General features: G+C 36.7%; 1 protein-coding gene and 1 pseudogene across 1 annotated transcript; both read left to right on the top strand.

Annotated features, from left to right (window-relative positions):
- Positions 1 to 8,817: 8,817 nt before the first annotated feature.
- On the top strand, positions 8,818 to 9,954 carry LOC149542393 (uncharacterized; annotated as a pseudogene).
- Positions 9,955 to 23,632: 13,678 nt separating this feature from the next.
- Positions 23,633 to 51,871, top strand: LOC149542392 (protein argonaute 7-like). The gene is made up of 11 exons (XM_089795725.1): positions 23,633 to 23,711; positions 23,937 to 24,039; positions 25,621 to 25,792; positions 27,586 to 27,738; positions 27,781 to 27,859; positions 28,919 to 29,046; positions 29,150 to 29,236; positions 29,513 to 29,596; positions 44,671 to 45,049; positions 47,615 to 48,791; positions 50,113 to 51,871. The coding sequence occupies exons 1-11, from the start codon at positions 23,633 to 23,635 to the stop codon at positions 51,521 to 51,523; spliced, it is 3,852 nt and encodes a 1,283-aa protein (XP_089651851.1). The 3' UTR covers positions 51,524 to 51,871.
- The last annotated feature ends 20,218 nt before the right edge of the window (positions 51,872 to 72,089 follow it).

The raw sequence follows: 72,089 nt of genomic DNA, 5'->3' as shown, positions 1-72,089 counted from the left end.
TAGAAATGCAGGCTTAAGAAGGGGTCCCTATAGTGATATTTGTGCATCTACCAATGACCATATATAAATTGATACATGCAACCTTCTTCAAATATTTTTGCATCACTAAAAGTTCTTAATATTTAACTGAAAGTAGATTGCATGCATACAAACAATAAGCAATCATGAGAAACAAATATGCATCACCACATAACACTTAAGATTTGGTAACCCAGAAACCCTCCAAAAATAAGAAGGTAAAACTGGGGTGGGGATGATACCCACAAAATCACTGCAATGTTTAACCACTTTTGATGGTCTTCCCTGTTAAAGGCTTTACACTGTATCAATAATGACCTGGTTAAAGGATTTACAAACACTTTACATGAAGTGTTACCCTATCAAAGGATTTAATCACCTATTTATAGGATCTACAAAATAGCTACTAAGCTAACCTATCACCATAGTATTTTCTTTCTAATACAATTGCTGGAGAGTATTAGGTATAATAAACCTGATAGCTTACAATCCTTCGATTGCTGAATATAGGCACTTGATCTGCTCTCTTTGATCTTGATCCTTTGTGATTTGATACTCTTTTCTCTAAAAATTAGTTTTCCTTTCACACCATCATCCATCCACCATAGGGTTCAATGTGTTTTTTTCTTCCTTATAAAGACACTCGAAGACTTATGGTTAGGTATGGATCTACAACCCATATTGAATCTCTAATTTTCACTTATTCCTTGCACTTTTGTCATTGGTTGCATGCCATCTTCATTTTTCTTATTGGTTGCATGAAGATTGCATAGGAAATATAAATGATTTGATCTTATCACTTAAATATTTCGAGATTCGTCATATGTTAGCTATGAAAATGGTTTACATCTGAGTCTGTGAAGTTTTAGACTCATATACTGATTTTGAGTTACTCGGCACTTATTGCTTCCTGATGCTTGGCACCTTCTATAACTCGGCTCCTATATATGCTCCTATCTTGCTCGGCATTATTTATGACTCGGCACTTGAATATTGCTCGGCACTTGGATCATGCTCGGTACTTGTAGTCACTCGGCATTTGATCTTCACTAGGCACCTGAAGGCTACTCGGTACCTGAAGATCACTTGGCACCTGATGGATTTCCTAACTCGGCACATGTTGTGGCTTGGCATACACAGTGTACTCGGCTTCAATGTGGAAAGCGGTTAAGTGTGTTGGCACTCAAGTGTTAAAACTATTTTTAGACTAACAATCTCCCCCTTTGACATGAGTGTCAAAAACACCTAACTAAGAAATATTTATTTGATCTTATGAGTAAGTTTTCTGATCTGCTTGGTATATATGGTATATATACAGAGGTTTATCAAAAATTTGTAACTTACAATATATATACCTCAAAATTATTATAACTCCCCCTGAGTTGATCATGCCAATGTCTTGTGCCGTTATGCCTAATGTTCTCTTTAATATATCTTCACAATATTATCTCCCCCTTAGAATATTATCTCCCCCTTTTTTATACTAATGTCAAAGGTTCCTAAATAGTAATGCCATGCTTGGCCAAAAATGTTTTGTTTACCTCAAGGAGTATTTGGAGAGCTGCATCCCAATTATTTAAGGCAATATCTAATGACTTTTGTTGGATTGCAAGCTTTGCTGCGAGATCAACAAGTCCTTCATGTGTAGAAATATTGGGATCCTTCTTCAGGACTGTTTCTACATACATTTACTCCTTGTGCAATACTTCTAAGTGAGGAGTGACGGAGGCTTGAATTAGCATCAGCTTTTCTTTGATAGTGCCCTCTTTTGCTGATAATGCAGCTAATTCCCTTGAGTGTGTAATGTTTGAGCAAATTGATTTTCACTTTGTGCAGGATCTGAGGGTAGTTGCGTTTTGGAGAGTTTTAATTTACTCTCAAGGTTCAAAATTTTCTGATTTATTTTGTGTGTGAACCTGGAAAAATCACACAATTTGCTATAAAGGGAAAATATGTTCCCTAATACACTCTTTACATTTTCTAATTTCTTGGCTAGGTCAACCTATCCTAAAATTATGTTATTAGCTATTTTCTGGTTGACTTTGCCTACAAACTTCTTTTCTGACGATTCCATTATTTTTACATTAGTATCATGGTCTTCATTATTTACTTTGTCAACTATATCAGATAGTTGCTCAAGTATTGGCATGTTTGTATCTGGAGGTTGAAGCCTAAAAGCATCCATGAATATATCTTTTATTTAATTCATTGCCTGCTTGTATTTGTAGTCTTTCCTCATTGCCTCTTGTCACCTTCTCTTATCCAATGCACTCTGTATTTCATTCATCTTTTCCTCATTTAGAGTGCTTGAATCATAATAGGGTACTTTGATTTCTTCATCAAGCTCAAGAATACCATAATGGATGGTCCTGGCTACCCTAGTAGAACTTGAACTTGGTGTACTAACATGAATGGTCATTGTTTCAGTACTCAACTTATGAATGGGTTTGGTGGGAGTTCCTATTTTTGGTAATTCAACCAAAGTTTGTATTGTAGACTCCTCTTTATCTTGTGTTCCTTCGTTGTCCTCTTCTTCTTGCTTGTCTTCTTCTTCTTGTGTCACTACTACTGGAGGTGTACTCACTATTTGAACTGTTGTCCCTATGACTACCTCTATTGTTGCACTCGGCTCCTGATGAGTTTGAGTGGCTAATCTTGGTGGTGACAGAGGTGGTAGAAATGTAAGCCCAGTAGTTTGAATGGTTTGAGGTGGTTCTTGTGGTGGCACTTTGACTTCTTTGAGTTTGTCTACTGACTTTTGAAGATTATCCAAACTGACCAATATGGGACTTGTACACAATTGTGCTTGTAGTGTTTTTTGGTCAAGGAACTTAGTAAGATCCACTCCAATTAATGGATTGATGTTTTGACATGTGGTGTCAAAAACATCCTTAATCTTTATGATTTTTGCAGGTGTGGTAGGTGAGTGAGGCAAGCTAGGAGGTGAAAGATGTGTGTCTTGCACACTTTGATGTTCATCAGTTATTTTGTCTTCATCTTTTCCTTCCTCCTCCCTTTCTTTCTTATTTTCCTCTTCTTCAACCTTTTTCTCTTCTTCTATTTTCTCTTCTCTCCTCTTCCTTCTTTCTTCAAGTTTAGCAATAGCTTCCTCTTTGTATACCTCTTCAAGAACACCTTCAAATGTCTTGTACAAGTTTTTCCAAACTCTTGTTGTTCTCTGCACAACTTCTTCAATTTTGTTTTGCAGAATGGAGAATGCCCTATATTTAGGTGTAAACCTTTTGCTATGCCTTTTGACTGCTTGAGTTACCTGTTGTTTTGTAAAATCAGGTAGTAGGTTTGCTAGGGTTGATTCCCTCATCTCTTTCTCCATCTTTAGATAGAAATGTCATCTATCTTCTATAGTTTTAGACAATTCCTTTAGCAATTGTCCATCTAGTTCAAGAGGTGTATACTTGAACTGTGCCATTAATGCATAGATTGATTCTTCTATGCTATTTTGTTCCTCTTTACTGAACTTATTGAAATCAATCTTTTTCATTTCATTTAAGTCTCCATTCCTAATCTTCTTACATAATATATCAATTGAAGATTTAGGAGGACTTACCTTTTCAATCTGATGTTCTTCATCAATATCAAGTTGGGCCACATATCTTTTCCTTTTCTTTGGCTCTTCCTATGCCTTTGTTTTTGTCTTCTTTGTGGCTTCCTCTTTAGCCTTTTGGGTAGAGGCCTTGTTGTAGCTCTGGTAGTTGGCTTCTTTGGCATTTGCACAACAACTTTCTTTGGTGAGGGCTGAGAAGCAGGAGGTGTCTTTGTTTTCCTTTTGATAACTCTGCCTCTGATGGGTGCTTCCTTGGTTTTTATTTCCTCAGCACTCTCATCTTTCTCTTCACCTTGACTTTGAGGCAATCCAAGTGGCTCTTGTTCTAGCTCACCTTCTTCTTCTCCTTCACTAATCTCTTCTGCTTCACCTGCTGTACTTGATTCTCCAACACCAAATTTCTTCTTTATCTGCTTTACTAGCTTGTCCTTTTTCTTTACTGCTGAGGTTGTCTTGAGTTCTGTAACAACTCTTGATTTTACAGTGTCATATGTTCCAAATGCCTTGGTAGATTTGTCCATTTCCTCTGCAAGCAATGTTTTGATGGCTGTAAAAGCTTGGTCAACATCAAGCTCATATCCCAATGGTCTAAGCCATCTTATTCTTGAAGGACTGCTTGAATGTAAGTGTAATCAATATCAACAAGAAAACATATGTCATTTATATGCTTTTCCACCAGTGAAACTGGTATTCTCATTCTATTCTTCATTACATTTTTGAAATCCTCAAAATAGATAGACATTTGATCATCAAAGCTATCTCCCATTTGTGTAATGAAATCATTAATTTGATCAACAATGGTTTTATTTTGACTCCAGTTGACTTTTCCAAATGAAGGGAATTCCTTCAGTACATAGAAGAACATACAAACCAACACTAAACAAATTTGCACTGTGCTCCCTTGGACTTTCTAATAGCTCCAAGATTTTCATTGATCTGTTGCAACAAGAGCTCTGCAAGATCATAAGTGTGGTCTTTCTTTACAAGTTTATGTGCCACATCTACTGCTATGCAGGGTACACTATTTAACCTACTAGATTGGTAAAACTTATGTGATATGATCTTTATAGAAAAATCTAAAAGGGGATCAGTTATGGTGTCTATAGTCATGCCTCTATTGTTCCACTTTGCACTTGTGTTCTTCTCAATTGTTTCCTTCTTTTCGCTCCTTAGTGTCTTTGGTCGATCTAGGGTTGGAAAACCTAAAACCCTATGAACCATTTTCTTAGTAATCTTGACTTGTCCTTGTTCTAACTAGAATGATCCATCATGAATTCTACTGAGTATAATGGGTATCCACTCATTTTTAAAAATGATTGGAAAAACTAGGGCTTTGGTTAAACCCTTCTTTTCTATGACAAAAAACTCATCCTTCAAAATACCATTTTCACAGAGTTTTTCATAGGCATTGAAGATTTCCAAATCTCCTATGGATCCTATTTTACAATTATAGCATTTTCGCACATCCTGAACCATAACAACTTTTTTAGGGATGGCTGATAGGGCACCAACGGGATCATTTTTGTATGCAACCTCTGGTATAGGTCTAAACTCAGGTTGCTTAACTTCGTTGCTGAAAAGTTGAATCTCATGGCTCATTTTCCCTTGGGTCATTTTTGAACTTGATGCCATTTATATCTGAATTAGGGTTTTAACGATTTAAAGCAAACTTCTCAAACTGTAAAACTCGGCACTTGAAGGAAATACCTAGATAGATACTTAGATCGCTTGGGTAGATGCTGAATTGCTACAAATCACTGGTTGAAAGCTTAAAAACCACTCAGACATGCTCAAAGAAATTACTCTTCATTTTAATGACTTAAGAATGAATCAATTTTTACTTCTAAGTGGCAAAAGAAACTTTTGCATTTAATGCATTTTAGTACCTACACTTGTCACTTGACTTCCAAATGTTTTTCAACTTGGCATCCACTCAGTAGCTATACTTACTCAGCATCTACTTACTTTGTTGATAACTTGGAATCCAAAGAAATTTCTCTCGGCATCATTGTTCAAGTTTAGTCTTAGCATCTTATCTTATGCTTATTTCTTCTTTTCAGTGCTTCTTTGTCTTGGGACTGATGTATGATGTAACTTTGTATATCAGTCCCATATATCTCCCTTATGCTTAGTTTGATGAAGTGTGATCACTTGACCCGTTAGGTGAAGTGATCCCTTTTCTTGATGTACTGCACTCATCTTTTTTCTTCCAAGTCTTATTCATTTGTCCTCTTATGACATCAATCTTTTCCTTTCCTTTGTTGGCTTTAGTATTTGGTGCTTTGGACCTTGTAGGACAGTTTTTGCTAGTATAACTAGTTTTCAAGCAACTGAAACATGTGGTTTGGCTCAACCATCTTTTATAGTTCTCCTTGAAATGTGTTCTTATGCAATTCTAGGGTATATGTCCATATTCCTGACAATAGTGACAATTGTACCTGGTGTTATAATCCCAATGACAGTGACTTTCATTCCCTTTTGCTGGTTGATTTGATGTCCACATAGGCTTTGATCTACATTCAAATGCCCTATGTCCATATTTCTTGCAATTATGAAAATGTCCATCAAATCTTTGTGTTCTTGGGATTTTGAATTTGCAGTCTTTTGTCATATGTCCTTGCATGTTGCACTTGTGACAATAACTCTTGCTTTTATGCGTGTTTGGCTGATTGATTCTTCTACTCCTACAAATATTAGCAGTATGTCCCTTTTTATTATAGTAATGAAAAGTGGGTTTAGAATCCTTACCTTTGTCACTTCTTTGCTCAACACTCTTTGATGATTCACCAACTTCAGTGCTATTGTATCCAAGTCCTGATGTATCATGGGTTGATCTTGGGAATTTCAGCAACTGTTCAAAGTATTTTATGGCTTCACTTGACTTATTGAGATTCTCTGCTATCTCTTTCCTTTGTTCAATTCATTCTGCAATTGTTCATTCTGCATCCTTAGAGTAGAGATCTCAATATCTTTAATATTAAGTTCATGATGAAGGTTTATCATTTGAGCGAGTGTATCCATCTGCATGTTTGAGATCCTTGTTAATTCAGTACATTTTTCTTCTAGTCTGTTTGCAAGATTTCTTTTGTCATCTTCCATCATGACTCTGTCCTCAACTGCTCTTTTCTTTTGTTCAGTGATTTCACATAACATTATGGCCTGTGATTCATGTTCCATCTTGAGAGATCTTATCTCATTTTCTTGAGCTTTGTTTTTCTCCATTAGTTCTGCTATTGCTGCATCAAATTCTTTAGTGTCTCCATTGGCAAACACTTGTGTGGTATGAATCTCCTTGTAGTGTATATCATTTTTGGCTATGGCTATCTCCTTTCTTCTTTTCAAAGATTTTCTTAATTCCACTCTAGCTTCCTCTACCTTTTGTAGAGTGAGATGCACATCTATCACCTGGTTTACAATGATCTTTCCAAGTTTGAAAAATTCCATCTTTAGATCTTTTCCTCCAAGCTGTTAGGCTTCTCCTTTGAGAGAAACTAGGCTTTGATACAATTTGTTGGAATATCTTATTGGAAAGAATGCTTCTGAGAGGGGGGCAGGGGGGGGGGGGGGGGGGGGGGGTTTGAATCAGAAGTACTATACTTTGACCATTAAAACTTTTAACTGAAAGTAGATTGCATGCATACAAACATTAAGTAATCATGAGAAACAAATATGCATCACCACATAACACTTAAGATTTGGTAACCTAGAAACCCTCCAAAAATAAGAAGGTAAAACTGGGGTGGGGATGATACCCACAAAATCACTGCAGTAATAATGTTTAACCACTTCTAATGGTCTACCCTGTTAGAGGCTTTACATTGTATCAATAGTGACCTGGTTAAAGGATTTACAAACACTTTACATGAAGTGTTAACCTGTCAAAGGATTTAATCACCTATTTATAGGATCTACACAATAGATGCTAAGCTAACCTATCACCATAGGATTTTCTTTCTAATACAATTGCTGGAGAGTATTAGGTATAATAAACTTGATAGCTTACAATCCTTTGATTGCTGAATATAGGCACTTGATCTGCTCTCTTTGATCTTGATCCTTTGTGATCTGATACTATTTTCTCTAAAAATTAGTTTTCCTTTCACACCATTGTCCATCCACCATAGGGTTCAATGTAATTTTTTCTTCCTTATAAAGACACTCGAAGACTTACGGTTAGGTATGGATCTATGATCCATATTGAATCTTTGATTTTTGCTTATTCCTTGCTCTTTTGTCATTGGTTGCATGCCTTCTCCATTTTTCATTTTGGTTGCATGAAGGTTGCATAGGAAATATAAATGATTTGACCTTATCACTTAAATATTCTGAGATTCATCATATGTCAGCTATGAAAATTGTTTACATATGAGTTTGTGATGTTTCAGACTCATATGTTGATTCTGAGTTACTTGGCACTTACTCCTTCCTGATGCTTAGCACCTTCTGTAACTCAGCTCCTGTATATGCTCCTATCTTGCTCGGCATCATTTATGACTCGACACTTGAATATTGCTTGGCACTTGGATCATGCTCGGTACCTGTAGTCACTCGACACTTGATCTTCACTCGGCACCTGAAGGCTGCTCGACACCTAAAGATCACTCGGTACCTGATGGATTTCCTGACTCGGCACATGCTGTGACTTGGCATACATAGTGTAATCGGCTTTAATGTGGAAAGTGGTTAAGTGTGTTGGCACTCAAGTGTCAAAACCATTTTTAGACTAACATGTGCAATCTGATTTTGTTTGATAGAGTTCAGTCAAATTTTATAAAAAATCTGACTTGGCAATTTGAGAGCCCTGTGTCAATAATATAATGCCTTTCAATGAGCATGCTTGAATTGGGCAACCCAAAATTTAATGGTAGATATTAGGTATTTTATGGTGAGCTGAATCAATTCTTGAAGTTTCAAAAATGGGTCCTCTCCAAATTTTCCACTTTTCATACAGATCGGTTTCTATAACAATGCTTGGATTGGGAAAATGAAGGCATTACTTATCCATCCAGTCTTTCTCAATGGCCCCCACTTCTTAACAATATCTTTATCTTTTTACACACATACACATCTCTATGCATAAGAATTTAGGAGGAATCCCTTAGAAGGAACTAAACTTATGATACAACTTTCAAGAACTTTGATTGTGTACTTGAAGGTGCACAGATTGCATGAAGTGGGTATTATAGCTCAAGAAACTATTTTTTACTTCTCAAGGTGTGTTTGGACTTGTTTGAATGCATCTTATTTCCACTTAGTTTATTCAATCAAATATGATGGCAAAATCATCTTTGATGGCTATTTTATGTTGGAGAAGTTGTGTCATTGGAACATTTCAATTCAAGTATGTTAATGGCAAGAGATCATCAGGAAAATCTTATCTTCCTTAGAGGTAGAGGACTCATTTCGTATCATATGCACCATTGCATGCTCCCAATTCACACCCTCTTTACCATTCTTCTACAATATGTAAATGAACTTACATATTCATTCTCTATTAGGAGCTTTCATTTATTGAAATTGAATTATGGGTGCTCCAAGAGTCAGAGCATTCTAATTTTATCTATATTTTTAACATTTCAAGTTGTGTAGATATTACAGAAACTTGAATCTAGTAACACATTTTGTGCCATGCGATAGATATTATGTTTTTTATTATTCCAAAACAATGTTTTAGCAACAGAAATGGAACAAAAAAATTCAGCAAGCCATGAAAGCCACCATCTCAGAGTTCTAATCCTTGCAGCTATCATCTTTGCACCATTCCTTATTGGAGCCATCTTGCTATTTGCATATTGTAGTTGGGTGCACAAGTGAAATTCATATCTAGCTCATCCACCATCTCAAGTTCAAGCATATGAAAGACGAGTACACATTGATGGTTCAAGTTTTCTTCTCTTTTCTTAATGGTTGAAAAACTTCCTGTGGGATCCTCTTCTATAGACGTTAAGCTTACAATTTGTGAAGTTCAAATAAGCATCATCATAATATCTTTATGGGATTCAAGGCCGCAAATACATCCATTAAAGGAAGTTTTGGGCATTCTTATTGTAGTCCCTTTTTGGTCCCAAATGGAATTAAAAGTAGTTTATTAATAAAACTTTGAACCAACTTGTCTTTTTAGATGCTAGTAAGGGAATATCACTTGGGCTATTGATTAATCGTTGAGCTCTTTCCAAATTACAAAGAGGAGAGAATGTGCATCTGCAATCGATTACCTTGCTTTGCATGAGGCAACAAATAATTTCAGTAGTTATAATCTTCTAGGAAAGGGTGGCTTTGGTTGTGTATATCAAGCCCAGTTCCATGATGGATTTTGTGCTGCTATGAAGAAGCTGAATGGTGATAGACAATAGGTAGAGGAAGAATTTTAGGTATGTAAATTAAAATTCTAATTGTGTACATTAGCCCTATTCTATCAATGTTTTTCTTTGGGATTCATGACATGGCTTAACTTTTCTGTAATACTGAAGTCACTTTTCTTGTTTCGCTTTTGAATTGATGATTCAATAATGTTGATATCTCTTTTCTTGTTTCACTTTTTGGTTTAATGACTAATAATTCTAGGATAACTTTTCTTATATCATTGGTCCAAATATCTTAATATAGAGAATTGGTTGTTCATGTCGACTCTAAATGCTTCAATAGTATTGAAGTGTCTATGTTACTAATTTTTTTCATGTTGTCCATGGCTAACATTTTGCTTTTCTAATGGAATGTTACTTCAAATGTACTACATTGAGTCACTGACTACAAATTTCAATTGAAATAACTTTTGAATATATGTAAGAAATTATTGTTCCAATGTATACTCTAGAAAAATCGGTTAGGCAAATTCGTCAATGTTCCTTTCAAAATCCAATTTAACTACTTCCTGTAGATTTTATAAGTCTAGTTGTATCGAGCACTAATAGGTCGATATTTTGGTGTAATGGCAACAACATTTGTAACAAGTGGTATCAGAGCTCGGTCTCATTTGAGTCCTTTCGATTAATGTCAAAGGCTAGATTGGTAACAAATTGGTAAGCACTTCCCTCAGAATTTGTAACATGATTTAACCACTTCTAATAAGAATGACACCTTCATGAAAAATCACAAAGATGTTATATTATATAGAAGCACCACCCCTACTAGTGCTCCACCATTGTTCACCCACTGTCCCTATGCCATCTCCAAATTTAAACCCTCGTTCCCATCTGTGAAACCCTACATCTTTTGTCAATAAATTATTGTTGAGATTCTCGATATAGTAGTCAATGCCTCTTTTGAGATTCATGCCATGGATCAGAATAAATCTACCATTTCTATCTAACATTAATAGTTCAAATTTTTGATGCAACAACAAATACTTATAACAAATATATGCAGCTATGGAAAACACATAACAGCTTTGGTTTTTTTTTGTCTCAAGATAGATTCTTGTCAAAGAGTTTTCTTCTTTTCCACATAGTCAATTTTCTTGTTCATTGTGGTGTTAACAAAAATAGTGAGAAGCGGTTACAAGGGTTTGTTCAGAATTTATTCTGATGGGAAGAGTAATGGGTTGATTGTATTTTTGTCCACACGATCATTACATCCTGATCTGCTCTATTCATTGGCATTTTCTTTTCCAATCTTCTTCATCACTTTAAATCTTTAGTTATATTTTTTTTCAAGTGAGATTCTATACTCATTTATTATTCTCTTTCAATTCCTAACCTTATCCCATTTTTATTCACTTTCAATTCTAAATAGGTTCAATAAGACTCCTAAAGCGGTTATGGGGTGTTGAAACTTCTAAATAGACCATCCTTTGTTTTGGCATTGTTTTATCTCTTTTCTGATGCTTATTCATTTAGTTTCAGTGAAAATGGTTTGAGCCAATAGTGATAATGATTTGAGCCAAGAGAAAATTCTTCGTGTTTTTATTTTGTAAAAATAAAGACAGTGCAATAGAATCTAAAGTCAGTATGCCCTAAATATTACAGAGCGTTGAAGCATTTCCATGAGCACTGTGATCCATCTATCATTCACTATGATTTGAAATCATTAAATGTTCTCCTTGATGCAAACTACAATGCCAAAGTAAGTAAATTTGATTGTAAGGGAATATTTTCACATAGAAAGTGTGTTTCATAACAGTCTTGCTTGTTTATTATGGCAAACAACTTTTAGATTTTGGTCTTCCTGTAACAGTTCGAGGAGTTGTGGACAAAAACTTTTTTCAAGTTTTGGGAACCTTGGGATATGTAGGTCTAGAATACCTTGTAGATGGTATGCCTCAAATACTAGGTTAAGCTTTCAAATTATGTTTATGGCTGATTTGCTTCCCAAAAAAATCACACCCTAGGAAAATAGATATAATTAATATTAATTTTCTATGCTACGAATGCCCCCATGCCATTGATTCGCCTCTACTTAGATAATTTTCTTTGTACAACCAATGATAGAATTATCTTTGTGTAACCAATGACAAGGAAATTGATGGAAAAAAGTGATGTCTATGCATTTGGAGTAGTTCTATTGGAACTGATTACTGGAAGAAAGCCTGTAGACAAATCAATGCTAGAAGGAGGCCTATCTCTCGTTACCTAGGTATGCTTTATCATTTTATGTTTTAGCTTAGGAAATTCAATGTATTAGTTGCCAAGAAAGAGTACTAACATATTTTTGAAGGATATTGGTGTCATTGGTCTTAAGACTATTGTTATAAATGTGAGTGATTTCAATGGCAAAGCATGAAGTCACAAGGACTAGTCTCTCTCAGTCCATGTGATACCAAGGCACATGTCGCAGTGGTGTTACCAGTAATATTAAAAAGTTATAAAATATACTATAGTTTATAGGGAGTGAGTTTATTGTTGAATATGTAAATATATAGTAGTTTATAGGGAGTGAGTTGATTGTTGAATATGTTTTTGATTAATTGAAAATAGGTTTTTGAAGGGATCTTGAAACCTTTTACAAAATAGTGCTAAAGATAGGCAGAATTATAGTACTAACTGAGAAACATAACAAAAAAAAAAAGGCTAGCCAACCAGAGATGATGACAACAAAGCAAGGGCCAAGCTCCCCAACACAAAGACCCAAGACAATAAAACACAGAGAAGAATCACATACAAAGAGCTACCCAAGATTTTTGAGTAGCTCAGCCACTTCCAATACAAGCTTGTTCATATTCTCTGCCACTTTCTTTAGCTCTTTAACCTCAGAGGCCATAGAAGACTATTTCCTTTTATAGCCGGCTCTAGTCCTTCTACTTAGTCCAATAGGATTCTTTGTCACATGACGAGCAATGTCATTAGTGAGCTGGATAATGGCTCTATCCTCATTAGAATTCTCCAATTTACCAAGAAGGATCTTGACATGCTCATTATAAGCCTTAAGAAGTTTATAACTTTGATTAGCAATGCTCATCAGGGTAGAGTCCAAACTAAAAAACCTTGTACTTGATTGTTGAATATGTTAAAGAAGAAACAAATGCCAGTTAATTTATAGACTGGAACTAACCTGAATTTCTTGATGTATTTTTTAAATGTTGAGATGCATATACTAATGAATTTTTGGTTGTTGTAGACCAAGCCACAACTGATAGACAAGTCAAAGCTTCCAACTATTGTGGATCCTAAGATTAAAGAGTTGCTGAACATGAAACATCTTCAGCAAGTAAGTTGCATGTAAAATATTTCTTTTGAAGGGAATTAACATTATTTTAAAAAATACATTCAGTTTATACAATTTTACTCATGTTTTGGTGGATAAAAACTTAACGTTCTTCCACATTTCTTGCCCATTTTATTGCATATCTGAAATAAGACATAATCTTGCCATTTTCCAATAGCTAAATGTCTTTAACTCTGATTGGAATTTAGCATAAAATGTATTTTTAAGGTTAGATTGTCAGCTAGTTCTGGTTGATCAGCATTTGAAAATTAGAGGTGCTAATCCTTTCATTGAAGAGAAAATTTATAGTGCACTAAATATCATCACACTTACCCAAAAAAGTTGAGCCAAACTCTGAAAGTCCCATTGAATCTATAGAAGGAAGAGAAGAAATTGATTATCTAGATTGAAAGTCATTGTCCACTTTATAATCTTAGCAAGAAGAACATCATAAGCACTTGTGAACCAAGTATTTATGATGAAGCAAGAAGGAAAGAAAAATGAAAAAATGTGTTGAGTTGAGAGATAGACATTGGAAAGAAAGCCATTGATTATAAAAAGTATTAAGATCAAGTTTAAAATAATGTTTTAATTGACAAGCACAAAGCAAGATTAGTAGCTAAAGAGAAACAAATTGAAGATTGAGGAATCTTTGCTCTAGTTGCAAAGATAATTATGATTAGAATGTTGACAACACTTGTTTCCAATCATAGTTGGAATATCCACCAAATAGATATGAAGTGTTGGAATTATGATATATTTTTCAACAGTCACAACACTTATTCAATTGTGAATGTTTACTGAGCTACTCACCTAATCTATAGTTGATACCGAGCATTCCTTTGGAAATCGAGCATATGGAAAGTTCAACAGTATTTACCGAGTTCACAGTAGTTACCGAGCAGAACAGTGTTCTCCAAGCAGTTAGTGATTACTGAGCTTCGCAGTGTTTACCAAGTAGACAGTGCTCACCGAGTCATCAAAGATCTCAGTGTTTACCAAGTAAACAAGGTAAATGAAGGAATTAGTGTTTCTCGAGTAAACAAGGTAAATGAAGGAATCAGTGTTTAGTGAGTAAACAAGGTAAATGAAGGAATCAGTGTTTACCGAGTAAAACAAGGTAAATGAAGGAATCAGTGTTTACTAAGTAAACAAGGTAAATGAAGGAATCAATGTTTACCGAGTAAACAAGGGAATCAATATTTACCAAGTAAAGAAGGTTATCAATGGATTCAGTTTCTACCGAGTGACACAACATTCACCGAGTCACCAATGGTTACTGAGTTTCAAGCTACTCAGAATGATTAGTATGGACCGTGCCTCTACTCTTACTGAGTGCATGACGATGCATAGTATTTAAGTGGATGCTGAGTATCAGAAGGTCACCAAGTCAGTTTGTGGAACCCAAGTTTTCTACCACCTGGCCGACTCAGTAATGTTTGTTCACTTGTGTTTTGGCCGACCTTGCCAGTGTAAATATTGGAATGGTATATATCATTTGAAACAATGAGATGCTAAGAAGAATCATCGTTGGTTGTGGTGTGTTGCAATATTTTGAGAAGAGGGAAAGCAAGTTACCAAGAGAACAGAGGAATACAGCAAGGTCAACATTGGTACAGAAAATCTATATCCATCACATCAGGTGATCAGAGCACAAAGAATCTTATTTGTAAATAGTTGTAACCAGATCTACTACTTCATCCTAATAGGTGAATCAGTTTGTAAATCCTTTAACAGGGTAGACTTAACAGTATTTTGTAAATCTCCTAACAAAGTGCATACTTCATTGTATGTTTGCAAATCATTTAACAAGGTGTATCTAGCAATCCTACTTGCTCCTAACAAGGCAGATTATCAGAAGTGATCATTGTAAGCCTGAACCAGCCAACTTTATACTGTAGTATTGAAGTTTTGTGGGTATCATCCCCACCCCAGTTTTACTTTCTAATTGGAAAGTTTTTGGGTCACCAAATCTATGTGTTCATGTGTTAAAAATGTTTATCTTTTCATGCATACAATAGTTTAGATGGATGAATGGTAAAAATATTATTATGCAAAATAAAGTTAAAGTTTTAGAGTTACTGATTCACCCCTCCCCTCTCAGTAACCTTGTTAGTCTTGATTATTTCCAACAATTCGTATCAGAGCATTGTGGTTCTCAGGATAAAGTTTGACAACTTGAGCAAAGATCAAGGACAATGGAGATATTCAGACTTGACAAATCTATTGAGAATGAAAATCTAGATCTAGAAATGTCCATGACTCAACTCAAAGAAGCAAAAGAGCATCTTTCCCAATCTTTGAAAAGAAGAAAGTAACTTGCAAGACAAATGAATGATCATTAGTATATTGAAGAAAGGATTGAAGACCTTTTACCGTCAAGCAGTTCAAATGAAGCTAATGAAGCAATCAAGGAACTCCTAGCAAAGAATGGTTCTCTACAGGAAGAAGTAAGAAAACTCAGAAGAGAACAAGAAATCCAATCCATCAGGCTATGTGAAATTTTGGAACAGAGAAACAAAGCAAATGAAGACTTAGAGGTAAGAAATAATCTATCCCTTCAGCATGAAGATCTTATAGGACAACTATCTAATGCAAATGAAGAAATTATGAATCTAAGATCTGAGAATGAAAGTTTGAGAAATGATTTAATCACTGAAAGACAAATCAATGCAAGTTTGCAAAGTGATCTGAGATCTGAAAGACAAATCAATGAAAGTTTGAAAAATGACTTAAATGTTGAAAAACAAGTCAATGAAAGGATGATAAAATCTCAAGTAGATATGGATCAATTGAATTTGCAAAATGAGTAGAATCTTCATAGACAAAAAGGTAAAGCAGGCCTTGGATACAATGAAGAAGGTGAATCTTCCAAACAAGGTACCCAAAAGAATCAAAGACCTACTTGCAATCACTGTGGAAAGTTAGGTCATACATCCAACAGATGTTGGAGCAATGGTAAAAGAAAACTCAATGGTAAATGCTACAATTGCAATCAACATGGTCACAAAGCAAATGAATGCGAAGAAAAACCAAAGTTTGAGGGCAAATGTCACAAATGCAAGAAAAAAGGTCACAAGGCATCTGAATGTAGATCAAAATCATTCAATCCAGTAGAACAGGTTATCAAAGCATTATTTGGTTGGGACTACAATACTTGGTGCAGATGTCACTATTGTGGAGAATATGGACACATTGGAATAAACTGTGCAAGGCATCACCTAAGGAAGAAAGATACTACTATAAGATGTTATACATGTACCGGACTTGGTCATATATCCAAGAATTGCATGAATATAGGAAGAATTGAAGATGAAAAGAAAGCCAGAGCTGACAACATTCGAAAGCAGATGAGACAACAGTGGATTCCAAAATCTACCGAGCCAGAATATTCAAAAAATGGCTATATCACTCAAGAAGTGGGTGACTCCACCATTTCTAATTAGACTTATCAAAAAAAAATTAGGGACTGCATCTTCAAGCAATATCCTAAGCATTTCCAAAATATAGAAGTGCAAAAGGCAAATCAGTATTTCAGATACTAGACATATTTCATTGTGATGCAGCTACCTAGCAAGGTTGATTTCAAACTTAACCGAGCTAGGTCGGTAATGTGAAAGGTTTTTGTATGTTTACCGAGTTGCAAGGTTTACTAAGTAAGTCGGTGACTATCTGACAAACCCTAGGTCATCTCAGCTACATTCGTACCCGAGCATTAATGGAAATTTTTTTCATCAAAAAGGCAGAATTTGATCTCATTTTTCATCATGAATTTAGAATATATAGAGCAAAAAAAATTTCAGGAGTGCAAAAGAGAGTTCAAGCAATTTGAAGATTTTCCAGCGAAGAATTTTCTTAACAAAATCATTCACTCACCAAGCAGCAATGGCATCTGTAAGCACTAGCAGCAGCAAGGCAAAAAGAGGTTCTGAAATGCTTGTGAAGGGAGTAGAATGGAAAGCACCCAGCTTCAAACTCATTCCCGCCATAGCCGAATCGCTCGACCCACATGGAGCCCAATCGAAGATTCCACCAAAGGTACTACTCATAAATGACATTCGTACTCATTTCAAATGCATTGTTCAAGAAATAGGGACACTAGACATGGATAATGCCCTAGCCGAGTTGTGTGTGAACGGAACCCTAAAACTCGAGCACAAACATCTAGAAACCAAAGGTTTAACCCATATCCCACATCTGCCAAGGAACTTTCAAATGAAATGGATAAGATACATTTTAAGCCGTGTGCATAATGGACAGTTGTGGTTAGAGCAACCCATCCTGATAACAAAGAAGATGATTCATAAGATCACGGGTTTGCCAATGTTAAGCAAATTAAAAACAACTAAAACCCTAAGTCGGGATGAACTAGGTTAACCCTAGTTGAATGGGATGGTAGAGGATTGAAACCTAACAATGTATCTGATGCAAAGTTAAGGTTCAAAATCTATTTGATAGCATATAAGATGTATAGTTCCAGCAGATTGAATAGCATGCCCTATGAGGCTGTAGATTTAGCTTATAAGGTTGTTAAGAAAAACATGGAGTTTGACCTAGCAGATGTGTTGCTCAAACAACTTAATAAAAACATGGATAGTATAAGGACCTCTAAAACCAACTCCTGTAAATTTGGTTCTTTGTTAATTTTTTTATTTTTCTTTGTACAAAATTTTTTCCCTTCAAAAGGTACAGTAGTATGGAGGAAAGACATTCTAGTTTTGTATCAAATAAACGAATTTGTAGCAGAAATGGGTGAAAATTTTGATAGTATAATGGATAATTATTTTAAAGACTTCAAGAAAAGAATGAATAACAGATTTAGAATCCCTCCTAATCTTGTTGAGGACTACAAAGATGATGTGTGCTTCATGGTTGACTGTGACAAGGTATACATTCAGGTAGTCAGACACCGAGTTGCATGGGTAAAACCTCTTCCTTATGAGGTAAATATTGATGAAACCAGAGACATCATAGAGGCACTAGTAAATGAGCTAGTAGACCCAAGACAACCAATTTTTGGAACCTATGAAGAAGCTAAGGCCAGAATTGGGCTTGAAATCAAGCTACCATAGGCCATAAGCAAGGGCAAGAGGAAAATAGCAAAATTGAAAACTTCTACCAGTTCTCTTATGCTCACCAAGGGAAAAGGTGAAGATGAAGAAGGAGAAGAAGAAGAAAGAGAAGAAGAAGAAGGTGAAGAAGAAGGAGAAGAAGAATCTGTAGAGGAACAGCAAAAGAAGAAAGGTAAGGTAATCATTACCAAACCCAAAAAGAAGCCTACCGCAGTATTCACCAGAAGAACTAGGAAAGGTAAGCAGGAACCTATACTAGTTAGGCCTGCACCCACATTCGAGCAAAGGCTCAAACAATTGAAGGAAGGAGTTGGCATCACAAATTTCAAAGCATTAAAATTTGAAACTAGAACTGATGCAGAGAAAATGCAGATTGAGGAACTGGTACTCAGTAAGATGGGTAAATGGAAATACTCCCCAAACCAGATTGCCCCTCAAATCTCAAAAGAACTGCTGGAGAGATTGCAACCGATGGGAGTTAGCCACCCAAACGGTAAAACATATTTATGAGCAATCTCTAAGGAATCTCCGACCAAGTCTCACTGGAGCAGAAGTAAAAACTGAAATGAAAAACCATGAAGGTAAAATGATGATCAGATTTCACACTTGTTTGATTTTGATCAAAGACATTGAATATGTTGTAAATGATGCTACAAACATGTGGACAAATATGTATCATCTACATAAGCCCAGTGAAGATCTAGTAGAAATCAAAGATGATGACAATAGCAATGATGATGAGCTTGATAACACTCCATCTGTCACAGTCTCACCAAGATAGCTGCATGCACTGATGGAAGATAAAGAGGAAGAAGACAAGGAAGAAGAAGCTGAAGAGGTAGATAAGGAGGAAGACGATATGGTGAAAATTGCAGTAGCAGTTATTGCATCACTTCCTCACTCTCCACCTAAAACTGTAGCATCATCAAGGTTGGAGTCAACTTCAGCAGGTTTGGTCACATCTACATCAGATATATCATTAGCACCTGCCAAATCTCAGCTCCAGGTATCATCAATGGAAGTGTCTACCACTTCTCAACTCCATCATCACCAACTAGAATAATAGTAAGTTTCGCAATTTTGTCAATTCCAATTTGTTCTAAAATTTTGTTAGCAATATCTGTATCTACTTCAAACCCAATTAGTTCAGATACTGCATCACCGAGTGTATCACCATTTATGGCAAGTACTTCAGTTTTTGACCTGGCATATACTCCTATTGGCACTCCACCCTCAAGTATCCTAGTTTTCGCTGCTAGTCCTTCCATCTCTACCATTGTGTCTATTCCCAAGGTCAAACCAGTCATCACAAAAGTCCAACAAAAGCAACCATTAAGACTTATGATCACTAGAAAGGAAATTCCTAAAAACATTAACCTAGACACTGAGATAGTAATTCCAAAGATTGACTATGAAAATGCTACCATTGAAGAAATGAGGTATGCTAGTCAACTAATTGAGATGAAGGCTACGCAGAAGCAGCTAAGGTCTCAAAGGGATAAGGAATATAAAATAATTGAGAATGCCCGGAATATAATTACAGAGGCTATAGGTGTTGATGTAGATTCTACTCAACACATTTTGATCCAATTAGAAGAGGCAGTCAATAAATTCAATGAGGATACCTCCGGTCAAGAAAAGTTGATGGAGAAGGTAGAAAAGAAATTTGATAATAAGGTGCTTGAGCACATTGCTCAGCACATAGCAATGAAATAGGTTGAATTAACCTTAGTTTTGGCTAATATTGAAAATTCTTTTAATAATCTAACATCTCTTTTTGCTAAGCTTTGAGATGTTACCGAGTATACTAAGGAGATAAGAGAACAATTAAATAAGATAGATGAGGATTTGAAGGCAAGCGCACAAAATCTGAAGCTTGACCCCAGTTCAACCTCATCTCATCACCTCAGGATAAAATTTTTGTCAGAACAACAAGCAGAATTGCTGAGAGAAGAGTCAAGGATCATATCTAAAATTGTTAGATATTCAAAATATGATCCTTCCCATCATGGACACAATGCAAAAGCACATTTCCCACTCAAAAACATTGATCCATGACAACAATTTCTCCATTGCAGACCATGTGATTGAATTCTCTGCAGAAGTTCAAATTGCTCTATCCACATGCAGAATCCTGCAAGAGAATTGGGATAAGACTCTACAACTCATTCTTCAGGTACATTCAAAGTTTATCTCACATTTTGGTGTTTCTATGTAAATACATTCTTTTATTTTTTTTTGGCATTATTGTCAAAAGGGGGAGAAAGAGATACTCAGATAGAGTTATTGGTGAGATAAATGTACAAAAAGGGACAAAGAGATATTGTAAATAAAAGTCATATAACTCATGTAAATACCTTGTGTATATTGTATGGGGGAGTCATATGTAAGGAAGCCATGAATATTCAGCGGAATCAATTGTCAATATGTCAGATATTGTATATAAGTGTTGGCTCATAAGTGTTTTTGTCACTAATGCCAAAGGGGGAGATTGTTGGAATTATGATATATTTGTCATCAGTCACAACACTTATTCGATTGTGAATGTTTACCAAGCTACTCACCTAATCTACAGTTGATATTGAGCATTCCTTTGGAAACTGAGCATATGGGAAGTTCAGTAGTATTTATCGAGTTCACAGTAGTTACCGAGTAGAACAGTGTTCTCCAAGCAGTTAGTGATTATCGAGCTTCGCAGTGTTTACCAAGCAGACAATGCTCACTGAGTCATCAAAGATCTCAGTGTTTACCAAGTAAACAAGGTAAATGAAGGAATTAGTGTTTACTAAGTAAACAAGGTAAATGAAGGAATCAGTGTTTATCGAGTAAACAAGGTAAATGAAGGAATCAGTGTTTACCGAGTAAAACAAGGTAAATGAAGGAATCAGTGTTTACCGAGTAAACAAGGTAAATGAAGGAATCAGTGTTTACCGAGTAAACAAGGGAATTAGTATTTACCAAGTAAAGAAGGTTATCAATGGATTTAGTTTCTACCGAGTGACACAACATTCACCGAGTCACCAATGGTTACCGAGTTCTAAGCTACTCAAAATGATTAGTATGGATCGTGCATCTTCTCTACCAAGTGCATGACGATGCAGAGTATTGAAGTGGATGCCAAGTATTAGAAAGTCACCGAGTCAGTTTGTGGAACCCAAGTTTTCTACCACCTGGCCGACTCAATAATGTTTGTTCACTTGTGTTTTGGCCGACCTTGCCAGTGTAAATATTGGAATGGTATAAATCATTTGAAACAATGAGATGCTAAGAAGAATCATCGTTGGTTGTGGTGTGTTGCAATATTTTGAGAAGAGGGAAAGCAAATTACTAGCAGAACAGAGGAATACAGCAAGGTCAACATTGGTACAGAAAAGCTATATCCATCACATCAGGTGATCAAAGCACAAAGAATCTTATCCGCAAATAGTTGTAACTAGATCTACTACTTCATCCTAATAGGTGAATCAGTTTGTAAATCCTTTAACAGGGTAGACTTAACAGTCTTTTGTAAATCTCCTAATAGTGTGCATACTTCATTGTATGTTTGCAAATCCTTTAACAAGGTGGATCTAGCAATCCTACTTGCTCCTAGCAGGGCAGATCATCAGAAGTGATCATTGTAAGCCTTAACCGGCCAACTTTATACTACAGTATTGAATTTTTGTGGGTATCATCCCCACCCCAGTTTTAATTTCTAATTGGAAAGTTTCCAGGTCACCAAATCTGTGTGTTCATGTGTTACAAATGTTTATCTTTTCATGCATACAATAGTTTAGATGGATGAATGGTAAAATTATTATTATGCAGAATAGAGTTAAAGTTTTAGAGTTACTGATTCACCCCTCCCCTCTCAGTAACCTTGATAGTCTTGATTATTTCCAACAATGAAGTACATTCCTAAATGAAGATCTGAAAACCCAATTTTGTTAGAAAAGAAAAGGAACACAAGGTATGTCACTTGAAAAGACACTATATGATTTGAAACAAACTCCACGACATTAGTATTCAAAACCAAATAAGTACTTTCCCCAAAGAAAATTGATTTTTTTAAGACCCAATTTATACATCAAGAAGTCTAATTACACGTTATTGTTCCTTCAAAATTTTGGTCGTAGTGTATTGGTCATAGTGCTAGAGGTTGATTTTCTAATTATTGTAAATAACTTATATGTGAGGTGAAAAACTTAACTATGATGGGGTCAAAAGAAATCTACTCAAATCTATATGGATTCTTTCATGGTTTCAGATTCTCTCATTTATTTACTTTGAGCTATGATTGTTCAATTCTATTATTAACAAAAACTTTTTAATCATAATGCCTAAGGAAAATCTACTCAAATCTATAGTTCTTTCCTAGTTTTAGATTCTCTCTTTTATTTACTTTGAACTATGATTGTTTAATGCTATCGTCAACCCAATAAAAACATTTTCATCATAATGTTCACTTTGGTAGAACAACAACTTGTAGCCTAGTTGTTCAGTGCAAGGGCAATTTAGGTGTGCATTGCAAGAAGTTCAATGAATTGGGGATTGTCTTTGTTAGCTCATTTGGTTGTTATCATGGGTATACAGTATTATGATGGATAGGAAAATGCTCACACAGACTATCCTATAACTGATCTTCTCCAAATGATGGGGTGTGCCAGTAGACCTCTTCTTGATAATGCTAAAAAGTGTGTAATTTTATGTCATACACCTCATAAAGAATATTATAAAAAAATCTTATATGAGCCATTTCCCATGGAGAGTCATCTAGATCACTTTCTCCATCATATCAATGCTGAAGTTGTCGTGGGTACTATTGAAAGTAAGTAGGATCCTATAGACTATCTTACTTGGACATTCTTCTATCAAAGACTCACACAAAATCTAAATTACTATAATCTTCAAGGTGTCAGCCATAGGCATTTGTCAGACCACCTTTTTGAGCTTATAGAGAGTACACTGAGTGATTTGGAATCAAGCAAATGTGTTTCCATAGAAGATGATATATATCTTTCTCCTTTGAACCTGGGGATGATAGGATCTTACTACTATATTAGATATACCACCATTGAAATCTTAAGCTCATCCTTGTCTGCAAAGACAAAGCTAAAAGAGCTTCTTGAAATTCTTCCTTTTACCTCAGAGTATTCACAACTTCCCATATGGCTAGGTGAAGAAGAAATAATAAGAAAATTGATAAATCATCAAAAGTTTTCTATTGAAAAACCAAAATATACCGATCCACGTGTAAAGGAAAATGCATTGTTGTAAGCTCACTTTTCAAGGCATGTCATAGCTGGCAACCTAACACTAGATCAGTGAGCTTCTTTCTGCTAACCAGCTTCTTCAAGCTATGGTGGATGTTATTTCTGGTAATGGTTGGTTCAATCTAGCTCTTGCAGCAATGGAATTGAGCCAAATGGTTACACAAGGTCTGTGGGACCATAATTTTGTCCTATTATAGCTTCCACATTTCATCAAGGAACTTGCTAAGAAGTGCCATGAAAATCCAAAGAAAAACATTGAAACTATTTTTGATTTAGTGGAGATGGAGGATGATGAAAGGCGTGAATTGTTACAAATGATAGATTCATAAGTGTTAGACATTGCTCATTTTTGTAATCACTTCCCAAACATTGATTTGGCATATGACATAGTTGACAGTGATGATGTGAGGGCTAGAGAGAATGTAATAGTTCAGGTCACTCTAGAAAGAGATCTTGAAGGTAGACATGAGTTGGGTGCAGTTGATGCACCAAGGTATCCCAAAGCAAAGGAAGAAGTATGGTGGCTAGTAATTGGGGATTTAAAAAGCAATCAGCTACTGGCCATTAAGAGGGTATTCCTCCAAAGGAAGACTAAAGTCAAGCTTGGGTTTATTGCACCTTCGGAGCTTGGAGAGAAGAAATATACAATATATTTCATGTGTGATTGATAGCTTGGGTGTGATCAAGAGTACACTTTCACAGTCAATGTGAATGAAGCAGAAGATGAAGAAAATGCAAAGGAATGAATGTTATTTACCGAGTACCATAGTTGTATAAATTTTGCATGAAGTTGATATGGTCAATATATGATGATGGAGAAAGATTGTGTGGCAAAACTCTGCAACTCAAATATACAGGCTCACAGAATAAGTTTCATCTAGTAACTTGAATGCTTTTACCATGGGTTTCAGTGATACATGATTTCAGTTAATAATTTGTTAATAAATAGCTCTTGCCATTGGCTTCACCAATCTATGGTTTCAATACAACAAATCATTACTAACACTAATATTAAGATCAATTGTGGCATGCTTGCATTTAATGCAACCCATTAATTGGGAATCAAGACTTTAGCAAACTAGCTAAGTGCACTTGTGGTTACTGTGTTGAGCTTGTAATAACTTAAATAGTTAATACTATTTTCACAGTGTAGAAGTATCTAGAACCCCCCCTCAATGACCAAATTTTTCTCATGTTCCTCTTTGTGAAAATACTTGAACCTAGAAAGGACCTTGTCCAAATTTACTAAGTCCCTTATAGAAGGATAGACATTGAAAATTGAAAGAAAACCTTTAAATTCTATTGGAAAATTCTCCTGATAATCATCATATGGGACAGATGGAATGAAAGAAACTTAGTAATGGAATGAAAGAATATTAGTAATATCAAGACAATTTGATATTTAATTAGTTAGTTTAATTAATTTCTTAGGCAAAATATATGAGGAACAAAGACATTGCATTAGTGTAGACTATGGTAAATGACTTGGACACTTAGATATCAAGAAATTTGTACTTGTTTCAAATTGAAACATTCAAGTCCCCTTGAATTCTCAAGCATTACTAGAAGAAGTAAAGTAGAAAAAGGTTAAGATATTTGAAGCTTGATAAGTAGGAGATATTTTACACAAGAAGTCAAATTGTGATCTCAATATTAGGATTCAGTTGTGTTTTTTTGAGGCAAACAATCATATTATGATTTAGTAGGCAGGTTTATATTAGAACTATAGTTTATAAAATATCTTAATATCATATGTTTCTACTCCAAAGTTGAGTCCCAAACATCTTTGTTGGTATTTGTTCTTTTGAAGTTTTCTTTTTTGTACATTTTGCGTTGTATTAGTTGGTTTTCTAAATAAAAATTGGTTCCCATATTTAACTTTATTCTCACCTGAGAACTCACTAGTGTTATTCTAAGGAGTTTTAGGTAGGAATTGTAACAAAGCAAGAATGTGTTGAATCAATTTTATCAGTTTCTATAGAGTTTTATACTGATATGAATTATAACGTTCATGAGAATCCAAAATGTTTGTAGTTTTTAAAACTGAATTTCTGTAAAATGTGCTCCAAAAAAGTACTTTCGAGGATGAAAGTGATGATAATATAGATCTAGATGAACAATTTGGTACTTCAAGTGCTACACCAAAAGTGCCAGAAGAAAATGTCAGTGATGATGAGATTGTTGACTCAGACATTGAACTTGACAATGAAGGAGTTGTTGAACCAGACAATGACCCCCCACAGAAAGTAAGGCTTCGATTGATAATATTTTCTATTGAAAACTAAAATATTTATGTCATAGTACATTCTGAGTTTGAGTTAGTATTGCTTTTGGAGCTTCTACATGATTGATGTTGTTAACATCAACTCTTTAATTAACATATGTAGTTACTAATAGATGGGAAATCCCTCTATTGAAGCCATTGAAGAGAAATGAGATTCTACCCAAGAAGCCAAGGGAAAAACAATGGAGGAAATGTCAAATGGTATAACTCTTTGCTAATAGAATCCGTAGAGTGGTTGTCATATATTATTTTTGAAAGGGTATCACATAGATTGTCTTTTGCATTTGTTCTAATCTCAGAGTTTCTCAGGTGATTTGGAAGAGGCTATAAACCATCTTATAGATCATTGGTGATTGTGTCACTTCTTATAGGATCATTGATTCCCAAGGATGTCTCCCCAACACAAAATCATCAACTAGCTTTGCACTTGGCCCTAACTGCAACATTCTTTGTTGGGATTTTTTAAGCAAGCATGGGCATTTTCAAGTTGATGATTTACATGTCTAATAATGCAATAATGTCACTATGCAAGCCTCTCAATGTCTGTCCTTCATAGGATTCTTCTTTTATAGAGAAGATACATGTGACTATACATAATTGAGTGGGAGGCTTGCACTAAAAAATTGTGTAATTCAATGGTTTTAACAAGTCCCATATTTCTATTTTTAGTTATATAATTCTGTTTATTTGGGATGGCATGAGAAAGTCATACTAATTTATATAACTATTTAAAGTTCATGGACAACACTAGAATCTTTTGCAATGGAGTCAAACAACTGGTTTTGGTCACTAATAGTATGTGTCACATCATTTATGATTCTACTACAGGTTGGGATTCATTATAGACTTTCTATCGTATGCAACTATCGTGGGTTTCATGGCTGGAGCAGCGACTATTGTTTCTCTCCAACAGCTAAAAGGCATTCTTGGTCTTCAACATTTTACTACAAAGACAGACATAGCATCTGCCATGAGATTAGTATGAGGACAAACTCACAAGGTATGTTTATATGCAATGAATCAGTAACCTCGTGATTTGAATACAGCTAGAGTAAAGAATTCATTCTTGAATAAAGTATATTGCCAACTTATTGTTATTGTCTTCTTGTAATTGTATCGATGTGCAGTGGAGGTGGGAGACCATAGTTCTTGGAATATGCTTTCTCTCTTTTCTACTCATCACTCATCAAATTGTCAGTATTATAACATAACTTCATGATTCTCTTTCATTTTTCTATCCATATAATACCTAGCCTTCATAATGACAAGAAGAAAAAACATGGAATGACTAATGTCTGATATAGTGTTGATCTATTTTTTCATTCTTGTGGGTTGATTTTATGGAGTAAGAAAAATCCTAATCTCTTCTGGATATCAACATCTGCTCCTCTGACATCTGTAATTCTTAGTAGTGTGTTGGTGTTCGCTACACATGCAGATAAACATGGGGTTGAGATTTTATGAGTTTCTATCACCAACTATTCTATATAGTCTTGTATTCATTTCTGGAAAATGTGTTCAATTCACTCACGTCTAAGTATGGTAGAATGAATCACTTATCAAATCACTTATTATTATGATCTGTACATGTTCAATATCACTACCCAAAAGATACTAGTTATTTAGCGAGTTTGAAACATGATGGGTATGGAACAATTTGTTTGATATTATGTCTAATTGTTGTTCTAAACATGATTTTCTGGTCCTAAAATGCATGTTTCTTTTACTAATGTTTTTGTGGGTGGCTTGAAACAGGTTGGTCACTTAAAATGTGGTTTGAACCCATTGACCACTGAATTCTTTGTTTTCGAGGCCAAATATTTAAAGACCCTTGTGAAGGCAGGATTGATAATTGGCATCATCACACTCACTGTAAGAGCTAATCCCTTGAATTATGTTCATTGGCTGGTAATTTATTACCTCTAGCTGATTTAAATGAGTCCCGTGTAGGAAGGAATAGCAGTTAGCAAAACTTTTACATTGTTCAAGAACTACAATATTGATGGCAATAAAGAGATGATTGCCATTGGTATGATGAACATTATAGGTTCATGCACATCTTGCTACATCACAACTGATAATTACTGCAATGCATTTAATCTGTTGAGTTACAAAACATTATATGACTACTCTGAGTCTTTATTGCATTCAAAGCATGAAATTTAGTACTGGTCCTAAGTTTTCATAACAATCAAACCATGGATTTTGTATTGATTCTAAGACTTTATAGTATTCAAACCATGGATTCTAATGTTAATTCTAGGTTTTTATGGCATTCAAAACATGAACTGTAGAAGAATTTATATGGTCTGAAGGGATGTTGCCCCACACTTCTCGTCACCACCCTTGTATTCAAATGTTGTTCTTGAACTCCTGGGATATTATTATTGGGTAAAGCTTAAACGGTCTTGAATTTGTTTGTTTTCTTTTTTTATTTGGGGTTCTGGGTTTCTAAAATATCTCAACAATGAAAAAGAATGTGCTGACCAACTCTCTAGCAGGCTCCTCTTAATTGGGTACTTCACATGGGTTGCTAGACTACAAGGTGCTTCCTTTATTCAGCAAGTGGCGAGTGCTTGATCTTGAGAACCTTGCGATCTCATTGTTCTTGTCTTCACGCTTCTCAATCTTGTGATCAAGCACCAAAATCTCTAATGTAGGGCCAATGCTTAACTAGTGGATGAGGAAAAAAAGGTGATTGAGGATGTGGATAAAGATAGACGTTATGCAATCGATGCGTCAATTGTAAGAATTATGAAGAGTAGAAAAGTTTTAGCACACCAAAAACTTGTTATGGAGTGCGTTGAGCAACTTGGATGGGTGTTCAAGGTGAATTGCCTGATTGGATGCTAGATACTTTTGTTTGCATCACTAGTACTTTAGATTTGCTTTCTACTTTCCCACAATGAATGGGTTTATACCTGTGTGAATTTGTAAAAAGTGGTCTTTTCCTTTTTCAATAGATTGTCCTTTATTCGTAAGAAAATGATATACCTGGATAAGTAGGCATATTGGCGACTGTTTGATGTACTTTTTTCTCTTTGTAGTGTGTAGTTTATGTTTGCGGTCCTGATGTGATCATATTTAGCATGGTGGTTCTTTGGAAAGGGAGGAGATCCTGGCAGTGGCAAGCCCAAACTTCAAATTGTTGTTCCTTCTGCGGCTTTTGGTGGAGCATTAATAAGTTTTGTACTGTGCCCAGCAGAGTTGATAACGGTAACAAGAACTAGACTTTGTATCTATTGTATGTATATAAATTGAACTCTAGACTCCATACCATTGACTATTTATTGTTTTGCAATGTATATTGCAAGTTTAGGAGAATGACAACAGGAAATTGAAAAAGCATCAGCAGATATATGTTGGGCCTATGGAATGTGCACTGCAAACTCTTAGAAATGAAAGGGTAAGGTGTTAAATTGTTGTTACTATTTGGTATGTAGTTGTAGACATGCAATATAAATGCTTCACGTGGTATCCTTCATTATACAAGATATTGTTTGATTGTTTCATTGGTGCATAATTTTCCAAGTACAAGGTTTGTTTCGTGGTGGTCTAACTACATTTTTTAGGGAGTCTATTGGAAACACAATTTTCTTTAGTACTTATGAATTGAATTGTTATCATATTCTTTCACTTGTTAGTACACATGATAAGATGAATCCCTAAAATGAATTCCCAGTCTTCTCAATTTGTCAACTATTCTTCTAAAGTTTTTATACAAGCAGGAGTTGGAGTTGTCTCTGGTGGGCTTGTAGGAATTGAGGTATGTAACCTTAATGTTGGAATTTCAATTTAAGTATTTAAACTCAGTTTTTGTAGATCAAATGTGTACAACAAAACTTGTAATTTGCTTTGTAGTTTTGGTCAGCTATTTTGCCTCTCGATGTTGCAAAAACTCATATTCAAATAGCTCCAAATATTAATGCCAACAGAAATCCTATACACACAATCAGGATGGTAGGACATAAAATTTCATTTTTACATGGACTCTACTCTAGAAAAAATGTTTTTAAATTAATTTTTAATAAAGATTTTGACTAGGCTTTTAGAAAGCTATTGGATTCTTATGACATCAATTAGGATATCTGTTAGGATTGATGGTTGGATTATTGAATTGGGTTAATTCATTTATTTGCATGTTTTCTTGTGTTCTGGATAAAAAAAATTATCATTCACGATACTAACACCAATTGTTTGCATTCTTATTTTATAGTGGGTATATAGAATGTTCTAATTAAAAGATTAAAATTTAAATATTCAAATACCATATGACTTAGCTTCTGTCTTTTTGTCTAGGATCTATTCTACTAAGTAGTCTTAGATAACTAATAGATGAATTTAAAAGCAACAAGTGCTCATATTAATGAAAATGAAACCATTTCCCAAATCTATGTTTGGCAGATTTATAGAGAACTCAATTTTAGAGGATTATATGCTGGCTTGGGGGCTACATTGGTGAGAGCTTTCCCTGCTAATGCTACAGCTATCGTCACTTGAGAACTTACAACAAATTTACTGGGGGTGAAATGGTAGTAAGAGCATTACCTTCAGAGATGAATGGGTTTATACCTGTGTGAATTTGTAAAAAGTGGTCTTTTCTTTTTTCAATAGATTGTTCTTTATCCGTAAGAAAATGATATACCTGGATAAGTAGGCATATTGACATACCTAGGAACTGGCATTATGTCATGGGACTCAACTAACAATATATTTGTACCAAGTATAGTGCACTGTAATGGTATTGTTCATACAATGTTGATATTTACTCAAGAGGACTATTTTTATTTAGTTTTATTTGCTAAGTTTCCTTTTTAGTTTGATTTTGTGGTGGTGACACTTCAGACTCAAATGCCTAAAAATGCTTCATGCAGTGTCTAGTCTCGAGCCCTAATCACTAGGCAAGCTCCTAGATCTTATTATAATTTTCTTACTGCAATGTCACATCTAGTTTGCATGTGATTCTACTGACCTAAAGAATCCTTAACCATAAAAAACAGTAGTCTCCTTTGCCCAAGATAATACAACTTTGTTTGGATTTAAACAAGAAAATTGCAGCATTATTATTATTGAGGATTTGTGTCTGCTCAGAAACTTCTTATCTAAGAAAGCCTTCCTGAGGGTTATGAGCTTGTCTATTTCTCCTTTACGTCAAATGTTCAATGCGAGCATGTTGCTAAGAGCCTGCCCAAGGTTACAAATGCAAAGTGAACTGGTTTTTGATTGCCTCTTTTATTAGAGTAGATTTACTTGTGGGGTGTAGAGCACATGGAGAGCTTGCCTGCTTATTTAGAGTTTTGTTTCTCATCCTTTTCCTGAATATCATATCAAAGAAAATACAAAGAGCTCACACAAGTTTGTATGATTCTCTTTCCAATTTTGGCAGATAGAAAACTATTATGGCTTAAGACTATGTTCAACATAATTTACAACCTCAACAAGAGTTGGAATCCCATTTTTATACATATGTGACATTGGTTGCAGTAACAAGAATGTCACTACATCATTTGGATATATTCAACAAATCAATATGCATATCCTGCAATATTGGCTTGTCATTAGATGACATTTCATGGAGGCAATCAATAAAATAGTTCAAACACCTTACCTATGATTCCACATTTTGCATGCATGTCTACCAAGGCAGTTGCAACTTAAACAAATATATTCTGTCAATATATCTATTTTGTGCATATCCAGCAACCATGGCTTTTGATGACCACATTACATTTAGGCATCCTATGAAACAGTTCACATGACTTATCTATGCTTCCATTTTGCAAGCATTTCTCCCAAGGAAAATGCTACTACTTCATCTACACAACCTAACAAAATCCTTTATGCTTTGATGGATGCCTATAGCTTATCCCAAAGCTCTCATTTAGCAATTATGAGATGATCAATCAAGAGGAAACAGATAAGAGCTTAGAGTGAAACAATTTTTTGATGATCATATGAAATGAAATAGGCATGTGAGTAGAAAGAAACTAGAAAGACATTGTGTACAGTTGAAGGCATGAAATGGATGGTTTTGGAGCATTCAACACAGATACTCAACATTTAGTACATATCATCATTCGAGATCAAATGGGTGTGTGGGATTATACGCATAGTGAATAATAAAGGAGGGAATTGAACCCTCCTTGAGGCTCACACTTGTTGAGATCCACTTTAGCAAGGGCCCTTCTTGTGAAATTGTTGTCTAAAACCTTTCTAATGAGATAATGTGTTATGAGCTCTTCATCAGTGGGATGGAACGTGAATCCAGGAGGCAGTTGTGCATCACCCATATCATGACTGTAACTAAAGTTTTCATTTGGGTAATAGGGAAGAGAATTCAATAATAGAGGCTCTTAACTTTAGTTACAGTCATGATATGGGTGATGCACAACTACCTCCTAGATTCACGTTCCATCCCACTGATGAAGAGCTCATAACACATTATCTCATTAGAAAGGTTTTCAATAACAATTTCATAAGAAGGGCCATTGTTGAAGTGGACCTCAACAAGTGTATGCCTTAAAAAAAAAAATTTTGATGAATGCTTGGCAATTTTCTACCAAGCATTGGTCAAAATTTCAACCAATGCTTGGTTGTTTTTGACCAATCATTGGTCGAAATTTTGACCAATACTTGGTAGTTTTTGACCAATGCTTGGTAGAACTTGTGCCAACATGTTTCAAAGGTTTTGACCAACATATTGGTAAGAATTTTGACCAAAAAATTATCGACCAATGGGTTGGTCGAACTTGGTTGAGATTTGGTAGAAAATTGGGTCAAAATTTTAACCAAAAATGGTCGAAAAATGACCTCAACTGTACTAGTGACTTGCAGCAATAGGTGCATCTCATGATGTTTCAAGGAATCTTGAGGAGGAGGAGAAGCAACAAATGAAAATGGTAGTAAGGCCTGCCATCCCTGACAACAACATCCATTGGCAAGTGTTTGAATTTGATGAACAAATTGTAAGCTTCTTGCAGAATGAAGCAGAATTTTCAGATAAGAACCAGTCAAGACAACAAGATTAGTATGGTGATCAAATCATTAACCTCAATTCCAATAAGCTTCCTAGGGGTCTCATTACTTTAGAGAGTTTTTTCAATCCTGATGACCAAGCAAGAAGCAGAGTCATGAACCTAGCTGCTGACAAGGATGATCACACCCCAGTCATGATTGCTAATGGAAAATCCTTAAACATGGGGAAGGTATGTTCTGAGATTGAGCAAGAAAGTTTTATTCATCTATGTCAAGAATTTAATGATATATTTGCCTGGACGTATGATGATTTAAAGGGTTTTGACCCAAGGTTATTTCAGCATACCATAGATTTAATTGATAATGTCAAACTAGTAAGACAAAAACAAAGGCCAGTGAATCCCAAAATTGAACCCTTAATGAGAAAAGAGTTGTCCAAATTAATTAAGGCCAATATAATTTTCCCCGTCAAGCACTCATCATAGGTAGCAAACCTTGTCCCTGTTAGGAAGAAGAATGGAGAAATTAGACTGTGTTTGGACTTTAGGGACCTTAACCAAGCTTCCCTTAAAGATCACCATCCCCTCCCTTCCATGGAGCAGATTTTGTCCAAGGTCAGTGGTTTGAAGAGGTTTTCATTTCTTGATGGATTTTTGGGCTACAATCAAGTACTGGTCAAAGAGTTTGATAGATACAAGATTGCATTTACCACCAAATGGGGTACCTATGCTTATTGTAAGATGCCATTTGGGCTAACCAATGCAGGTGCTACATTTCAGAAGGCAATGGAGATGGCCTTTAAAAGCATGATTGAAAAGTTTGTATTAGTTTACCTTGATGATATCATAGTATATTCAAAGAGTGTAGAAGATCATTTTGATCATTTAAGACAAGTGTTCTCAAGGTGTAGAGAGTTTGGGGTATCCCTTAAACTGAGCAAGTGTGTCTTTGCTACCAATCAAGGAAAATTATTAGGACACATTGTATCTAAGGATGGTTTAACCATTGATCCAAAAAGAACAAAAGCAATACTTGCTCTCCCTCTTCCTAAACATAAGAAAGGGTTGCAAATTTTCCTTGGTAGGATAAATTTTGTGAGAAGATTTATCCCTAATATTTCCACCATGGTAAAAACCCTTACAACTATGCTCAAGAAAAGTATGGTATTTGCATGGACCAAGGAAGGGAAGGAAAGTTTTGAAGAGATTAAGGTAGCCATAGCCTTGGCCCCCACTCTCATTAATCCAAATTTTGAAAAATATTTCATCCTTTATACCCTAGGTGGTGAGTCAAGCATTTTCGTTGTCTTGACTCAAGCAAATGATAAAGATGAAGAGCAGCCCATAGCCTTCTTTAGTGAAGGGCTTAAAGAGTATGAAGACAAATACAGCTATGTGGAAAAGAAAGCTCTTGTAGCCATCAGAGCTTTAAAGAAGCTTAGACACCTCCTATCTGATAAAAAGATTCATTTGTTAGTACCCCATGCCAGTGTGAAAGATTTCCTTTTGAGCAAAGATATTAGTAAGAAAAGGGCTAGTTGGATTACTAAAGTAATGCAATATGATGTTGACATCTAGATCACCAAGCTAGTAAGAGGGAAGGGGTTGTGTAAACAGATGATATCATCTCAGGAATCCAATGAGGAAGTTGTTATGATACTAACAGAACAACAGGAGGCAAGAAATGATGATCCAAGGAACTGGATGGATGATATGAAGAATTTCTTATCAGGCAATGGATACCCTCAAGGATTAGATAGAACTAAAAGGAGATAGTATAGATTACAATCAATTCCTTATGTCATAATTGATGGCGTCCTTTTCAGGAAAGATTTTAATGGAGCCCTATTAAGGTGCATTGACAAGGACCAGGTTAAAAGAATGATCAAAGAGCTTCATGATGGTCCTAATGGTGGTCACTTCTCAGCAAGGACAACTGCAATGAAGGTCATGAGGGTTGGTTACTACTGGTCGTCCCTATTCCATGATTGTCATAGGTATGTGAGGAAATGTGAAAAATGTGCTTTCTTTTTTTGTAAGCAAAAGCTTGCAGCTCTTCCTCTTCATCCCATTTAGGTGGACCAGCCTTTTGCTCAATGGGGATTGGATTTCATAGGCCTTATCAATCCTCCTTCTAGTTCTGGTCACAAATGGGTTTTAGTTGCTATAGATTACTTTACCAAATGGACAGAGGCAGTTGCATTAAAGGACACCATAGAATCTTTAGTTGTTGAGTTCCTTGATGGAATTGTGACTAGGTTTGGTGCCCCTTCAACCATTATTTCAAATAATGCAAAATCTTTTGTAGGAGCTTAGATTTGTGCATGGGCAGTTGACCATAATATCTACTTGAGCACATCCTCAAACTACTATCCTCAAGGTAATGGTTTGGTTGAGTCCTCTAACAAAAATCTGATTAAGATTATGAAAAGAACTATAGAGGATAACAAGAGGTGTTGGCATCAAAAGCTGAGGACTGCACTGTGGGCTTATAGAATAACACCTAAGAGCTCAATAGGAAACTCACCATTTATGTTGGTATATGGCAGAGAGGCAAGGCTTTCAATTTCATTAGAATTCCCATCCCTAGAACTAGCTCATCAGCTGGAGCTAATTGAAGATGATGCCATGACAGTAAGAATGGCTGAGCTGATGGAGCTAGAAGAGAAAAGAAGTCAGGCCATACAAACCCTAGAAACACATCAACAATAGGTAAAAAAGAGTTTTGACAAGAAGGCTAGGGTCAGAACCTTCAGAGAGGGTGACTTAGTTTTAAAGTGGGATGCAGACAGGGCAAAACCAGGGAGACACTCAAAATTTGATGCACTATGGAGTGGTCCCTATTTGATTGTCAGTTGCAAGCAGGCCAATGCTTTTCAATTAAGCAAGCCTGGTGGTCAAATTTTTCCTATCCCGGTCAATGGGATCCATCTCAAGCCATGTCTCTGATAAGGATTGAAGTTTCATGTACATATGTAGCTTATGTTTTGTTTCCTATAGTTTCTTCTTTTCCAAGAAGTGCATGAGCACAGGCTGTCTCTCTGTCAGGCAGCTAGTTTTTCAAAGTTTTGAAGGTTGCAGAGACAGGATTTTCCAAATGTTTTGCTACCGCAGAGGTAGGGCTAGGGTTTCGCAATGCATAGATCCAATTTTTTTTGTGACTCCATAGCCCAATGGATGTAGAACGCCACTAGGCACGTGCATAGCAGGCTTGCATCCCCTCTGAGTTGCCAGAAATGTTACCATTTTTGCCCCCCCCACCCCACCAAAATTTGAATTTAAATGCTTGCCCCACCCAATGGTCACCTTCCATATTTTGTATTATTTTAATGCCTACGAAATACCAAATAAAATGATTAAAACCTTTTTATTTTTTTTCGCTGGCCGCAACTTTCCTTGCCGTCAGATCTTGTGAGATCAACGGATGTCGCTACCTCGCTATGAAAAGTTGTGAGGTTGTTTCCAATAGCGACATAGCGAGTACCAAGAATTATGGAAAGTGGGACTAGAATGTGAAGGGGCAATGGTCAGGATTTTTTTTTTGGCTAACTTTCCAGCCATGTGCAAGTACTATCAAAATAGGAGAGGGACCCAATGGAAACAGCCGGGAGACGTCATTGGAATTAAAAGTTTTCTGACACTCGCTATTGAAAAACTCAGGCATCTTGTTGTTAGCAACATAGCAAGGCACCATGAAGTGAACATGATGGGGCCATAGGGGACGTGGAAGGATGAATGTGATTGAAATAGGGTTTTGTTCCACCAGTTGTGTAGATTTTTTTTATGTCATCAGTACCCTGGACCCACACTCCTTCCGTAAACACATGAGGATTTTTGATCGTCAAGTTAGTCTTGATCGATCGTCGCTATCTCGCTATGGGGAGTTACTCAAAGGTTATGCATGGTGAGATAGTGACTCAGCGACATGTGTTCTTGTGGGGCTAGAAGTATTAAGGGAAAAGCATAGTAATATGGAAAGTCTTTCATGATTGTCAAATCAAGCAAAATCAACGCTTGTCGCTAACTCGCTATGGAAAGGTGCTCAAAAGTTATGTATAGCGAGGTAGCGAGTGCTTTCCATGTGGATTATGGGTCCTGTTTCCCTTGGCGGGCCACAAAAGTGAAGACTTACTAGACAAGTTGAAAAAGGTCAAGTTCCTATTGGTTGGTACAGTGACATGTTGGGTGTACCTTTAGGGCCGTCAAATGGTGGTAGATCGACGTTTCTCGTTATGTCGCTATGAGGAAATGATTGATATTTAACTATAGCGACATAACGACAAGGGAGCCACCATATTTCTATTTAGGGATGCATCAAATGTCTTCCACATGATCGATCTTGAATCAACGATGATCACTATCTCGCTATGGAAAGTTGCAAGTTGTTTACTCATAGCAACATAGCGAGTACGGACCCACCACTTCTTCAGGGTACTTTGTGCAGTTTTTCCATCTTTGATTTGGTCTCAGATTGATGACCATCACTATCTCGCCATGAAGAGTTGCTCGGAGGATATGTATAGCGAGATAGCGATTCAGCGACATGTGTCCTTGCGGGCCCAGGGACATAATACTGCAGTTGGCATTAATAGTTAGAGGCTAGCAGTTGGGAGACTGCCACAGTCAGGGTTCTGAGGAGGTGGTGTAGTTAATTATGGAAATATGGTCAACCGCAGGAAGACTCTGCGAGGTGGCAAAATGAAATGAAGTCATTGGTCCACGTGGCTCATCCTAGTGGCATAATTTAGTTGACTGTTTGACCTTGCTGATTCATGAGCTAGAAACAAGGGAAATCAAGTTTTGTTCCACGATCTGATCCTTGTGATCAATGCCAACCACTCTTGGATGAATGTTGAACTTAGTGAACTCGGGAGAACACTCCACCCCCCAATTGATCCATCTACTTGGTCAGAACTGTTTAATGGTGTCGTTTCTATCTTCTCAAGGCCCTGTTTCAACACAAATCAAATTTCATTGCATTTACATCTGTGTCGAGGTTAGATTTTCCCTAAATCTGCATGATTATTCTTTATAGGACTTAATGGCAATGGTTGTAGAGTAATTTCAGTCAAAAAATATCTCAATTATGCCTAAGCTATAAAGGCAATTTTTGAAGATTTTGTTAAGGTCGACTCTTCTCTGACTTCTCTAATATTGCTCTGCAATTTCATGTGTAAATTCCCTTTGCCTCTGAACTGTATGACATTCTGTCTTATCTCCTGCAGCCATTAATGTGAAAGTGCAAGAACTATTTGCCTCTCATTGGTGTTTTGTGGAGATCTGCAATCTACATGACTGTATCTCTTTTGGCCTATGAATGGTATATAAGTGAATCCTCTCTTTCCTTGTGTCATTCATTTGGGTTTTTTGATCTTCATGTGATTGTTAGATTAAAGAAAGTCTGGATGTGTATATCTTTTGGTGTCATGATGGTTTAATAGTGCATGTATGGGCAGAGATTGGTTTGAACACTCTATTTTGGTGCATCACCTCCTTAGGTTAGAGCAGGTAGATTTTTTTTTCATGCATTCCTTCTCTATTTTCCTCTCCAAGAGTAGTTAGGTGCCCCCTGATAGTAAAGGAAGTCGGCCTTCTCCAGAGACTCAACCTCACAGTTCAAGTCCCACAGCTTGGAGGTTGTTTCCATGTTTCACAAGGTTGTCCTTAGGTAAAAACTTTGAATGCGGGTGCAAACCTCTGTGACAATAGTTTTTCTTATACCATTAAGATCTGACTGTCAGATGTCACTGCTATATGTGTTTGTGCAAATGTTCCTTTCTATCTGTTCTTGTATTTCTATGATGGATGGTTGTATTATTGTATTGTATTTGATTTCATAAGATCTTAAGAAATGATGTATTATATTTCATGATGTATATTATTTCAGCCTTTCATACCTTGTGACCTGTATAGTGGATGATTGTGCATTCTGTTTATTGCCAAGTGGCATCATATATTATTGTATATTATTTAAATTGATTCATACTGGTATATTATTATTTGATGTGGATTTATTATATATTAGATTTATTATTAATTAAAATTAAATGTGATTCAACGTCATGGGACTCTTAAGAATTGTAATTTGTTTTATGGTATGTGCTTATGTGAATTCCAATTGCTTCTGCTATGTTATAACTGTTGTTGTTAAGTTATTATCTTAAACTTTAAGTAAAAAAGTTTGGAAAATTTAGTAAAACTTTAGGTTAACTTCTTTTGGGTCACATGGTGGGGCATTACATGAATGTTGGTTTAGTGAATTGTGAAGCGGATTTGGTTAGGGGTCATTCTACCAATGCACTAGGTATTTTATTTGCCTTTGATATATCTTTTGGTGCACGTTTTTGGGAAGGAGATCCCGCAATTTTCCTTGGTAATATGTGACATTCCCTCCACTTCTAGTGTCCCCTCCATGCACTTGGTCAACACCTTTATTTTCAAAAAAAATTGGTGGGTTACTGGTTTGTTGGGACCTTTGTTCACTGTGTCCATTCTTATTGGCACACATTTATTTGGGGGTCTCAAACTCGTAGTTTTTTCACCTTCATTATTGGTGGCTTGAAGGCTTCTATTGTTTGAGGCATTTTTGCCATGCACAATTGGAATTTATTATGCCCATCGACAGTTTGGACATGTAGTTAGCAGTTTCAAATTCCACCTTTCTTGGTGTCTTTGGCTAGTTGTGTCAGTTTGTGGGATCTTCATTGATGGATTTATGGAAAAAGGCCCATGAACTTGATTTGGCGACCCTCTTTCTTTGGCAGCACACATCTCAATCAATTTGGGTCGCATGTCATGAATTCCATCCACTCACTAGCCACATGGTCTCCCATCATCAACATTATCTCTAGTAAATTTTGTTGGTATTTTTGTTTGGACTCCTTGTTATCTCCTTAGTATTTACATGCTTTGTTTGGTGGAGGCAATTTTTTTGGTTTTGTTTGTGGAAATAGACTTTTGGGTGGAGCACTCTTAGATGGGCTACTTCTCTCAGCTCGTATGCATGCCTTTTATTGGTATTGATAAAAAAAATTTCCAGTGAATAAAACTTTACCACCCATATTTTTTATTTCAAACATGTGATTTTATGACCACCAAATTTCATTTTCCAGCTTCGGCTCAAAATCAAGAGACAACTATTTTCCAAGCTCTTGGTCTTTTATCAACAAAAAATATTTTCCAGCGAAGAGGACTTTTTTAGGCATTTATTTTTCCTTGATGGTTGTTTGAATGTCATAATTATGCTTGTCACTTGCTAACATCTACATTGCATTGGCACTCCTATCACCTCTTTAGGCTCTATTTGGACCTACCTTCGCATTTTTGCTCATATTTTGGGCATACAAACTCTATTTTTTGGAAATGAGATATAGCCAGAAAGAGGGCTCCAAGGCCGTCACAGTGGTACAATTAGTTTTTAGATTTGATGCTTTTTTATGGCTTTTTCTATTGTCAAATGTATGAGTACAATTTTGCACTCTAGGAGACATATCTTGAGCATTCGATCTCCGATTTGGGAATTCTATATATCATTGGAAAGGTCTTTCTGAGCTATTTCCAATGATGCCAATTGTTTTTCTAGATTATGCTCTAGGCACATTCTATTCAATCTTCTGCATTTTTGCATTCTGGTGGATATCTTTGTTGTTTCAGGTCTAAAGATCAATTTCGTTGCTTCAGAAGATTCGTCATGACTTGTACTATCTATTGTATTAGTCTTATGTCTCTTCTGGACTTTTTAGACATCACTTATATGCATTCTTGCAAATACATTGAGATAAAGTGCCATATTGCATCTGTATTTTTATTTCAGTTGTTTTGCCTTGTTTTGCCTTCTGATCCGAGCAATGTCATCTGAGGATACTCATGCAACTTATTGTATTCTTTGGATTCATTATATCTTGTACCTTATTGTACATGCACTACTTATGATTAAAGTGCGATGGGGGGTTGATGTTTTTCCTTTGTTTGCAATCTTCCTTTGTCCAATGAGCTTCCCTTATGTGATATTAGCCTCATGACATGTTTGAGATTGATCATCTCAGTACACACATATGTACCCTTTTGTGCATCTTGATTGTGGTTCGTTGACTTGTAGTTCTTTTTGCACACTTTTCTAGTTTCCTATCACCTCACCCTTGTCTACATCAAGGGTGTTCTTCTATTGTTTCTCATGCTTCCTTGGTTAGATGGTGTGAGCTATACATTTAGTTTTTGTTCCTATGTACTAGGCGGATGCAATGGCTAGGTAACTATGCATTTTAGTGAGATGGATCATTTACCATATAGACACTCTTCTTTTGGTTCCTACTTTGGTTGTAGCCTTCCATGTTCGATTGATTTACTCTTTAGGATTTGGTGTTTTGTGTGCCTCCTGATTCGATGTAGATTAGTCTTCTCTACCTGGTCAGGTTCTATTTCAATGGAGGTTCTTCATATCAGTAGTTACTTTCGACAGAGCTTTGTAGCTTCTACATGCTTTAGTGGTGTTCTTCATGATCATCTTTTGTTCCTATCTTCTGGGACATTCCCTAGTTTGGAGGCTTCTTCAGTCCTTCACTAGTTCTTTTCAACATTATTTCCATCTCTTTTTGGAGTAGGGTTTTTCCCATGTGGTTTTCTTTATTTCTCCTCTTTTTAGAGATTTGGTTGTGCTTAGGTACCTCATTAGGCTTTGTTATCGGGACCCAAATCTACTTTTTGTAGTAGTTTCTAGGGCTTTAGCTACTCCCTAAGTTTATCTTAAGGGGAGTGTTAGAGTAATTAAATATTTCCTAATTAACTCTAGTTTGCTTAAGCTAAACTTTAGGCATCTAATAGTTCATTCTTTTATTAATAATTATAATGCAACCTAGGTTAGACATTCTTTTACGATTTTGATTTCCTTTATAAAGATGATCTCTCTTTGTAATTATTACTCAATTCACTTTTGATAACAACAATTTCTCTTTTTTCTCGTCAAGAATGTCTCATCTATATTGAATTTGGGAATTCCAACCTCCATAGCTTTTGCTTCTCTCTTTTTGTGACAGGCGTTTGCATGCAGGTGATTCTTGGAGCTGTGGGGTTGATTTTGTACCTTGAATAGTTCTATGTTGTTTGAAATGAGATCACAAGTGTTGATGAAATATCATAACTCTAAAATGACCTAAAAGGACATCATGAAAGACATACTTGCATAATGATTATTGTAGCTTGCCAAAGTTATTTCTTGAAATAATTGAATGATTTGACTTGGATGAGTGCTTGAATTATAGAACTTAGATGAATGCTTGACATGCATGAATGGTTAAAACTGGATAAATAATTAAATTCTTGAACCTTGAATTAATATATTGGTAATAGATGTTTGATTAAATTATTGGATGCCAAAATTAGAGAGGTATCATTTATCTTATACATCTCTAATTCATTTCAAGGCTTACAACTCATAGCTTAGGTCAATTGAGATTTGGATATCCAATTGAAAACTGAAGAGCTTTCCATTATTCAAACTTGGACCATATTTATGTGGAAGGTGATGGAAATTATTTCAACACTCCCCTCAAGATTTGTGACGAGGACTTAATCGACTTGTGTGTATTGTAAGTTGAGTAGTTGTATTGGGCATTGATATATCGACCTTTTGGTGCAATGACAACCCCACTCTAATAAGTGGTAGCAAAGCTTGGTCACAGGTTTGAATCCTCAAACCCTCAAGCAACACTGAGGGGGAGATTGTTGAAAATTTGTTCAACGCTCCCCTTGGGATTTGTGGCAATGACTTAACTACCTCCTATGTACTGTAAGTTGAGTGGTTGTATTGGACATTGATAGATTACTCTTTTGGTGCAACGACAACTCCACTCTAATAGAAGGAGGCACCTCCTAATTTGTGAGGTGATTAATTTTGTCCTACCCATTTTCAGGCATCTTGTTCTAGGAAAAAGGGCCTGAAATTGAAATAAATACTAAAATACTACCCAATTCAAATTATGGTCATTGAATGCTAGAGGATGATAATATTTGAAATAATGAATGGGACATACGTATAATTAAGGGGTCCTCACAGAGATTTGATAATGTTGAATTAATAAAGGGGACATGCACTTAAATTAATTAATTAATTAATTACAACTGGAGAATTTAATTTGAAGGAGCACAACCATTAAAGAGGGAATCTTATAAATAAATCAAATTAATAATTGACAAATATTTAAATATTTATCACCTAAATGCATAACAAGGCTTTTTGACGCATAGAGGAATGCACACAAAGTAAAATGGGTCCTAAATAAGAATAAATTGTACACCTTAGTAATGTTCTCACAATTTATGACATTACAAGATTGCATCCATCACCAACCCCCAACAACCCCCCCCCCCCCTTCTCTCTTTCAATCCACTCTATATGTCTCTAATTCACTCCCTCCCTCATTATCATTGTCGTTCTCTTTATTATTCTCTCCCTTTTTTCTCTAGATCTCCTCTCTACATCATCACCTCTCTCCTACTCTATCTATTTATATGCATCACCCCTCTCCATACCCAACAAGGTCTCTCACCTCTCTATCTTTCCTCTCTCAAGTTCTCTCCCTCATCAATTAACCCCCCTCTCTCTCCACCCTTCATCCTTCCCTAATTATTTTACTACCTCCACCTTATTATAAAAAACCTATACCCTAAGCCCATACCACATAAATTCTAGGAAGAGAGAGAGAGAGAGAGAGAGAGAGGGAGAGGGAGGGAAGGAGAGGGATCTATTAGTATTCTTTGATAATTTCTACCTATTTCAATTTGAACATGTTAACCTTTGTGGCTTGTGCATTTGATAAAAATTACACGATAATGCCATATTTAGGGTAATGATGCCAAATAGAATTGACAAACATCACCACAATAATTTATTCTCTTTAAGAAAGGATTGACCACCACCATTTATTTTCCTTTTAATAAATTTGTTTATTACTATATTAGGTCTTATGATTGAAGAATCCTATCTATCATCTTCTTCTCTTTCAATAAGGATTCAACCCTACCATTCATTTTACTTTTTTATCGATTTGTATATTTGGATATCAAGTTTTATGCTTGCAAAATCTTATCTACCATCTTTTAGTCTCTTTCACTAGTTGTGTCTAGAACCATTATTTAGTTGTATATTCTTCAAATAGCCCCTTCCACAAAGAACACAATCTTTTGTATAAAAAATGTCCAATTGCTAGTTAATTATTGAGACAATTGCTAGATTTCTTTTTTCCTTAAAAAGAAGAAGAAGGATAAACACTTTGACATGGAGTTATGAACAACTCAGACCACAAATGGAGGACCTCTTGTCTAATAGAATTTGAAGCTTGATGGTAAGTACAACAAAACAACAACTTAACCATCATAACATACCAACATTAACTTAAGAAAATTATTAATTAATTAAATAATCTGAACAATAATAACTAGTTAAATATATAAAAAATAAAAATAATGGGTGCATCGACATAAAACCAACTTATATTAAAAGTCAGGTGAAGCATAAGCGACTTGGAAGATCCTAGCCATGGTAACATAACTTACAAACAAACTGAACAAAAAAACCTTAGATATGTCCGATTAGTTAACATTAGAACAGCCGACTCGCCAGCCAGGATGGAAAAATGAATCAAAAGAGGTTTGAGAGAAGGCCGACGTCAACTAGGATCGTGCATCATAAAAACTATATGGTTAGCGGTCTCTACAAGGAAGTTCAACATCCACTGTTTTTATCCCATTGGTGACGAGCATTTGTATGCATAATTCCCATTTTCATCGTTGATTCCTTTGTCAATATAGTGTCTTATACTCCACGATATGAAATACAAAATGTGGATGGCCATATCATTTACGAGCATAGACAGTGGCAAAGTTCTATGCAATGGAAGGCCGAGGCCAGAGAGGAAGAGGAAAAGGAACAGGCCAACGCCAAAGCCAAGACTTATTAGGCCTAGGTAGGGGAAGGGGAAGGGGAAGGGGAAGAGGAAGAGAAAGAGATCTAGGTCGAGGTCGAGGTCGAGGTCGAGGTCAAAATCGAAATCGAAATGAAGATGAAGGTCAAGATGAGGAACGTCAATGGCAGAGAACAGGTCGTGAGAAGGGCCATAGAAAAGGGATTAATCCTAGACCTGTTACTCCCACTCTGGAGTTCCTCCCTTCACCCACCGTGGACGGGGATAGGACTCCATCCCTCTCCTTCCAAGGAAAGAACCCTTCCAAGCCAGCACCTTTGAATCCATGTAAGTGATATTCTTGTACATGGTTACCTACCAATTTCCATTCCTCTTCTTTAACCAGGTTATTATTATTTATTCCATAGTATGTTACAATTTCTTCTCTGTATATTGAGATTATGAATTGAAAAACTCCTTTTAAAAAGAGTGAAACAACCACCACACTATTTGTCCAAATTTATGTAGTTTTCATTTGAACTCTTGTGTTTCAATTTAATTTCTCAATAGATCTTGACACCATCAAGTTTCTTAGATTTTAATGAGAAGGGAAGTTAGAAATGTTTAGAAACATGTGCACATAACAAAACAGTAATGAATCTACCATAGAGGACAAAGTCATACTAAACTTTAATCAGAAGTGAAACAACAGAAACACGCTTTTTTTCAAGAGTCTCTATTATAATGTAAGTACTTCATTTTAGTTCTTCTATATGGACGGACCTTAATATCGTCAAGGATCTTAACATGCAGCCAGAAGGAAAACTCGAAACATTTCCAGACATAAATATATGACAAAACCATTATATCGCATACTAATGAATCCATGGCAGATGAATCCATGAGCGAGGACAAAGTTATAGCTGGCATATCAAATGAGACTACCATTATTTCTTGTAGTAATAAATCCATCATATAGGACAAAGCCATAGTTGTCATTTGCTGTAAACTTTGGATGTCACAAAACCATCTGTGGCGATGTCAAATCACTTCTAGATTAAATTCACAGATACTATTAGAACATATTCAACTTCTCGCTTCCTTCTCAACTTGGAAAACTAGCTCTGCACAAATGTATCGTCTGAACTGTGCTATACTTCATTAAACCTCAGATGCATTAGCTTACACTTCATAGTGCAATATTTATTGATGTATCATCTGAACTGTGTGACACTTCAGACTGCAATCATTGATGAAGAGATACCAAAGTAACATTTCTTATACAAATGTTTGTGTATGAGAAAAATGAAACCAAATGATTTTGAGAATGTGTTTATGGGAAGATCTTTTATTTTAATGAAATAAAATGTTTCGACTCGTTGAATAAAAACATAAGAGACACTTTGAAATATACAGTTTCTATTCATTTGTTTTTGATTGAGGGTTAAAACATGGTTTTTACAGGAGACTTGAAATTCCAAATGTCTTTACAAAATAGGAAATAAAGTTTGTCAGAATAAATTGTGCTGGAAGAGAAAACCAGCACCCCCATGCAACAGACAACCCATAAACAACTAGCAAACTAATTATGACCAGCACCGAAACCAAATGACATAATTATGTTAAAAACACAAAAAGGCAAAAAACCATAAGACTAAATAACCAAGCCAGCATTGAGCTAGTTCCATCAGCAACTCCTCCTCTTTTTCCTTGATCTTCTCTACGGCCGCTTTGACATCATCTATGATCTGTTATTCAGTCTTAGCCTTCATCTTCTCAGTAGAAAATCTGGTTCTTTTCTTGACTGTAGCCTCTTGCCTGCTCTTAGCCTTGTCTAGGTCCTGCACTACGATGTTGCTCACATGAATGTCCACATTACTAACAAGTTTATTCATACTCTCTACCAAGGCTTCCAACAGCTTTAGGTAATTATTAACCATAGTAGAGGATTTCTAAATTTTCAATTATATCAACCAGCTCTTGAATCTTAACCTCCACATCATCCCCAACATTACAAATAAGAGATTTTTTTTACAACAAATTACTTTATGTCATTGTAATTAATAATTTAATTGTTGATTTATATTTCTTTAGAAGCAATTTTTAATAACTCATCTCTAGTCTCACTCAAGCAAGCATAATCTAAATTGGTATTAAGAGTATTATTCATTCTTATGAAAGAGAAAAATTAGTGTGAACCTCATGAATTTGACTAAAAAACTATATAATAGAAACAATTTTTAAGAACTCATTTCTAGTGAAAAATGGTGCTTGTCAGTGGATCTTTGATCTACTAGTGAAGTTAAATGGTTCTCAATGAGACCACGACGAATCAAGTCTTGTTGAGTAAAAGGCTTTGACACCATAAGGGATGAGGTTGAGATCTGTCCTAGGAGATTTTGGTGTGGCCTTCGCTGGTTGATAGTTCACAGACTTCATGCCTCTGCTGGGTTGTCTCTCAGAACTAAAACCTCTATAAAAAAAGAAAAAATACTTCACCTCAATAAACATTACTTAAATCAATACTAACTATACTATTTATTCTTATGAGAAAGAAAAGTTCTTTATATTTTTGATCCAGTAAAAAAAAAATCACAAACAGAAAAATAAGAAATAGTTTCAATCTATTTGTTGATAAATATAACATTTTTAACATAACAAATTAAATTATAACTTTACTATTAGAAACAATTTTAGAAAACCCACAATAAACATAATCTAAATTAATACTCGCTATACTATTCATTCTCATAAGGAAAAAATAAGGTTGACATGAACCACACTGATCTTATAGAAAAGTATCAAATTGATTTCTTGGTAGCAATGTCATAACTTATTTGTTTTCTATATTTATAGTTTTGTTATCATGTAATTCATAGCGTTTTTGGAGTGTACCTGGATAATTGATCATAGGTTTTTCTGGTGAACAAGCAGCCAAAGCGGAGAGTCATGATTCCAAGCTTGCCAATTCTTCCCCAAGCAGTTGCACCGGGGGTGATTTGAAGCCAGTGAGCAGACCCGACAAGGGAGGGAAAAACGGGTGCATGCAAATCAGCCTCATTGCAAATCATTTCGTCGTCAAATACGACCCATCTCTGCAAATCTTCCTCTACGACGTGGACATGTCGCTCAGATCCACAACACACAGCCCCACCATATCCAGAACAGACGCCCATGAAATCAAAAACAGATTATTTGAAGACCATCCAGCTTTGAAGAAGGCAACGCCCATCTACGATGGAAAGAGGATGCTCTACTGTTTGCTCCCTTCACTGGAAGGCGAGTATTACGTGAAGCTAATCAGCGGTGAAGCAAAAGAGTACAGAGTAGTTCTGAAGTTCAGTAAGAAACTCGACGGGCACAAATTAGCAGAGTTTCTGAGCAGAGGTCTGAAGAACCACTCAAGCTGGGAGTTGCTACAAGCAATGGGTTTGGTGATAAGAGAGCATCCAAGCAAGAAGAGGATTGTAATAGGGAGCAGTCTTTATGATCAAGATCCCCAACGCCATATATTTCTCACTGGCGGCGCAGTGGCCGCAATTGGGTATTCATCGAGTCTAACTCCCACAGCAAATGGTCTTTCCGTCAAGGTGGATTACTCAGTTGTGGCCCTCCACAAGAGCAAAATTCCAGTGTTGGATTATCTCAAGGAGAGGATGGGTAGAGTGGATTTTCAGAGTTCCAAGGGGAGAAAGGAGGCAGAGAGGATTCTGAGGGGACTGAAGGTGAGTGTGATTCATAGGCGTACAAAGCAGAAGTTTAGTGTTCGTGGATTGACAAGAGAGAGTGCCAGACAACTTAGCTTCAGGATTGGAGAAAGAGAGGAAGTGAGGCTTGTGGATTACTTTGGGCAGCGTTATGATAGGAAGATTCGATTGCTGGATCTGCCTTGCTTGGATGTCAGCAAGAACCCGGAGAGGCCGAATTTTGTTCCCATGGAGCTCTGTGAAATCTGTGAGGGCCAGACGTTCCCCAGAGATGATCTCAATTCTCTTCAGTCTAGGAAGTTGAGGGAAGTGACTTGCGCTAGCGTTCAGGACAGGTATCATAAAACCATTGGCATCATGAAGGAAAAAGACGGGCCTACAGGGTAAGTTCTGCCTCAAGATCTCATGTCTTCTGAATAGGTTTCTTAAAATTAAATTAATAGAATGGATCATCACAAAATATAGTTAATTGTATTAAACCAATAAATTGTAATTTTATTTAAATTAGTTATATTATTTAATGGAGTAATATCATATGCCCAGACTTAGCCTTGATATTAAGAGATAATTTTTAATATCATATGCCCAGACTTGATATTGGACCGGATTCTTTAAACAAATTAATTGCGTGGATCAATTTACTCATTTTCTTTTCCTGGACTTGATTTTTGCTTGGAAGCATTAGGTCATATTGAGCAAGGCCTCAAGGCTTGCACTATTGTTTAAATTCTCAAGGGTTGCAACATTCTTTAAAACAAATCATGGATCACCTGGACAGTGAGGATGAAGATTGTGGGACACTTTGTGGGTTAAATTCAGACGAGTCATGTAGAAAAGCCACAGATTCTTTGATAATTTGGGGGCAAAAAATTATTACATAACCTTTCAGCCAATTTATCCTGCATTAAATGTTCTGGCAACATTTCAGCTTCAATTTCTTGTTTACGAATTTCACCTTCCCCAATCCCCATCGAAATATAGCATGTAGGTTCATCAAAGTTATGCGAACTAAATTCTCTATTATCTTTACTGATCTTCAAATCTTCCTCACTTTGGCGTACCGCCTTATTACCATCTGAATTTCCATTGCCTTCCTCTATCAAAGAATCTGTGGCTTTTCTACATGACTCGTCTGAATTTAACCCACAAAGTGTCCCACAACCTTCAGCCTCACTGTCCAGGTGATCCATGATTTGTTTTAAAGAATGTTGCAACCCTTGAGAATTTAAACAATAGTGCAAGCCTTGAGGCCTTGCTCAATATGACCTAATGCTTCCAAGCAAAAATCAAGTCCAGGAAAAGAAAATGAGTAAATTGATCGACGCAATTAATTTGTTTAAAGAATCCGGTCCAATATCAAGTCTGGGCATATGATATTAAAAATCATTTTTTAATATAAATGATTCACAAGAACAAATGGAGTACTTAGCCTTTCCAACAAGTAACCAATCCCAATTCTACTCCAACTCATATGTGCTTAACCATACAGATTTCCTAAATCAAACTCACTTAACTTACAACCCCATTTAAAAAAGATCAACTAAACATTATACCTTACAAACTATTCATTGTTTCTCAATAGCCTTAAAAATACATCTTCTCATAACACTAATTTTTAATTGCTTTAATAATTATATCTATCCACATTGTTTACACTCGTTTTCTAAACATGAGTATACTAGAGTTTGAATTTCTTTGTTGCAGAGGTCCAGTTCTTGAGAAGTATCGCATGTCCGTGGGTTCAGAAATGACAGGTGTAACCGGCCGTGTGATAGCCCCACCAAAGCTGAGGCTGGGAAACAGCTGCGAGATCATTCCACAACACGGTGACTGGCAATGGAACCTCCACAACCGTCAACTCTTCGACCCAAAACCAATTCAAACATGGGGAATCCTCTCTTTCTTCCAAAACCCAAAAGATGTCAAGCAGAGAAAAACAATGGAGAATTTCTGCGGCTTAATGGTGGCGAGATTCCAAGAGCTGGGCATCCGAATGGCACAAAACCCAACAGTCTTGGAATCAAAATCACTATCAATGCTGGACAAGGTGCCGCATCTGAGAAACTCTCTTCTGTCGATACACAGAAAAAGCAAAGGCGAGCTGCAGATACTGATCTGCATGATGGGGGCCAAACACAGCGGATACAGAAACCTCAAGCTCATCTGTGAAACAGAGATAGGACTCCTCACACAGTGCTGCGACTTCGAATGTGTTCAAAGATTCGACGACGACACCAGATTCTGCTCAAGGTACTTGGCAAACCTTGCCCTGAAAATCAATGCGAAAGTGGGCGGGAGCAACGTGGCACTCGCTCAGACACTCCCACGGTTCCGGAACTCCCACGTGGTCTATTTCGGCGCCGACGTGAACCACCCAGGGCAGCGAAGTGAAAAATGCCCGTCAATAGTAGCCGTCGTGATGAGCATTAACTGGCCGGAATCGAACCGTTACATAGTGAGAATCCGGTGCCAGGAGAGCTGCAAGGAGGAGATCGAAGATCTGGGAGAAATGTGCAAGGAATTGTTGTCGGAATACTTGAAGAGGAATTCGAAGCTGCCGGAACGGGTAGTTTTCTTCAGAGACGGCGTGAGCGAGGGGCAGTTCATGAAGGTTTTGAACAAGGAGCTGAAGGATCTGAAGAGGGCTTTCGGTCAGTTTGAAGATGGCCGGTACAATCCAACCGTTTCGCTCATTGTGGCGCAGAAGAGGCATCACACGAGGCTTTTTCCACTGGGTAACGTGGGCACTAAATCCGGCAATGTGCCGCCGGGAACAGTTGTGGATAGTGTGATTGTTCATCCCAGGGAGTTTGATTTCTATCTGTGCAGTCATTATGCGCAGTGGGGGACTAGCAAGCCCACGCATTATCATGTTCTCTGGGATGAGAATGGATTTGGGTCCGACGAGTTGCAGAAGTTGATCAATGACTTGTGTTACACGTACTCCAGATGTACAAAGCCCATCTCGCTGGTTCCTCCGGTGTATTACGCGGATCTTGCTGCCTACAGAGGGCGCCTCTATCTCGAGGCTGTCGCAAACTCATCTTCTTCTTCTTCCATTTCTCCGGTTTTTCCAAAGATTTGCCAGAGTATTGAGGGTGAAATGTTCATTTGAAGAAAGAGAGGAGCTTGTTCCAAGAAGAAAAGTGAGACGAGTTTGTCAAAGAATATGCCCTCATTTACAATGCTGTCTTGAAGCCCCATAGATCTTTGCAGTGTTTTGCAGGTTCCTGTTTGATTTGAGAAGTTCAAGTTTTTGTGGTACATAATCTATTGAGTTCCTATAGTTCATGCCTTTTTATGATGAGGTCCAGGTTAAGTTTTGTAACTATGATTGGGATAGATAGTAGGTTCATAGTTCTCTTTTGTTTTTCTTATGACAGCAATGATTAAGTTTGTTTCATTCTCTGAAGGCAGTTCTCTTCTATTTTTCATAATGAAAAACATGATTAAGTTTGTTTCATTCTGTGAGGTTTCAAGACGTGTAAAACTTTTAATCTTAATACATTTTGCTGGCTTTCGCCCCTTTAATTATTAAAAAAATCTTTTGAGTTTTATTCATTTCTAATGAATTAGTTTAGTTTTTACTGTTACATATGAATGAGGTGGTGATGAATGAGTATAGAAATTATCAGTATTAGGGGACACAATACAGTAGTTGTCCATACTTTAATGACTTTTATGTTTACTGTTATAGATCTCTCTAATTACTGTTCATAAAAAGCTTCAAAAAATGATAGTACATGTACTAATAGCCGATCACATATGTACTAATAGTTGATTTTTTTAACTTTCTTGGTTGTTGTTTGGTCCTTTTGTGTAAATAGTACTATTTTTTTGTGAGCTGTAATTGGGGGGTGAACATAACGGGTTGTTTTAAAATGTCACTATTAGGCCACCTTGCACTATAGAGTTCTACAAAGAGCTCCATAAATGTGGGAAAGTTGAAAAGTTGGCTTTAAGCTCTTCACTTATCTATGAAGGTTCACTAAAGAAATCGGCAAATTTCGACGTATGGATTAGGAGTTTTAGCTCTAGGTGCCTGAAGTTAACCCAGACCACTACTAGATCGTCTCCCCTTATTGTATTTTAGCCAATAAGAAATTTCTAATTTTCTTTGAAATTGTTTATTATAAATTTGTTTGAGAGGTCTTTTTTTTTTTTGGATATAATCTATGGAAAGTAATTTTTTGGTTTGTTAGATATTTGCTATACAGTAATGTAGTTTGCAAAGTCTAATCTCTATTCAACATAATCAATGGAAATTTAATAATTTGATATAAATTAATTTAGCTGATTGCTATGAATTAGTTTAGTTGGTGATTGCTATGAATTAGTTTAGTTGGAGAAATGTGATTTTTATGAGATATATTCTATTGAGTTCTATTCATTTGATATAAATTAGTTTAGATTGAGATTTTTAATTTGTATAATATGATCTTTCAATTCATATGAATTAGTTTGGTTTGAGAAATTGAACATATATTACGATGATCATATATGATTGTGAACAAAGATTATACAATCACATGAAACCCAATATTGTGAATGTCATCTAAAGATTATATTAATTAGATTCATTTGAGAAATCTATTTTTTGTAGGATATAATCTAGGGAGTTCTAGTCATTTGTAATAAACTAGTTTAGTATCAGAAATCTATATTTTTTTGTGGGATATAATCACGGGCTTGGTCATTTGTTATGAATGAGTTTAGTTTTCACTTTGCATATGAATGAGGCAATGAATGATGTGACAAAATATCTTTGCTAAGTATTTGTAATGGGCACCCTAGAATGCCCAAAAACTGAACCAATTGCCAAAATAGATTTTTTATGCAAACTGAAGATGGAACTGATGTTGAAATTATATTAATTCTCAAAATGATGAAATCAAGTACAAGCAATGTACTCCAAAGGCCAAACCCCAAGGGAATGATGTCTAGACTGTTACAAAAGAGGATGAACGTCCCCTATTGCCAAGAAACATATGTGATTCACACATCCAAGCTCTTATCAAATGTCATTCACAAAAATTTGATGCTCAACAATGAGACTTTCACCCCCATTTATCCTTTTCCTTCACCCTTCTAGAAGGAACTAAAACGTTAATCAATTGCAAGTGCTAGAAGCTTCCCCCTTCTAATAATTTATGCACTCTCTAGAAACTCTTCCCTTGCAATACAATAATTAAATGTGCTTCTAGAAAATTAAATTACTAGAGGCTTCCACCTTTCCAATAATTAATACACTCTAGAAGCTTCTCCCTTGTAATACAATAATTAATTAAATTAATTAAATATAAAGTCACTTTTTAATTTAATTTATTTAATGACTTTATAAGAAATTAATTTAATTTCCTCTTATGCTCCACTTAGACTTTGGAGAATGTGAAGGCTAAAAGATGGGGTCATTACAGTCCGCCCTCCTTGAAATTGCTTGTCCTCAAAAAATCTTAGTCCTATTTGTTGTAGCACCTGCTCACTCTCCCAGGTAGCATCTTCCTCTGGCAGATATCTCCATTTGACTAAATATTCTTTAATCAACCTACTTCGCAGAGTCCTTTCCCTAGTATCCAGAATAGCCTCAGGAATTAATACGAGCTTTCCCTCCTCATCTAATGGTGGTAATTCTGCTGAAGGCACAACTCTCTGACCTCTGGCTTTCTTAAGCCTTGACACATGAAACACATTGTGTACCCGACTACCCTTTGGAAGCTCAATCTCGTAAGCAACCTCACCCACCTTGTGAATCACTCTGTAGGGGCCATAAAATCTAGGCTTCAACTTCTCTGCTCCACTTTTCTTGAGTGATAACTGTCTGTATGGTTGTAGCCTTAGGTAAACCATATCCCTAACCTCAAAACTACACTCTATCTAGTGCTAGTCTACATTCAATTTTTGTTGATTTTGAGCTTGTTGCATATTCTCCTTGCACACCCTCAAAATATCTTGACTATCCTACAAGTAGTGTTTTGTTTTGGGCACCCGACTATCTCCCAAAACTAGATCCATGAAACTAGGTGCTTCATAACCATACAGTGCCATGAATGGAGTCATCTTGATGGACATATGATAAGTGGTGTTATAACAGTACTCTCTCATATGTAGCCATTTGACCGAAGCCCTCTATTGTGTAGTCACATAGTTCCTTAGATATCCTTCCACCCATTTATTCACAATTTTTGTCTGCCCATCTGTCTATGGATGATAACTAGTGCTAGGTGTAAGATATGTGCCACACAACCTAAACAATTCCTACCAAAAAGTACTCATGAATTTACTGTCTCGATCACTGACAATGAAACTAAGTAGCCCATGTAACCTAAATATCTCTCTGAAGAAAAGATCGGCCACCTGTGTTGCTATGTAAGTGGATGGAATAGAAAAGAAGTGAGAAAACTTCGTCAGCCGGTCAACTATCACATAGATGCAATCTTTCCCTTGTACTCATGGTAACCCGGTGACGAAGTCCATAAAAATACTTTCCCATTTCCTATCCGGAATGGGCAAAGGCTGTAACAACCCTGTAGGATATGTGTGCTCTCCCTTATTCTGCAAGAAAATTGCACACTCCCTGACATGCTTCTGAACATCATCCTTGAGCCCTTTCCATGTAAATCGCTCATAGATCTACTTGTAGGTCTTAAAAACCCCTGGATGTCCAGCTGTAGGTGCATCGTGAAATGCCTTCAATATTACCTCCCTAAATTGTGATGAAGGAACCAAATATATCCTACACTGAAACTTTATCAATCTATCCATCACCACATAACAATCATCATGTATGGTGCCTACAATTACTCCAGAAGCCCAAGTATCCCTCACATCCTCTTCTATGATCTTATTTCTTCAATCTCCTGTAATCTCAACTAGAGCATAAATATGAGGTCTCTTGGATAAAGCATCTACCACCACATTCTTCTTACCTTTGACAAACTCAATGTCAAAGTCATAGGCCTGTAACTTCGTAATCCACTTCTGTTGTCTATCATTCAAATCATGTTGGCTCATGAAGTATTTGATGCTGTTGTGATTAGTTTTGATAACAAACTTTCCCCCAACTAGGTAGGATCGAAACAATCAAAAGTATTTGCATACTAATTTAACATAACTTCATGAGAGACAAAGTGAAGTCCTCAAATGAGAATATGAGCCATGGATAGGCTCTCTCAATGAGGATGATCACTTGATGTAGAGGTGTGTCTAATAGCTAAGATGGCTTGATTATGTATATATGCTCAAATGCTCAAATGGGCTTCAATGAAGGATTTTTGATAGATTTTGGTGAATGGATTTTATGTAAAAATGGCTTCTCAAAATGACATTATGGTTTTACTTTCTAGATTGTGTTAAAATGGCTTAGGAGAGGATTCCTTAAATAGGCAAATGGCTTGAGGGATCAAGGGCTAGGATGCAAGGATGGAAAAAAGCTTATGGAAAGTTTAGATTGAATGAGAGGAGAGCACATGGATTGTGCTTCTTTACAACCAATCAAAGAGTGACACATGTCACAGGTCATTGGTTAGAGCAAAAGGGGTTGAGGGGTCAACAAAGGAGGCTCAAAGCTCATAAAGACCCTCATAATGACTTGTAAGAGCAATGAATGGGCTTGTAAGAGTCATTTATGGCTTTGGGGGCTTCATAAAGTTTTATGGTTGAGATATTTGTGAGAGAGTTGAGATATTTTGACTTGGGTTGGATTAAGAAAGTCTTAAGCTTGACTTAGGAATGTGCAAATGATTAAGGCTTGGATTAGGCTTGGGTTAAGATTAGATTAGGCTTGTTAGAGATGGGCAAATGGATGGCAATAAATGAGGGTGGGTGAAGGAGGAGATATTTGTTGGCTTTGGCTTGGGTTAGCAAGTCTTAACCCATGTTTAGGGAATGTGACAAGGTTAGGAGGGGATTAGGATTAGGATTAAAGATAAGGATTGACATCTTCTAGAAGAGTCTAGGCTTTGGATGAGGATGAAGACTTTCTAGAAGAGTCTAGAACTTCCTAGGATGAGGATAAATAAAGTTTTTAGGAAATAAATAAAGTTTTATTTATTTCAAGGGTTTGGGTTGAGGAGATATTTATTAAAATATTTTTAATAAACATGAGGATTAATATTTAATCTTAATTAAATATTTTGCGTTGGGATTAGGGGTAGGAAATGATGGGATTAGCCTTTAATCAAAATTAAAGAAGGATTAGAAGATTTTGGAAGAGGTTAGTGGGTAAGTGCACAAAGTTGTGGTGCCAAAAGCGGGGTATAAGTGGCCACCTTTTTCCTAAAATTTGCAAATTTTGAACTTCAACAAGAATTTTAAGATAGTTACACTCAAAATTTTCAGTTATGACAAAAACAAAAGTCGTAGTCCTTTGAATCTAGTTTCTAAACTACTAATTTTTTTTCAAAATGGTTTAGTTTTAGGTCCTCAAAAAAGGGGGCCACAAAAAGTGGTACTGTTTATTCCAAAAAAACATAACACAGTACAAAGTGTGGCCCCCCTAAAATTTTAACTTTTTTTTTGAAATTCTTTAATCGCTCTGGTCAAAAGTTACTTAACACTATGTAGTTTATCCCAAATTTTTCGGGTAATTTTATAATGTGTATTTTTTTTAATGAATTTTTTAACTAGACACATCCCAAAAACGTGAAATATCTATGTGCTCCCTCTAGGAATAATTGAAAACTAATCTAAAATCAAAAAAAAAAAAAATTCAAAGTGTGTAGAATGGAGTCTAGTTTCTAAAAAATTAAGTTATTACAAAATTCGATGAATGAGCTAAAATCTATAGACCAATTAGTACGTGGTGGTTTTTGACAAAAAATGAACATACATTCAAAAGAAATTATAGATGAAAGGCTTGAAATAGTTCAAATTAAAAATAAATTATATGGTAGATAGCTAACACAGAGATCTATAATGCTATGTAACCTGATCTTATCGATATCCAACCATTAGAAATCTTGAAGGGGAGCACAGAAGAAAAAATACTCATTTTTTGTATGTTTTCTAGAAAACACGTCTCAGGCCTGTTTATCAAATCCAAACCTTTGGGTTGGATCTCCAAGGAAAAACCAAGCCTTAGGCTTGGGTTTAATTAAGGTTTAAATAGCGCATTCACCCTATAGCACGTATGCCCTATAGCGCGCACGCGCTATTTAAACCTCAGTTCTAAATAGCGCGTGCGCGCTATAGTGCGCATGCACTATTAAGATCTAAGATGCAAAAGAGAACTACGTGGGGGGGGGGGGGGGGGGGGGGATAGGGGAATGGCTATGTGTGTGAGTGAAAGAGATAGAGAGAAAGTAGAGGATAGGAGAGGAGAGAGAGTACAGGATGGGAGAGAGAAAGTGAGAAAGAGTAGGGGTGGCAAAGAGAGTATAGGATGAGAGAGAGAGAGAGTAGGGCTGGCAAAGAGAGGAAGTGTGAGAAAGAGTAGGGGTGGAAAAGAGAGAGTGCGGGATGGGGGAAAGAGATTTAAAGTAGGGAATGGGAGAGAGAGGAAGTGTGAGAGAGAGTACAAGTTGGGAGAGAGAGATTAAGAGTAGGGGATGGGGGAGAGAGAGAGTAGGCGATGGGAGATGGAGTGGGAGAGGAAGAACTTGAGAGAGAGGAGGATGGGAGTGCATGTGTGTGAAAGAGAGAGAGTATGGAATGGGAGAGGGGGAAGACAAAGTAGCTCAAGAGAGAGTAGGGGATGGAAGAGAGAGTAGGCAATGGGAGAGGGAGTGGGAGAGGGGGAGAGAGGGGGGAATAGAAATGTGTGTGTGTGTGTGTGTGTGTGTGTGAGAGAGAGAGAGAGAGAGAGAGAGAGAGAGTAGGGGATAGGAGAGAGTGTGAAAATTTAAGAGAGACTAGAGGGTAGCAGAGAGAGAGAGAGTGGAGAGGGAGAGAGAGAGAGAGAGAGAGAGAGAGAGAGAGAGAGAGAGAGAGAGAGAGAGTAGGCAATGGGAGAGGGAGAGCAAGTGAGAGAAAAAGTAGGGGATGGAAGAGGAGAGAGGGGGGATGGGTGTGTGTGTGTGAAAGAGAGAGAGTCAAGAATGAGAGAGGGGAGAGAGAGATAGAGAGAGTAGGCAATGTTAGAGGGATGGGAGAGAGAGGGAGAGAGTGAGAGAGAGAGAGAGAGAGAGAGTAGGTGGTGGGAGAGGGAGTGGGAGGGAGAGAGAGGTGGAATGGAAGCATTTAAGAGAGATAGAGTAGGGGATGGGACAGAGTAGGCAGTGGGACAAGTACTGTGAGAGAGAGAGGGGGGGGGAACGGGAATGTGTATTTATTTATAAGAGAGAAAGAGTAAAGGATGGGAGAGAGTGTGAGAGTTTGAGAGAAAGTAGTAGGGGATGGGAGAGAGAGTGAGAGTAAGGGATGGGAGAGAGAGAGAGAGAGAGAGAGAGAGAGAGAGAGAGAGAGAGAGAGAGAGAGAGAGAGAGAGAGAACTTGAGAGAGATAGATAGTAGGCGGTAGGAGAGGGAGTGGGAGAGGGAGAGGGAGAGGGAGAGAAATAGGGGGGATGGGAGTGTGTGTGACAGATCTAGAGAGTAGGGGATGGGAGAGAAGAAGAAGAGTGTGTGTGTATCTATGAAAGTGAGAGAGTAGGGGATGGGAGAGAGTGTGAAAGTGTGAAAGTAGGGGGTGGCAGAGAGAGAGTACAACGATGGGGGAGAGAAAGTAGGCAGTGGGACAGGAAAAGAGAGAGGGGGGATGGGAGTGTGTGTGTAAGAGAGACAGAGCAAGGGATGGGAGAGAGTGTGAGAGTGTGAGAGTAGGGGGTGGCAGAGAGAGAGTACGACGATGGGGGAGAGAAAGTAGGCGGTGGGAGAGGAAAAGAGAGAGGGGGGATGGGAGTGTGTGTGTAAGAGAGACAGAGCAGGGGATGGGAGAGAGTGTGAGAGTGTGAGAGTAGGGGGTGGCAGAGAGAGAGAGAGAGAGTACAACGATGGGGGAGAGAAAGTAGGCGGTGGGAGAGGGAAAGAGAGAGGGGGGATGGGGGTGTATGTGTAAGAGAGATAGAGTAGGGGATGGGAGAGAGTGAGAGTGTGAGAGAGTAGGGGATGGGAGAGGAGAGAGAGAGAGTAGGGGATGGGGGAGAGTGTGAGAGTGTGAGAGAGTAGGGGATGGGAGATGAGAGAGAGAGCAGGGGATGGGGGAGAGAAAGTAGGCGGTGGGAGAGAGAGTGGGAGAGGCAGAGAGAGCTTTTACAAGATGGTAGAGGGAGAGTAGAGAAAGAGAGAGAGAACTTGAGAGCGAGAGATAGTAGGTAGTAGTAGTGTGAGTGTGAGAGAGAGTAGGGGGTGGTAGAGAGAGTACGACGATGGGGGAGAGAAAGTAGGCGGTGGGAGAGGGAGAGAGAGGGGGAATGGGAATGTGTGTAAGAGAGACAAAGTAGAGGATGGGAGAGAAGAGAGAGAGTAGGGGATGGGGGAGAAAAATTAGGTGGTAGGAGAGGGAGAGGGAGAGAGATAGGGGGATAAGAGTGTGTGTGAGAGATCTAAAGAGCCGGGGATGGGAGAGGAGAGGGGGTGAGAGAGGTAGAGAGAGTAGGTGGTGGGAGAGGGAGAGTGAGAGAGAGTAAAGGATGGGAGAGATTAGGAAGAGAGAGAGGGAGGGGATGGGAGAGAGAGTAGGGAGGATAGAGAGTAGGGAGGATGGGGAGTGATGTGTTTTGAGATAGTGTGTACGCACTATAGTGCATACACGCTTTATAGTGCGTACGCACTATCTCAAATCACCAAAAAATGGTCAAAACCCAACCTTGGGGCCCATTTCATCCATTTTCAACTTTTGGTCTATTATGCTCTCTGTTATTTCAATAGAAAACACGAGTTTCAACATAGAAAACACTATTTCAACACTTTTGGAAGCAAGCAAACACCAAATTCAATCATTGGATACGTGATTTGAAGAATTTTTGAATATTCCTTTAATAGAAAAGGTTAGTGCAATCCATTTTAAATATTGTTTGTCGATATATAGATACAAATTTGACTATAATTTGATATGTTATGTAATATTTAGTGAATTCATTGAAAATTGTATGTTTGAATGAAATGTTATTTCGAAATGGTTAGAAATTTGACAAGTCGTTTGATATATATTGTGTATTCGTTCAAATAATTATAATTTTTATATGTAATTGAATAATTTGTAATTTATACATTTTAAGTAAGTCGGATGTTTGAATAATTTGACATGTAGAAATCATCATTATGCCAAGGAAGAAACCAAAGATTCAAACAAATGCAGATAGGGAGAGAGATTTGACAATTAAAAGAGATAAAATGAAATTACTACGTGAACAAAAAAAATTGCAAAGCAGTGGAAGAATCGACTTTTGAAGAGGATCAAGAACCACCAGTACAAAGAAATGAGGAAGAATTATAAAGACAAAGAGAACGAATGAGATTGTTACGCTCAAGAAGACAATTGAATTGTGAAGCTACACCATCTTCCAATGTTGGAGTCATATCGTCCGCTACACCATCTTCGAATGGTGGAGTCATATCATCCGCTACACCATCTTCCAATGTTGAAGACATATAATCCTGTCATGTTGAAGAGACACTGATTTATAGATCCGATGATATAAACACTCCATCATGTCATGTTGAAAGCACAACATCAACACATCAAGTAGGTGATATTCCATCTTTTACATCTTATTGCCAAGGCACATCATCTTCGGTTCAAGGTACGCAATACACTCAACCTTATATTATGTTCTAAATGTTGAGAGAATTGAAGAGATTAGAACACCTTCTAGAATTCATTTTAGAAAACCAAAATATTTGATTGATATTGATACTAAAATTTTGAAATCAATGCCTAACAAGATTAGCAAGCGTACTTGTCAAAGAAAAGTTAATCATATGTAGAGATTATTTTTTGAAGAATTAAATATTATAGGTCAATGCCAATTATTTGTTTAAATGATGAAGAATTTGAAATTTAGGCCTATCATGAAGATTCTTGGGCTAAGAACGATGGATGATTCAAATGAAAGAAATATTGTAAAGAATCTAATTAGTGCTTATGACAAAGTGGGTTCTAAATCATGCACCAAAGATAGTAATATCATAAGACGAGTACTCACATCGACAATAGTAAGTAGCCAAATGAAGAAAGCTTGACTCATGAGAAAGACAAGAAAAACATTAAAAATTAGTAGAGGTACCTTAAGGAGAGCCATGATAACGCATGAGAGATTAAAAGATCCAACAAAAAATGAGTTATAGACATTTAGCGGTAGACTACCGCGAAAGGATAAAGAAATTAGTGAAGCCTTGAAATCATTGATAGAAGATTTTTGGAAAAATAACACACGTGTTTCTCCTAATCAAAGAGATTTTGTAAGAAGGAGGATTGGTAGCTGAAATCGCGAGCCACATGCGAAACATTTTTTGGACTCAGCTCAGACACAATTTTTTGCAAAATTTATTGGTATGGATCCTCAAATTCGAATAAGTCAAAGATTTTTTGAGATGGGTAAACCTTTTTTTGTGAAAATAAATCACACACGCACAACTTGTTGTTGTAGGATACATATTGAATTTTCTAACCATTTTGATATTTTTAGGCACATATGCATAGTTTTGCATTCTCAGCTTGTTTTGCAGGATTGTGACATAAAAGAGCCACCAAGATCTTCAAGGGAATTCATATCCAACATTTTATATGAAATAGGGGATGACCAACAATTTTACAAGACATCATGCTTAGATGGTATGTGCTTATTTTGTGGTTCTTTGCAACTTTTATCAACTTGTCAACATATGGATAGTACACATGCAATTGGAAATGAAATAGTAGATTATGGAAAATTCAAGACAGTGACATATGCTCTAAAAGATGGGAAACATGGTAAAAGATATGATCTAGTTATTGAAAAGATTTCAGTGTATGAGTTCATGAAGATTTTTTGTGAAAAGATTATTTACGAGTATGCAAGGCATACCCATAGAGCTCGATGGTTGGATTTGCAATTCAAGTTGTGCAAGGATACGTTTCCATTGGATACGATTGTTTCGGTTGTAGATTTTGTAGAGAACTACACACTACAACCACAAAATGAGGTGCAAGCAAAATATTATACATCTCAACAGGTTTCCATATTTGTTCACATAACATTCATGTATTCACCTACAAGTATAGAGGATGACAGGAAGATTTTGAGGGAGTACCATTTTTACATCAGCAATAATCGATCACATTCTACGGAGTTTGTACATGGTTGTTTTCAACTATTTTATGGATATTTGGCTAACAGGGGCATATCATATTGTCAACACATTATTTGGTCAAACGATTGTGCATCTCAATTCAAGAATGCACGGATGTTCTATTGGTTGAGCAGGATGCACAAGTTGTGTAGAATTTAATATATGCAGAATTTCACAGAGGCTGGTCATGGTAAGGGAGAGCATGATGGTGCAGGCGCATGCATTAAAAGAGCCTTGGCTCATGAAGAACTAAAGTACAAAGATGGAGCAATATTGATAGATGCAAAATCCATCATCCAATGGTGTTACGCTACAATGGGTCCAGGTAAGGAAGGTGAGTCTACAATTCATAGATTTTTTTGGTTGATAGATAATACTAACATTGCACCATATCAGGATTTTTGTACACTAACAGGATCTAGTGAGTTACACTCTTTTAGAAACTCTGATGCAGGTTCATGGAGTATCCACACACGAAAAATGGCATGCTATTGTCCATCATGTGCAGAGGAAAATTGGGATGACTATGAGTCAACTGAATGGGTGGACAAATGGGATATATGGGTTTTGGACCCAATTGACACCTATTGTCCCCCACAAGCATTGAAAATGGTAGAGATGGATTCATTTATTGACTTTGACCCAAGTATTTTTTGAATTAATGACCGCATTTTGTACATTTTTCACTGCAGGCCATGTTTTTGTTGTTATTGCACCTGAAGACAATGAAGAAGGGACAGATTATTATTTGTGTCGTTGTGTTGAAGCCAAACAAAAATTGGATCACTCGGTTATAGATGGTGAAGGTTTAGAGTACCATGTCAGTGCAGTGGTTGTAATAGGCACATGGCTTAAACGATACCCTATGAAGAATCCTAACTTGTGGTTATTTGAGGATTGGCAAACAGAGAGGAAGATTCTTCATTATTCAAACCTTGTTGTCACATCAAATTTCCACTTGATAAAATATGGTGGAAAACCACATAATAAAATTCTTTGGAAAGTTCGCGAGTCAGACCATGAGGCAATACTTGAGACATTAAAATGTCGAGCAGATCCAGTTGACTCATTAGATTGAATTGGGAGAGAGAGAAAAAGTGATCAATTGGATCCAAATACAATGTTACAACCTCTTCCCCAAGACTATCACATGACTAAGGTGGACCGTATTGTTATGATGTGTAAGTGATGAGATTTAGTTTTGATTTGTTTAGAATCTAGATACATTATTTGAATTTATATTAGATTCTTTAATAGGACCCATTTTTTTAATCTTATCTTAGATTTTTTACTGTGCTAATTCTTCATTTTTAGGTCACCAAAGAAGAGGGCTAATAAAGTTGATGCACAAGTGATAAAGGGTGAGATGCCAAAATCATCTGCGAAATGGTATTATCAATTCACATCCTCAATAGTTATTAGTGTTATTTGTTCAAGTACCATTGTATGCTAATCATCTTATGCCTGGAATTGTAGACTAAGATTCTTGGAAGAAGACTAAACCATATCATCTGTCTACTCCCTCTTTATATAAGAGTTTGTCAAACAATGAGAATGAAACATTGATTATTACCCCCCCCTCAATGTAAAATTCTCATTGATTGCATTTTGTAAAGTTTTAAGTCACTATCAACCTCTATATCATTGTATTCTTCTTATCATCAAATTACACAACTATTAGAATATGAACGATGACTTCTTCACATGAACCTGACAATTATAAATGCTACACCTTAATAAATGTTTGGGCTTGGTCTTTACCATTCGAGCTTATAATACAATACATCGGCTTCATTTGTATTTGGAAGTATTTATTATGTTTTTTCCAAAAGTCATTCTTCATTTGCCAATATGAAAATGCAACTATCATGAAAGGCATAGTCTTATAATTTGTAATTTTTATAATGGTATAAAAGCTTGGTTGTGGGTTTGAATCCATACAACCTATGATGAGTGAATAGTGTCATGCAAAACACACTTCATTTCTTTTTCTATTTCAAACACATTCAACCATAATTACCACCATTACCACTACCAAGGGATGAAGTCTTGTAGGCTTATAGGTAAAATTTTGATTGGTAGTGATCTCCTTAACAAGGTCATCACCAACATTGGTGATCTTGCTACGAGGCGGACTAGTATCAGTGTCCAATGCAATACTCTCCTTCTAGTTGAGAAGCATATTTGATCCATTCTCCTAATTGCTTTCCTCCCCAAATTTTCCATTGCCCTCATGACCCTCCTTCTCATGCATTTCTTCTATTTATTATGTGTAATAAATAATAAGTGTTGTAGCTTTGGGATCAACACTATAAAATGAAGGATGTCATACTACATTCACAGAGGTACCAAAATATTTTATTTGATATGGAGACAAAAGAAAATATTTTATCCATAGCTTACAAAGTTTAGCACCTTTATGTTAGTTGAATTCTTTGTTGAAATTTGTGACTATGGCTACATGAATGGTTTGAACGTATGATTTTATCACATGTTCTAGATGTTTTTGCATGTGAATGGTTTTATGCCACTTTAATTTTATGCCTATAAAACACTATATACAATGATGCTTCTTGTTAGCTTCAATAAGACCCTATCTTGCCCAACATGCTAAAACCTCAATAATGATGTTTTTTTTGTTCATAGTTTGAATACCCATGTTTGTAGAGTTTGATTCTATTAGTTTGATTTTATTAATAGCCCCATGATATCTTTTTAAATATTCCACATGTTTGGTTTTATATTCAATCAATCAACATATTTTCCTTTTAATTCTTCCACATTTGGCATATCCATCTAACAATGAACTTATGATACTCCCATCAAGAAGTGCATGATTGCATGGTTTTATGGTGGATGTCCCTCTCTTTTTTTAAATTCCAATTTTATTCATCTACATGAGTAAGGGAGATCAATTCCATTTCTTTCAATTGTATTTAAAGGTCATTAAAGTTTTTTCAAACAATGTGATTAAATAAATATTATTCAACATTTACATCTATCATCAAGGTTGATTCATTCCTCCAAAATTGAAAGCCAAACTTAACATAGAAAAGTAAAGAAAGCCTCAACTATATTCTCATTAAACACTGTGAATTCAAATATCTTTGAAATCTTATGTTCTTGAGATGGCTAGGAGGTATGTTCTATGTTGCTAGTTATGTGTTGTGATGTTCTCTATCAGGTTCAATGTGGAACATTGATAGAATGTATAAGGGAGTAGATTGCGAAGAACATACCATTGTCCTTTTTGTAATACACTATTTATTGTGTTTTAATTAAACTCACTTCTAAATTCTATCTTCCACTTGGACCCATTCCTCTTTTGGGAATCCCTGAGATTGCCAATTCTTATTAATTCGAGTAGAGACAAGACAAACCAGATTAATACAGTGACCTATAGATCGAAGGAGGATGGTTAAGAAATGGTCTACCAGAGATCAGCCAAGGATAAGGATAGCATAGTAAGAAAATGATTATTTATCTGGTAGATATAAGCCTTTTATATAACAAACCATGTATATGCATAGTAAAAGAACTGAATATAGATTTGAGACATATTGATCACCTGCAGTCTAATCATCTTCACAAGTATGCAACTTTTGTTTCACTATTTCATGCGGGTTTATTGAACTTTCTTTATGAGGTCATTTACAGATGGGATGTTCAAAGGTTGAGTTCCTATGGGTTGTCAATACTTCGACTATGGTGACATATTATGAGGTTGTCGCATTAATTGGTCACATTCCTAATATTGACACACAACTGAATTGGGACCAACTATTCCTCATAGGTTTACACCAGCAAACATATTTTAATGGAGATGCTCTATACATGTGATGCTCATAGTCATCTATCTTTTAAGAAAATCATCACTACTTACATGTGATGCTCTATACGGCCTATTGTGTGGTGACCATTCCAAATATAAATTTTTCACCATTTCATATGAAACTAAACTATCATTTCTTCCCATATTATTGGTTTTTCTTCCCCTTCCTCTGTTTGCATTTCCTCTACCACCTTCTTGTCTCTCTTTCTTCCTATTGACCATATCTTATGCACTTATAGCCAATTGGAAACTATCTCTAAGCATCTTAGGAAAAATTAAGGTAATCCCATTTTGCAAGTTTTATATGAGCCCATTAAGATACCTTGGAACATTTTCATCTTTATGCTCTAATCCACCTCTTATGCTCAACTTGTGAAATTCCTCTATGTAGGTCATCAAACCCATCTTCTTTTCTTTCAAGTTATTCCTTATCCTCTATTTTTGGAATGTATTATTTGATGGAAGAGGCACATCCTTCACCATTTGGTCATGTTTGTTCCACCCTTACAAAACCTCTTTTCCATTACACTACTCCACCATGTCAATGTTGTCCCTCTTAGCTATGTTTTTTATAGCTTTACCTTATTTTACTTCACTTATATCTCCATAATTATAATAGTTTTCTTGGGAATCTATCAACCGCAAAACCTCTTCAATATCTATCTTGCCATGATAGATATGGAAATCAGTTATTGTCTTTCTTCTACGACATTGAAATATCTTCAACAACCTTATCATCCTTCTTTCTTCAAGATCTAAGTCCCCTCCATCCTCTCCATGAGGATTCTCAAGTGCTTAAGCATCACTTTCTTGTTCTTCATGCACATCCCTCGTAGGAATCCTTTCCAAAGCTTCCAAGATTTTTGAGATGGTTGCATTTTACTTGCTTACTTGTCTCACTTCTCTTTACCTTATTGCATCTTAGTCTCTTTGTTTCCTCAACTCTCTATCCATTATTTTAGTAGCTTATATCAGCTCTTGTATCTCCTTCTGTATATTTTTTTTGGAGGCATCTTCTCAATATTTTTTTGATCAGTTTCTTTACTAGTTTGAAAAGTCTTTTTAAAGTTGCCAGTTTGTTGGTCTGTACAAAGCAATCAACAAAGAAACCTCTATAACTTGAATTCCAATGGTGGAACAATGATGGCCTTTTGTAATCAAGTAATAGATTGTATAAACAATGTAAATATGTATTTTGGTCTTGTTTTGCAGAGGTTTTTTTTTTCCCAAGAAGCCCTAGGCTAGTTTGCATACCCGGCAAGGCAATGAAATCAGCAAATAAGTGTTTGAAAGGAGCATAGAAATCTAGCCCTAGGCGAGTTTGCATACCCTCCTTTCTAGCCCCTTTACCCTAGGGCTTTCTAGAAATCTTACTTTGCAACGTCTCTAGAATCCCAAAATGGTTCAAACACCTTCACTTTGGTTATATTAGATGAGTTCCAGTGTAAAATGAAACTCTTGTTTAGAGAAAACACTAAATCCACCTTTGGAGCAATCAATTTCGACTACCCAAACTTAACTCCCACACACGGGAATGAGGTTTTAAACTCATTTAGACTCTCAAAACCAAATGAAACCTCCCTTTGGATCCTTTACATGACTTGATTAAGCCCATTTTGGCTTATATTGCCAATGTTGGCAATTTTACAAAATATTGCACTTTTAGTGCCTTTTACATCTTTTAGAGGCTTCGATAGCCTTATTACATTATTTAATACCTTTATAGGTCTTTTCTATCCACCCCTAACCTAGGATCAATCTTGATGTAGAGGATAGGGTGATGGACCCAAGTAACAACCCAAAATGAGCAAATTTGTAACAATGTGCCAAGTGACCCTTCTAGTTCCTTATGGGAAAATCCTACAAATAGTCAACTCTAAGATGTTTTTAGGATTTAATAGGTTTTTTCTACCCTATCTAGCATGTTCCCATCAACACCTTTCAGTTTCCATACCCTCCAAGCCAAAATGCATAATTCACCCAAATGTTGTCAATGCAAAAATTGCAAAGTTACATTAGCAACTTTTGCAACAATTTAGCAACTTTTAGGAAATAACCATAAAACTATCTATATTCCTATATTTCTTTGAGGTTTTACTATTTCTAAACCTTTTCTAAGTCATAGAATTGGAATCAAGTGAAAAATGTAAAAATTGCACTTTTTGTGCAAAGTTGCATTGTTGAAAGTTGTAAAAGTTGCTCAAATTTGCAACTTAGTGGAAAAAAGGTCATGGGATTGAACTGTCTGCTCTATTAGCTCCGAGTGGTGAGGTAAACCCTATCCTCAACCTCGTCTAGTCTGTTTTAGCACTCAAACATTCTCGAGCACGCCGAACCGGAATGTCCCTAAGGGTCACTAAATGCTAGAGGGTTGCGATCTTTGACAGGGCATATCTTGGAGCTCGTGTGAGGTATGGATGAAATTCTAGTTCCTACAGGACCGTGTTGCAGAGAGCTACAATAACCTCTCTCTCTTTTTGGAGATCACATTTTGTTTTCATTTTACAATGCCATCTCGGGTGATGTTGAAACTTGAAGTGTTGGCTAGTACAAAGTTGCCAACTGCCAAATCTCTCTCACCTTTCGTCATGGGATGGAACTGTCAGCTTTATTAGCTCTAGGTGGTTGGGTAAACCCTATCCTCAACCTTTTCCTACCCCCTTCAGTGCTTGAACATTCTCGGGCACACCGAAACAAAATGTCCCCAAGGGTCACTAAATCCCATAGGGCTGCGATCTTTGACGGGGAATATCTCAGAGCTCGTGCGAGGTATGGATGTGATTTTAGTTCCTACAGGACCATGTTGTAGAGACCTACAATAACCTCTCTCACTTATTGGAGATCACATTTCATTTTCATTTTACAATGCCATCTCGAGTGATGCTGAAACTTGCAGTGTTGGCTAGTACAAAGTTGCCAACTGCCAAATCTCTCTCACATTTCATCGTGGGATCAAACTGTCTGCCTCGTTAGCTCTGGGTGGCTGGGTAAACCCTATCCTCAACCTTGTCCTTCCCCCTTCAGCGCTCGAACATTGTCAAGCACGCTGAACCAAAATGTCCCCAAGGGTCACTAAATCCCATAGGGTTGCGATCTTTGACGGGGCATATCTTGGAGCTCGTGTGAGGTATAGATGCGATTCTAGTTCCTACAAAACCATGTTGCAGAGACCTACAATAACCTCTCTTTCTTTTTGGAGATCACATTTCATTTTCATTTTACAACGCCATCTCGGGTGATGCTGAAACTTGCAGTGTTGGCTAGTACAAAGTTGCCAACTGCCAAATCTCTCTCACCTTTCGTCATGGGATCAAACTGTCTACTCCATTTGCTCTAGGTGGCCAATTAAACCCTATCCTCAACCTTCTCCTTCCCCCTTCAGCGCTCGAACATTCTTGGGCACGTCGAACCAAAATGTCCCCAAGGGTCACTAAATCCCATAGGGTTGTGATCTTTGACGGGGCATATCTCGGAGCTCGTGTGAAGTATGGATGCGATTCTAGTTCCTACAGGACCGTGTTGTAGAGACCTACAATAACCTCTCTCACTTTTTGGAGATCACATTCTGTTTTCATTTTACAATGCCATCTCGGGTGATGCTGAAACTTGCAGCGTTGGCTAGTACAAAGTTGCCAACTGCCAAATCTCTCTCACGTTTTGTTGTGGGATCGAACTGTCTACCCCGTTAGCTCCAGGTGGCTAGGTAAACCCTATCCTCAACCTTGTCCTGCCCCCTTCAGGGCTCGAACATTCTCGGGCACGCCGAACCAAAATGTCCCCAAGGGTCACTAAATCCCATAGGGCTGCGATCTTTGACGGGGCATATCTCAGAGCTCGTGCAAGGTATGGATGCGATTCTAGTTCCTACAAGACCATGTTGCATAGAACTACAATAACCTCTCTCACTTTTTGGAGACCACATTCTGTTTTCATTTTACAATGCCATCTCGGGTGATGCTGAAACTTGCAGTGTTGGCTAGTACAAAGTTGCCAACTGCCAAATCTCTCTCACCTTTTGTCGTGGAATCAAACTGTTTGCTCCGTTAGCTCTGGGTGGCCAGGTAAACCCTATCCTCAACCTTGTCTTGTCCCCTTCAGTGCTTGAACATTCTCGGGCACGCCGAACCAAAATGTCCCCAAGGGTCACTAAATCCCATAGGGCTGCAATCTTTGATGGGGCATATCTCAGAGGTCGTGTGAGGTATGGATGCAATTCCAGTTCCTACAGGATCGTGTTGTAGAGACCTACAATAACCTCTCTCGCTTTTTGGAGATCACATTCTGTTTTTATTTTACAATGCCATCTCGGGTGATGCTAAAACTTGCAGTGTTGGCTAGTACAAAGTTTCCAACTGCCAAATCTCTCTCACCTTTCATTGTGGGATCGAACTGTTTGCTCTGTTAGCTCCAGGTAGCTGGGTAAACCCTATCTAAGCTTCATGTGAAGCTGATACATTCTAGATTCCTTGACAAAAGGAGCAGACAACATTGGTTGAGTAGTGACAAGAAATCCAAGTGCCTAAACCACATATGCTTAAACTTAAAAAATGTTTTACTACCACTGGGACTCCCCTTAGATTCAATACATAGAGAAATGCTAAAATGATCTGAAGCAACCAAAGTGAGGATTTCTGAATTAATATTAATATTTGAAAGGAATCAATCATGAGAAATAAGAAACCTATCAAGTCTCTAGTAATTTGGTGAAATTCTTGTCCCTTATTGGTCCATGTAAATGCCCCTTTAGAAGGAGGGATATCAATGAGGGTGTTATTATTCACAAAATCAGAAAATTTATCATTTTATGAAGAGAGGGAATATACCTTCAATTTTCTCATCCCAAGATAGAATGCCATTGAAATCCCCAGGCACAATAAATTTATCATCTTGAATGTTGGAAATAGCCTAAGAATAGGAATCCAAAAGTTCTGTCTTATCATCACATGTAGAAGTAGGGCCATATATATTGAGCATTGTGAATGACATACCAAAATTAGTAACAACTACTTGCCACTAGTTGGGAAAAGACTGAATATATAGCACTGCAAGATTTATGGTTCCAAAGAATACATGAACCACCCGAAGCACCTGCAACATGAACATGAAATGAGTACCACTTAGTCAACTTTGCAATTATAGAAGACTATGATTATTGAGACAATTTTTTTTTCAAGCAAAATTACATCGGCACCACCTGCATCAAGTTAGATTAGAGAGCACATCTTTTGTCTGACACTTCACGAAAGGTCCCTCATTCTTCTAAGGAGTTTCTTTTGCACTCCTTTTCCTTTTGCTATCTATCAAAATTTTTTCCAGAGTAGCTTGAATACCAAGGTCAATTTTCTCCTTAATCTTTTAAGCATTATGTTTGCTTTTTTGTCTCTTACAAGTAGACACTTGAACTGAATCAGGCATGGGAGTTTGATCTGGAGAATAGCTTTGCAAAGGATCAAAATTCTTCTTTGAGTCCTTATTCGCACAATATGACTTACTAATAGGTACCTTATGCACAACCAAGTCAAAATTAGTTAAATCCTTATAGAAATTATCAACTATTATAGGACTGTAATGAATACAAGGAAACATTATTGGGGTTACATAGATTAGTAACTATCACTATTCCCTTAAATAATAATGAACAC

This window comes from Cupressus sempervirens, chromosome 8 (assembly GCF_028749045.1).
Source record: "Cupressus sempervirens isolate cs-2001-9-10 chromosome 8, ASM2874904v1, whole genome shotgun sequence".
In the NCBI taxonomy this organism is placed as follows: domain Eukaryota; kingdom Viridiplantae; phylum Streptophyta; class Pinopsida; order Cupressales; family Cupressaceae; genus Cupressus; species Cupressus sempervirens.
The sequence above is the reverse complement of the archived record's forward strand: the minus strand, read 5'-3'. Positions and strand labels throughout refer to the sequence as shown.

Excerpts from the sequence above, each read along its gene's own strand:
- LOC149542392 (XM_089795725.1), top strand. The coding sequence starts at position 23,633 with ATGGTGGATGTTATTTCTGGTAATGGTTGGTTCAATCTAGCTCTTGCA. Across the intron at positions 23,712-23,936 it reads GAGCCAAATGGTTACACAAG|TTGACAGTGATGATGTGAGG; the intron begins GTCTGTGGGACC and ends CATATGACATAG. Across the intron at positions 45,050-47,614 it reads GCCAGCACCTTTGAATCCAT|GTTTTTCTGGTGAACAAGCA; the intron begins GTAAGTGATATT and ends AATTGATCATAG.